Raw genomic sequence first — 72,089 nt, forward strand, 5'->3', positions numbered from 1 at the left:
ACTTTTTGCTACAGGTAAGCCTATAATAAGTCTCACCTGTAGTTACCCTGGATATCTCCTAAACCTGCATGGTTTAGGAGACATCCACTGTATCTGCCGACGTCATCGGCACAGGCGCACTGAAGCAATGGCAAATATGTGCCGTTGCTTCAGATAGACTGTGCCGTTGCCAGCAGCTCCCATGCACAGGCTCAGGCCAATCACAGCGCCGGAGTCCGTGATACCCAGAAGTAACCCCGGGAGCAATGTCACAGGCAGGAGCGGTGAACAAGGACCACTGCAAGGGCTTTGATCTAAGGTAAGTAATTTGTCTTGCAGGTTTTTCTTTGTTCGTGGGTTTACAACCACTTTAACCGGTTCCCGACCGCAGCATGCCGTGACTTTGTGAATTTGTGACTGAAATAACTGTTAGGGCAGTTAGTAGTAACCCCCATTAGGTCTAGGTTACCCCCAAAACCCCATAATAATGGTTTAACCCCTTGATCGCCCCCCAGTTAACCCTTTCACCCCCTGTTGCCAGTGTCACTAATCGATCGCCGTATTTGTGTCACTGATGTCGCTAGTTAGCCAGTTAGGTGATTAGTTTCACCGTCAGGTTTTTATAGGGTCAGGTACCCCCATATATACCTAATAAAAGTTTTAACCTCCTGGTTAACCCTTTCACCCCTGTTGCCAGTGTCACTAATCAATCGCCGTGTTTGTGTCACCAGTGATGCTAGTTAGCCAGTTAGTTTCACCGTCAGGTTTTTACTCCCTGATTGCCCACTAGTTAACCCTTTCACCCCCTGTCACCAGTGATCACTGAATAAGTGTCACGGGTGACGCAGGTTAGCTAGTTTATTTTTTATAGTGTCAGGGCACCCGCCGTATTTTACCTCAATAAAGGTTTGACCCCCTGATCACCCGGTGGATGATATAAGTTAGGTTTTAGCGTCAGTCAGGGTCTGCGTTGTCCCAGGCAGCGTCAGAGCCAGTAGCGCTAACACCAACCCACGCACCATACACCACTCTTAATGGTATAGTGTCTGAACGGATCAATATCTGATCTGATCAGATCTATACTAGCATCCCCAGCAGTTTAGGGTTCCCAAAAACACAGTGTTAGGGGATCAGCCCAGATACCTGCTAGCACCTGTGTTTAGCCCCTCCGCCCAGCCCAGCCCACCCTAGTGCAGTATCAATTGATCACTGTCACTTACAAAACACAACACACATAACTGCATCATTTGCAGAGTCAGGCCTGATCCCTGTGAACACTAATGCCCTATACACATGATCAGACATTCCTACAACAACATCCATGGATTTTTTCCGACGGATGTTGGCTCAAACATATCTTGCATACACACGGTCACACAAATCTTGTTGGCAATTCCGAACGTCAAGAACGCAGTGACGTACAACATGTACGACAGCACTAGAAAAGGGAAGTTTAATACCAAGTGCGCCACCCTTTGGGCTCCTTCTGCTAATCTTGTGTTAGTAGAAGTTTGGTGAGAGACGATTCGCGCTTTTCAGCCTCATGCTTTTCCGATCATTACTGCTCTTCAGTTTGTGCCTGTGGGTTCGTATCTGGTTTTTAGTGCCTGCCCCCCCAAAGCACACGGGAGGTCCGTATAAAATATATGGAGTACTTTGCGGGTGGGGGGGGGCATTGATATGCCAGAAAATGTTTAATAAACTTTTTAAAAATCATTTTTTTAATTTAAACTGAAATAATATTTCCTTTGATTTACTGCTTGTGTTTCTTTTAGCTGTCTCCTAGGTTCTCCAATGGGCTTTTTTTGGACATTTTCTTCAATAGTGCAAACATAATTTAGTTGATACATGAGGTGACAATCTCTTCTTCAGTGAACTACTATTATGTTGTGGGTCTGCTACACACACACACCTTGTTTTTGTTGTTAATGTATGTAATGCATTACTGTTAAAAATATACATCATTTTCAGCACCATGAATGAATTTTGCAGAGTCATGAAAATGGCATGATTGTGGCAAATTATAAAGCACTCTGGGAGCTATTTACTAAAGGAAAATCCACTTTGCACTCCAAGTGCACTGCAAAAGTGCAATTGAAACTGCACTAAAAGTGCACTTGTAGTGCAAAGTGGATTTGCCTTTACTAAATAACCCCCATTTCAGTGTAAACACCATCTTAGTCCAAAAAATGATATTGAGCATTGAAAGAAGAAGCCACTTATCGTTGAGTAGAAAACTTTTTACTCTGTGCATATTCACATGTGCGTTAGAAAATGTTTTTTGAATAAACCAACATATTTTAGTAATGACATTTTTGTTTTTGACAGTACAAATAGCCTTTTTTGTGTTAAAACAGGCATGTTTAAAACCATAAAACAGTACACAACTCAGGAACTTACAAAGTTCAACTTTGACAAAGTGAAGGCAATATCAGACATTAGTATGCCCAAACTGTGTTGATCTTGCCTTCATCAGATGGGGTGATGTCACCCCTGTGAAAGCCATATTTTGAAGATGCACACAAATTGACAGTCAAAATGGGGATTTCCCTCCTGATCCCATGCCTAATGTCAACATATGCTAGCTCCCATCATGGGGGATCAATGGACGTGTTTTGGGGTGCAACCCCTTCCTCTCATCTACTTTATTTGCGAGGAAGGGGTTGCACCCCCAAAACGTGTACCAAGATACCAAGATGATGGCAGATAGCATAAGTTGACACACTGTGTTCAAAATTTGGCTTTCAAAATTTTTTCGAAAAGTTAGAAAATAGAAAGAATTTAATAAATGTAGGTGTGTATTTGATTCTGCCTAAAACATCAATGATGTTTTTGAGTCTTTTTTCAACATCAATGATGTCTTCCTTGAACTTCTGTAAATCCCGATTGCACACCATGATCTCCCCAATGAGGACTTGTGCACTTGTAAAATGTGTTTCTTCTTCAACAACATCCACATCACTTTAAATAAAAAAAAAAACACACCATGTATTATAAATATGTAGGCATCCATCTATTACTTGAAGCTGTGGTCTCAGACACTCACCTGTTGTGATCACTATTTTGCCCACTTCATAAACCTCTCCTTCCTCCACATCTTCTGGTTGTTGTTTTTGGATTTCCTCTTCTTTAGGAGGTTGGGGGTCCCTAGTGACCTCAGACGTCCCAAGTCTTATCTCCCCTACGTGAATAAAATAAAGGTATACTTAGCACAAAGATATTTGAGGCAAGAAATAGGGATATGAAACATCGCTTGGAAGTGTCGTACAATTGTCTGTTTTGGCAGAGTTCATAGCTAAAGACATGATTTTTTCCCTTTACAAAGCTGGAATACTTACCTTTATTGTTAAAGTATAAAACATGTAGAGACCCCTAGTATCCACTGGAGTACATGTGTGGGACACCCTAAAAAGTTTGTTCTGGGGTCCCACACTAGTGCTCCTGTGTCCAGATGTGTAAACAGCTGCTGAGTGTCCTCTCCTTACATTGAATCAAGTTTGCATTTCATTCTAGTTACAAACCCATCTAGACAACAATGTACTAAACTTCTTTTAAGACAAATAGGCATGACCAAATGTAGTTAACCTGCATCTGCAAAAAACATTGTATTAGTGGGCAAACCAACGATGTTTACTACGAACGATTACTGTGCCCACGAACCTGAAACTTGCCATTTTAAACTGTACAACAGTAAAGAAAAGCACATGGAGCAGCACGAACGTTATGCCGCGTACACACGAGTGGACTTTACGGCAGACTTTGCCCGGCGGATGGGATTTCGTCGGACAATTCGATCGTGTGTGGGCTCCAGCAGACTTTGTTTTCTCAAAAGTTGGACGGACTTAGATTTGAAACATGTTTCAAATCTATCCGACGGACTCGAGTCCGGATGAAAAGTCTGCTCGTCTGTATGCTAGTTAGACGGACAAAAAGCCACGCTAGGGCAGCTATTGGCTACTGGCTATGAACTTCCTTATTTTAGTCCGGTCGTACATCATCACGTACGAATTCAATGGACTTTGGTTGATTTTGTGTAGGCAAGTCCTTTCATTTGGAAAGTCCGTACGCGGCATAAGAAAAAGTCGGCCCTCTTGAAGATGTCCACCGCCTCCACCATCTCTATAAAGGCCATATTTGAGGCCTTAAATATCCTCCGGGGTCGGGACGTTTGTGGCTCCGGGCTTTCCTCGTCATTGCTGCTACTCTCAGGCACCTGCTCTGTCTCCGCCATGTGCTCTCCCACTGTGCTGAAAGACAAGGGGCGGGGAATATACTAGAAAGAACGTCTGGAGCGGGCGGAGTTTCACACATGCGCAGTGTATATAAAGCGTAACACATGTGCGTCGTATGTACAATCTGTGAGCGGAGGAAGGAGTAGCGGAAACGCCGATCATTCTAACGAAGGTACAATTTTAACTTGGTGCATGAGTGACCTATACTGCTTATAGATTGAGGCCTATATTGGGACAAGATTAGGAGAGTTTAGCCTGACATTAGAGTTTGTCTTATGTTGTGTCTTGCAGAGAAAATGGATCTATTCAATGATGAGGACTTTATCCCCATATTCATTGAGATGTACAGGGAGCTGCCCTGTCTGTGGCAGGTAAACCACCCCTTTTATAACAATAAACCAAACAGGAAGGCAGCGTTGGATCAATTGCTGGAATTTGTGAAGTCGGTGATCCCCACAGCAACCATCCCCTATTTGAAGGCCCTAATTGGTGACATGAGGAGCACTTATAATAGGGAGTGCAAGAAGGTCCAGGATTCCCAGAGATCAGGAGCTGCAGCAGATGACATTTATGTACACATTTATGTATTTTTTCACAAATACTTGGCTATGTGTTTAACTTCAAAAAGGCCAGTTTGTTTATGAGTAGGCAGGTACATTTCAAAAATACAGTGTGAAATTAACAAGGGACATCAACACCAACCTCCTTGAGGTTAAAAAATACAAGATAATAATGGTGTTGTGGTAACTTGACACAAAAAGAAAGAAAAAATGATGGGATCACTATGAATAAAATATAATAAAAAAAAATATTCATGAGATATAATAAATTAGAAGTTAAAAGAAATTATGTTGTCAGAAGTCTGTGTGAATATGAGCAGCAAAACAACTTCATTATTCTAGCATTCTAAAGAAGAAGAGAATGTGCTGCATTTCAAAATTTGCAGCGTGACAAATGTGCTATCTCCATTACGAATGCTAGTTTTACCAGATCGAGCACTTCCGTCTCGTACTTGATTCTGAGCATGTGTGGAACTTTGTGCATCGGAATTGTGTACACATGATCGAAATTTACGAGAACAGATTTTGTTGTCGGAAAATTTGAGAGCCAGATCTCAAATTTTGTGTGTCAAAAATTCCAATGGAAAATGTCTGATAGAGCCTACACACGGTCGGAATTTCTGACAAAAAGCCCCCATCCAACATTTTCCGTCGGAAAATCCGACCGTGTATACGTAACAGTTTCTTTGGTAGCATTTGAATCAGTCTCTGACAGTCGGGAGCTTTTTTACCTGTGAGTCTCACTAGTGTACCAGTAAATTTAGAGACCAAAAAGTCAAATCAAAGGTACACTAGTGAAGAGGCCTACACGTTTCTGAGCATGACAGATAGTGAATCAGAAATCACTCATCTGTCAGATTCAGGCTCAGAATACGATCCTGTAGACAGCAGCGGCACCATGACAGATAGCTCTGATGACGGAGTTGTGGTCCCTGCCAAGGTCAGGTGTACCAGACCACGTACTTCTGCTGTCGTTGAGTTGCAAGAACCGCAGGGCTCTCATTTGGAGCAGAGAGCCAGTACTAGTGCTGCTCTTCCTTCTGGGGAACTAGCAAGCACCAGCGGCCTAGTACACGCTGGTCATAGTTAAACCAGCACTGCAGTAACACGTGGGGATGTGGTGAGTCCCATAAGTGCAGTTCAAGCTGGTGCGGTGGCTAGCACAACTAGTTTCCTGCAGCCACCAAGATGAAGACAAACACAGGCCTGTCAAGCCCATAGTGCCCTTCCTGCTGCATTCATCAATCCTAATTGGGAATCCACCACTTCTGCAGCACCCGTACTTCCCCCATTCACTGGCCAACTCAAAATTCAGGTGGAAACAGTTGATTTTACATCACTTGATTTTTGTTTGCTGTCTTTAACGGAAGGTCTCTATAGATCTATTGTGGACCAAAGCAATTTGTATGCTGGTCAGTGCATCACCACTAATCCCCATTTGACCCTTGCCAGAGATTGGAAACCAATTACAGTTTCTGAATTTAAAACCTTTCTGGGCCTATCCCTCCTCATGGGCATTACTAAAAAGAGTGAGTTGCGGTCATATTGGTCCACTGATCCAATTCACCATATGCCCGTGTTCTCTGCCTCCATGGCCATGGCATGATATGAGCAGATCTTGCAGTTCATGCACTTCAGTATCAATGAACTCTGTCGTACTCAGGGTGACCCTGGATATGATTGACTCTACAAAATCCGGCCCCTCATAAACCACTTCAACCAACAGATTGCAGCCTTGTTTACTCCCCATCAAGTTGTCTGCATTGATGAGTCCCTGATTAAGTTTTCTGGCCGCTTGTCTTTCAAACAGTATCTTTCCAGCAAGCATGCCAGATATGGGGTCATGATGTATAAGCTCCGTAACTGGGCCACAGGCTATATGTATAGTTTTATGGTTTATGAGGGAAAAGATAGTCACATAAAGCCGGAGAACTGCTCAGATTACATAGGGAGCGCTGGTAAGATTGTGTGGGACTTGGTATCACCCTTATTCGGAAAGGGGTATCATTTATATGTGGACAATTATTACATGCGTGTGCTACATTTTAGTCACTTGTTTGATCATGGAATTGGTGCATGTGGCACCGCGCGATCTAATCACCGGGGCTTACCCCAGCGGCTTGTAGATTCCCATCTTAGTTTGGGGTAGAGAGCCTGCTTGAAGTAATTTGCTCGCTGTGAAGTGGAGGGATAATCGGAATGTTTTCGTTCTGTCCTCCTTTCACGCAGATACGACGGTCCAAATTCCTACGGCAACTGGTGTTGTGGAAGAATTCCTCTGTGTCCATGAATATAACCTTAATATGGGAGGGGTGGACCTCAACGACCAGTTGTTGGCGCCGTACCTAATTTCCCGTAAGGCCAGATGCTGGTACAAAAAAGTGTCTGTATACTTATTTCAATTGGCTCTGCTGAACCCTTTTGTGCTATACAAAACTTCAGGGCGAACTGGATCCTTCCTTAAATTCCATCATCAAAATCTCATCAAGATCATCAAAGCCCTTCTGTTTCCAGATGGTGCTGTGGCCCAACTTTCCAATCCAAATGCAGTAAGCCGGCTGCACGAGAGGCATTTTCCTTATGTCCTCCCAGTTACCCATACCCAACGAGCCCCCCAAAGAAAATGTCGTGTCTGTAGAAAGCACGGATATAGGCGTGACACCCGCTATTTTTGTCCCTCCTGTCCTGACCATCCTGGTCTTTGCATTGATGAATGTTTTGAATGGTACCATACACTAGTGGAGTATTAGCATAGAGTACAGCACTGCACAGAATAGGACACTCATTCACAGGGTCTCCAAAGATGCCATTGCATTTTGGGAGACCCAAGCCTGGAACCAAACCGTAATGCCCTGTACACACGGTCGGACATTGATCGGACATTCCGACAACAAAATCCATGGATTTTTTCCGACGGATGTTGGCTCAAACTTGTCTTGCATACACAGGGTCACACAAAGTTGTCGGAAAATCCGATCATTCTGAACGCGGTGACGTAAAACACGTACGTCGGGACTATAAAATGGGGCAGTAGCCAATAGCTTTCGTCTCTTAATTTATTCTGAGCATGCATGGCACTTTATGCGTCGGATTTGTGTACACACGATCGGAATTTCCGACAACGGATTTTGTTGTCGGAAAATTTTATAGCAAGCTCTCAAACTTTGTGTGTCAGAAATTCCGATGGAAAATGTGTGATGGAGCCCACACACGGTCGGAATTTCCGACAACAAGGTCCTATCACACATTTTCCTTTGGACAATCTGATTGTGTGTACAGGGCATTACAGTTACAAAAAAAGTGTAAAAAAGAAAAAGTAAAAAAAAAATATATAAAATAAAAAATATAGATGTCGTTTTATTGTTCTCTCTCTCTCTCTATTCTTCTGCTCTTTTTTACTGAAATATGCACAATCGTGATAAATTGTGTACGTGATTCTGCGCAAACAATAAATTAGTAACCATGTGAAAAAACTGCACTCCTTAAGGTTGAAATTAAAATCCCTATTGGGATACCACAATATGAACAAGTGCAGGTAAAAAAGTGAAAAGTCCTTGAAATAACATAAAACGTGCATCAACGTGGCTAAGTGTTGTTCAATCATATAAATTATTAAATAAACATATAAAACATATCAACTGTGACTGATAAGTGAACATGCGTTGCTAGGTGATCTGGTGACTGTTCGTGGCAATGGATACCCACTCGGGGCTCCCAGAACTCTCACCTCAATGGCACAATAAAAGTGCCTATATGCTTTCAATGAGTCTGTAGTCGCTCTGGTGCGGTGATACTGGTGGCGTCCCGATCCTTCTCAGGGGAGGCGTCACTTCCTCTGATGGATAGGCTCCATATAGGGGTAATTAAAAGCAAGGGACTCCGATAGTGTAATAAAGTTAAGCCAAAGGATTTATTACAATAAAATAGCTGCTTACATGAAGGCAAACGAAAAAGCGCCAAACAACAGTGGGAACAGCGTGTTAGCGGTACTCGCTACGTCACTTCCGGTCCGCTCTAACGTATTTCCGGTTGCGCTTTTTCGTTTGCCTTCATGTAAGCAGCTATTTTATTGTAATAAATCCTTTGGCTTAACTTTATTACACTATCGGAGTCCCTTGCTTTTAATTACCCCTATATGGAGCCTATCCATCAGAGGAAGTGACGCCTCCCCTGAGAAGGATCGGGACGCCACCAGTATCACCGCACCAGAGCGACTACAGACTCATTGAAAGCATATAGGCACTTTTATTGTGCCATTGAGGTGAGAGTTCTGGGAGCCCCGAGTGGGTATCCATTGCCACGAACAGACACCAGATCACCTAGCAACGCATGTTCACTTATCAGTCACAGTTGATATGTTTTATATGTTTATTTAATAATTTATATGATTGAACAACACTTAGCCACGTTGATGCACGTTTTATGTTATTTCAAGGACTTTTCACTTTTTTACCTGCACTTGTTCATATTGTGGTATCCCAATAGGGATTTTAATTTCAACCTTAAGGAGTGCAGTTTTTTCACATGGTTACTAATTTATTGTTTGCGCAGAATCACGTACACAATTTATCACGATTGTGCATATTTCAGTTTATTGGTAGTGAGGGGTGTTCGCTATATTTGATTTTGCAGCATCAATAAGAATCACCTTCACAGTTATTTCCTATTCAGCTGTATGTAGTAGCGCAGAAGTTTTTCTTTCAGACTCTTTTTTACTGTATTCTACAATGCAATGTTTTATTGTTGCCGAAAAAAATAACTGTGCTATTCAAAAACTAAATACTAAAAAGGCTGCAACTCAGAGTGATATACAACACCAACAAAGTAATAGAGTAAAAGGAGCTGCGCTAATAAACATTAACAATATATAAAAAACCTAAAGTGAATAAGTGAATGGACCAAAAGTGCAATGTGCATATAAATATATATACTAAAGTGCATATATATATGTGTATATCATACAATGAATACCATAACATTAATAAGCACTATAAATACAAACGTAAATAATTCACAAATGATTGTGAGTTATTGTGCTACCCTGGAGTGGGTGACAAGCCTTTTTAGTTGGATATCTGGTAAGCCTGCATTCCCTCAGGTGGTGGATTCACTTTGCTGTTTGATTTATGAAGATTCATCACAGGGTGTCACAGTGTTATCTTTGGGCTGAACAGTACTGCTATTGACTGTTTTTGGGCTCATTTATCTTTACTACCAGCATTATTGACTGTTCTGTTCTTTTATCTTCAATACCTGCACTATTGCACTATTGATCATTTGTGAATTATTTACGTTTGTATTTATAGTGCTTATTAACGTTATGGTATTCGTTGTATGATATAAAACTATATATGCACTTTTGCACTTTAGTATATATATTTATATGCACATTGCACTTTTGGTCCATTCACTCATTCACTTTAGGTTTTTTATAAATTGTTAATGTTTATTAGCGCAGCTCCTTTCATGCTAATGTTTTATTGTTACTATGTTTTATCATGTTTGCTTTTCAGGTATGTAATTCTTTTATACTTTACTGTTTACTGTGTTTTATTGTTAACAGGTACACCATTCAGCTGCAGCACAGGTTTATTTATTTTGACAGCAACAGCGTTTGCTCCCATGATATGTAAAGCCGTGACTCCATCGCTGTCGGAGGTGATTTCACCACCACAGTTAAAAAAAAGAGCATATATGCCAAAGCATGGGGGCAGGGGTGGAGAAGCAATTTGCTCCTCACATTAGGGGAGGATTGCCCCCATGCTTTGGCATATATTTTTTAGGCACAGATTGTGTTAAAAAATGTTTTATTTTTACTGTTGCAGGCATGGTAAGTCTTACTATTATACTGTAATGTTACTTTGTTTTATTGTTACCCATCATTTGCTTAGCAGGTAATCCATTCAGCTGAAGCACTGATTTAGTGCCCATGGAAAATTTGACATTTTGCCACAAGTTTCAGGAAAATTACAATTTTTTTTTTTGTTTTTACACAAAGTTGTCACTAAATGATATATTGTTAAAACATGGCATGGTTATATGTGGAATTACACCCCAAAATACATTCTGCTGCTTCTCCTGTGTACGGGGAGACCACACGCGTAAGACTTTTTGGGAGCCTAGCCGCATACAGGACCAGAAAAACCAAGCACCGCCTTCAGACTTTCTAACCACCAGATACCGGCAAGTGTTGTTAAAAAATACAATGAGGACTTTTACTTGTTAGTAGATACGGCCTACTCTAACTTGATAATTACCAAATCTCTATGGGAATTTATTAGGAACAACTTCCCCCGTACGCCGGTCTTCTATTCACTACCAAAAGTCCATAAGGATACCCATAATCCACCCGGAAGACCTATCATCTCCGGTGTAGGGGCGATCAGCGAAAACGCCAGCAAATTAGTGGACGAAGTTCTGAAACCATTTGTTTCATCTCTACCCTCCTTTGTTAAGGACACACTTCATTTTTTGCAAATAATCGATAAACTGGAGATCCCTGAACATGCATTACTAGTAACAGTGGATGTCGAATCTCTTTATAGCTCTATCCCTCATGAAAAAGGCGTAGCAGCCATCAAACACATTTTACACACAGCTAAAAATGTGGACCCTATCTATGGAGAGTTTATCATTTCACTGTTAGAATTCATCCTCAATCATAATGTTTTCACCTTCAATGGCTCCCACTACCTCCAGGTGCAGGGGTTGTGCTGGGGACATGTTGTGCCCCATCGTACGCCAACCTGTACCTGGGGGAGTGAGAGGCCATGTTCCTGGGTGATGAGGCTCTATTGATGTACACAGACCACATTCTAGGGTGGTACCAGTACATCGATGACATCTTCATCATTTGGGATGGACCAGCAGATCTACTTCAACAGTGCCTCTTGAGGATGAACCGCAACGATTTCAACCTAAACTTTACCATGTCATTCGACAAGCACTGTGTTACATTTTTGGATGTGGAGGTCTACAGAGGAGAGGGAGGAGCCATTATGAGTAGGCTGTACAGGAAACCCACTGCGAGCAGTGCAATTCTGCATGCTACCAGCTTCCACCCCAAACCCCTTCTGGATTCGATCCCGTATAGCCAGTACCTCAGGGTGAGATGAAATTGCTCAAACGACGACACCTTTAGAATAGAGGCAAACAAATTATGGGATAGACTGCTACTACGGGGCTATTCCCATGCTTCACTTAAACGATCTTTTAAGAAAGCCTCCTTGCAACCTAGAAATGAGCTACTCTACTCTGAGAAAGTTAAAAATACCAACAAAAATGACACTAATACTATTAGAATCATTACAAAATACAACAATCAACACAAACAAGTCAGAAATATTATAGAAAGATACTGGCACATGCTACAATGCGACCCAGAACTGGGACCTTTTGTTTCCCCCAAAACTCTCTTTACTTTCAAATCACTATCAGCGAATTCAAGGGGGAATCAGGTAAATCCCACTGTAAATACAAGGGAACTTTTAAATGTGGGGCTTGCAACTATTGCAAGTTTATGCTCACGGACAAAAACCCGACCCTCCCAAATGGCCAGATCTTTTACCCTAAACATTTCGCTAACTGTAAAACCCATGGAGTAATTTACATGCTTTTATGCGAATGTACATGCTTTTACTGTGACTGGAACAAGACTCTACTACAAATGTAATCCCGTTGGATATACAATTTAAGGGCCACTCAGCCCCCGGGTTTGAACGAAACTATTTTGTTCAAGCCATTTCTCGAGGGTTTTTCCTCAGGTGGTAGGAAACAGTAACCCCAACTGTTTTTCTCCCCTTTTTTCTCCCCTTTCTCTATCGTTCCAGCCTCTCCGTCTGGGACCCGGATGCACATGTCGGGTCAGTATCTCTTTTCCTACCAATTTGACAGTGCTTATCTCCACTCACTGCCATATGTTGTAGTGGATAATCATAGACCAACAAATCCTTGCTATACACAACTACCCTGGTAAAACGACCTTGGCAGCATTCTCTTTTGAGTAATTCAAAGATTCCAGGTTTAATCGACAATACCTACTTGAACACCATTAAATATCTCATATGACACCACCCAGATATTCCCAAACTCTATACTCTATGTTGGGTTCATGCAGTATTTGTCACCCTCTGCTACCTAAACTGATACAGTTTTTAGGTTGCCAGTCCTATCTGCATGTGTATAGATTACATTTATTTATTTTTGTCATAAGTGCCCTAATATCGTTAAAAGATCTCCTCTGCCTCTGACTTAGCAACTTAAAACATAATATATGCATAAATTGATTCTTCTGTTCGTTACAGCTAATATATAACTTAGCCAGGTGGGTTATTTGGGATTTGATCCCTCCTGTTATGCCCTTGGTAGGATGTACTTTTTGTCTCCCAATGTCATATATAATTATTTATCTCAACCTGTCATCTCACCCTGTAAGATGTTGCCTGTCAGCAGCGTTTCCCTTATTTTTGTGGTAATTTTTTAATTTTATTTGAACTTTGGGCATTGCTGTGTTCTTTCACATCACGCCAATATATTATCCATCATTCCGCTGCTCGCCCGGCACACAAAGCCGCCCGGGTTCTGTAACCCGCGGCGGCGCTATGTGAGGCTACAGTGTATTTTCCATCTTACACTGGCCTCCATCTTGCGACCCTGGCAGACATGCGCAGTCTGCCGGGGAAGCCTAACGTGTCGGCGGGTGGAGTGGGCGTGGCTGCGTCCCGACGCGGATGCCTGCGCATGCACACTGTGGGCGCGGCGGCAATCACTCCACCCGGGGGGCCATACATGGCGTGCCTGCCCCTCCTCCCTCTCAGGTCATCAGCTGTTGTGTGTTCCATCAGCAGCTGATTGGGGGAGGGGGGGCTTTATATACCTAGCACTTGTTCATGCCGGACATCCGTTGCAGATTGCAGGATTATTCCGGCCTGAACAGATATCCATTCTTTTGTGTCTAAAACGTAAGTAAAAAATATGTGAATAGAGCAGCGCTAGCGACAATAAACAAAATAATAAATAGATATGTTACCGCTGCTGTAAGAAAGTATTAATACTTGAAATTATAAAACAAACACATACAGCACTGGTAAAAGATGTGCTATGTCGTGAATATCCTAAATATAAAGTGCTCTGTGCAATACCGATGTGCTTAAATCCATAAATGACATGGATGGTGAATGTTAATGTACACTGGGTGCAATACACAAATAGACTGCTATTTCCCCATAAACCTCATACATAAAGTGCAAATTACAATAAATCCGCAATCGGTATTACCCAATTGCTAGTGAAATAGTAAATATATTTTTTGTGCTAACAGAGTTGATATAGTGCTAATAGATAGTCTTAAATGGATACCAGCTGGGCTACTAGACAGGGCTCTTATTAGCAGTTTCACTAGAAGCAGACAGCATCTCTTCAGCATGCGCTGTCAATCAATCACCATGGATGTTATGCAGTGATGCCTCTAATATAGGAGCCAATATGGAAATTCATGCAGATAAGTCATACACTTGTGGATGTTTGTCCCAAAAAGAAAGGCAATATGGTGAAATATTGTAAAGCTGGGAAATCACTTGCGCATCACAGTGCTACTCACAGAATCCCTGGTTGCAATCAGGCATATCAGAATACTTCTGCGATCGCCACTTGCAGCGTGCATTCCACGGAAACAGGAAATGAGTCACTGGTTGGACGTGAGCCGGATGTTTCGTCGATGCATTTCACCCCTCCCCCAGGGTGTTATCAAAGACTTAACATCCAACTCACGGATGTTGAGATATATAAGGTGTATGTGCTCCTCCCAATCCGGAAATGTGAAAGTGACAGCCTATCAAGGCTAGTGGAGAACGAACACCACCATTAAACCTGATTCATCATATCCTGTTGCAACACCAAAACTTTATTAAAAATATATATAAACAGCATACAATTAGTATACTTGAAAAATTCTTTAAAATATATGGAAACCTAAGTCTTACATAGGTATAGATTATATCACATCATTGATAAGTCTTACATAGGTATAGAATATATCACATCATTGATAAAGTATACTTATTAAATAAAAAGCATGTTGTTTGGATAGGAATAATATCAAAAACTGTTATCAAATATGAAATTAAGAAAGATGCTAAAAAATTTTTATTATAAATATATATATATATATATATATATATATATATATATATATATATATATATAGAAATAGAAATAAAAAATAAAATCTATGAAAAGTTGTTGAAAAAAGAAAATATTGTATTAATTTTAAAAAAATGGATGCTACAATGTATGAAAACGCAACAACATGTAGGTGGGGATAGATAAACCATTCCCTCCTCCCCCCAATCACGATTATCCTCCAATCTGCAGTGTAAAAACAGATATCTAAAATACAACAAATGAAAAATGGCATCAATTTTGATCTGGAAGAAACTACCAATTGGATAGGAAACAATTCAAATCCAGCTCAACATTGAGCCCATGAGGGTGCAAAGTGCGAAGCCTATGGAATACCCCCTTTTTGGAATACCCCTCAACCACCTCGGATGATGACAGCTGGTCAACGGAATGTACCCATTTCTGTCAACATCCTTAAAAAAAGTGCGCGTGCATAATTTGTCACCTTCTCTGAAGACTGTGAGATCTAGAAAATTGATCTCTGTATAGCTAAAACTTTCAGAAAAGGAAATATTGTAAGGATTTTCACTAATTTTCCTTAAAAATTCACAAAAGGAATCTGGTGATCCTGCCCAAATTATAAAAATGTCGTCAATATACTATTGTAGAGTCTAAGCTCCGGTATATTGGTTTGGTATATGGCCTGACTTTCCCAAAAACTCATGAAAATATTGGCTACTGAGGGGGCATACTTAGCCCCCATTGCCACACCTTTAGTTTGTCTATAATAATCTTTTTCATGTCAAAAAAAATTATGACTCATCGCCATATTGAGTGCTTTTATAAGAAATTCTTTCTGTTTACATTTGATATTGGTACTTCCCAGAGCCCATTCAACGGCTTGAAAGGCATGTTTCTGCTGGATGTTTGTATATAGAGAGTTAACATCAATACTCGCCAACAGACAATCCCCTGATACTGTCATTGGGCTGATCAATTCCATAAGTTCCTTACTATCTTTGAGATAAGAGGGGTATTTCTTGGTGAGCGGCTGCAAAAAATAATCCAAATATTCCCCAAGCCTAGAGAACAAAGAACCGATTCCACTAACTGTGGATCGGCCGGGCGGTTTCGTTGCATTTTTGTGTATCTTCGGTAGCTGATAGATCACCGGTGTCCGAGGAGCATCCGGGATCAAATATCTTGCCTCCTTCTTTAGAATTCCTTCTTCTTTGGCCATTCTGTTTTATAAAACGTAAGTAAACTCTACTCTCTAATGACTACTACTTTAACCCAGGTTTCACTGATTACACTCCAAATTACCCTTTGCACTCAGACCTGATATGGGGTCTGGTGTCATTAATTTGAATGGCCCAATTTAATTTAAAATTCATGTCATATTCTATTTAATTTATCTTTTAAAAAAAAAACTCTTTATTTAGATCTCTTTGTGTGGCCTGTTTTGATTGGCTCAAACAGCTAATCACATTACAAACCATCTTAAACCCCCTATACCACATACAACAACAGCTAACTCATTACAGTTTAGTCTCACTCAAATCTTATTAGATATCTAAATATTGCAACATTTTAATGTTTCGGCTCTGAATAATACACATTTGAAGAGTTGGTTTATTTAATCAACCGTACCCTCATATTTCTCTTGTTTCGCTATTATCTTCAGCTATCCAAGACATATTTTCTAAAACAACCATCCATTGAACCATTACCAGCCATCCATTATGTACCCTTTTAAGCCATCTACTGAGCCACTATCAGGTATGGGCTACTTGCCTTATTAATATCCTATTTAACCCTGTACGTCTACACTGCATGATTAGAACGGTTGGTCACTATACAATAGCAATATTACGTCTTTTTGCAGGACCCGCCCTCAGCCTCAGTGGAGCTTCAGGTTTTTATATCTTTCATATGCCCTTTCTTTGGGCTTTTTTTCTCTTTCCCTTTTTTCGAAGAGAATACCACCTCATCACATCTATACGTAAAAAGCTTTCTGTTACACATGAAGTAACAGCATTGGCAATATGATAATGAACTTCCATCTACTGTAATCAGGAATATGCTGGATAGACAGACAATGTCAGTGCCTTTGTTTTTAACTGTTATGGAATGCCAAGTCAGTCTACACAGTGTTAACGTAAGTGAAAATGAAATGAATAAGCATAGTATGTAAATGTTCTCATGCCTATGTACACCTATATGCTTACCACTATATTTTTGTCAATACATTTTTCTCTAATATAGAATTCTCTGTAAACTTATACCCACCACTGAGGAAGGAGGCTAAGTAACTCCGAAACGCGTTGGGTGCAAGAGTATCGGTTTAACACTGTATCTGTGTACAAGTACCTGATTCGCATTCCTTATAATTACTGTTATATTATTGTTTTGTGTTTTTACTATTTTTTCAATCAATAAATTATTGTTTATACTATATATACTCCTTTTACGTCTTCTCACATGTGCCTTTAAAATCCACCACTAGGGGAATTGTCTTTCTATATATATTCAGACTTTCTAAAGGCGTACATTTTTGATTTCACTCCTCACTGCCTATCACAGTTACGAAGGCCCTGAAATGCCCAGATAGCACAACCCCCCCCCCCCAAATGACCCCATTTTGGAAAGTACGCCCTTAGAAAGCCTGAAGGCGGTTGTTGGTTTTCGGGGTCCTGTACACGGTTAGACTGCCAAAAAGTTCCACACATGTGGTATCCCCGTACTCAAGAGAAGCAGAAGAATGTATTTTGGGGTGTAATTCCACATATAACCATGCCATGTTTGAACAATATATCATTTAGTGACAACATTGTGTAATAAAAAAAAGTTGTTATTTTCCTGAAACTTGTGGCAAATTATAAAATATTCCATGGACTCAACATGCCTCTCAGCAAATAGCTTGGAGTGTCTTCTTTCCAAAATGGGGTGATTTGGGAGGGTTTTGTTCTATCTTGTCATTTCATGGCCTCCAAAACTGTGATAGGTAGTGAGGAAGTGAAACCACCATTTTACGCCCTTAAAAAGCCTGAAGGCGGTGCTTGGATTTCGGGGTCCTGTACACGGCTAGGCTCCCAAAAAGTCTCACACATGTGGTATCTCTGCACTCAGGAGAAGCAGCAGAATGTGTTTTGGGATGTAATTTCACATATGCCCATGGCATGTTTGAGCAATAGATCATTTAGTGACAACTTTGTGCAAAAAAAGAAAAAAATTCCCGCAACTTGTGGCAAAATATAAAATATTCCATGGACTCAACATGCCTATTATCAAATAGTTGGGGTGTCTACTTTCCAAAATGGGGTCATTTGGGGGGGCTTTGTGCTATATTAGCATTTTATGGGTAGTGAGGAGTGAAATCAAAAATTTACACCCTTAGAAATCCTGAAGGCTGTGTTTGGTTTTTGGGGTCCTGTACGCTGCTAGGCTCCCAAAAAGTCTCACATATGAGGTATTCCCATACTCAGGAGAAGCAGAAAAATGTATTTTGGGGTGTAATTCCACATATAACCATGGCATGTGTGTGCAATATATCATTTAGTGACAACTTTGTGTAATTTTTTTTGTCATTATTCAATCACTTGTGACAAAAAAATTCAATATTCAATGGGCTCAACATGCCTCTCAGCAATTTGGGGGTGTCTACTTTCCAAAATGGGGTCATTTGGGGGGGGTTGTACTGCTCTGCCATTTTAACACCTCAAGAAATGAGATAGGTAGTCATAAGCTAAAAGCTGCATACATTCCAGAAAATGTACCCTAGTTTGTAGACGCTATAACTTTTGCACAAACCAATAAATATACGCTTATTGACATATTTTTTACCAAAGACATGTGGCTGAATACATTTTGGCCTAAATGTATGACTAAAATTGAGTTTATAATTTTTTTTTTAAACAAAAAGTAGAAAATATCATTTTTTTTCAAAATTTTCGGTCTTTTTCCGTTTATAGCGCAAAAAATAAAAATTGCAGAGGCAATTAAATACCATCAAAAGAAATCTCTATTTGTGGCAAAAGAAGGATGGAAATTCCGTTTGGGTACAGCATTGTATGACCGTGTAATTACCAGTTAAATCAGCACAGTGCCAAATTGTAAAAAGTGCTGCATTATTGAGCAACGAAATCACCCGGGGCTGAAGTGGTTAAAGTTGTCAAGTTTCCACATACCTAAAAATACACATATAAAGTGCTACGAATCTATATTTTTTAGTAATATTTCCAGAAAATATCTTGAAAGCAAAATAACAATAGTTTGCCCAAGGCAATTTTGAATTGATATTTAAGGTTTTGAAAAATATATTATCCTTTTATTATATTGCACTTCAAAAGAAATGTAAAGTTGGTCACATTAATACTTTGCTGAGTGGGCAATAATTTCCCATTTATCAGCAAACAATAGTGTATCTTGTATAGATTCCTAATGAATATAGACCAAATAAAACTCTAGTGGCATTTAGATTGAGTTTGAAGCAATAAAATGTTGACTTCAATTAATATGTTATCCGAAGAATAAATGTCTGTTTCTCACTGAATGAAAATAAAATGTTGCTCAAATGTGATCAGATAGACTGTATAGTTAATTGAATATGGTACATTATAATAAGCAGATTATAGGTGTAAGAAAATTTCTAATTAGTATGTCATACTCATGTTTTTTATATTCTCATTAATCTTACTGTTTGGGTTGTTAATCAAAATGATTAATTGCTTGACAAGAAGTGGAAGAACAGATTTACACCAGTTCAGTAACTAAATTATTACCACCTAACTATATTTTCAAATGTCACTTGAGCATTGTGGTACATGCATTATTTAACTATGCAGCAAATAATAATCATGGTTTTAACTTTCAGAACAGTATTTTATTGGGTAAAGAAAGAAAAATCTGTGCCTAAGTTGAAGTAAAACTTCAGATGCACAAGATTATTTTCCAAATTCCTTTGTTTCCTGGGCTTAACACAAAAAAAGCTTTAGGAAAAGCTTTCTTTTATTTCAATGAAGGCTACTTTCAGCACTGATGTAAGAAACATTAGCAAAGTCATTTTTGGACAACCAAGGTCATAATAAATTAAACAGAAAACTAAAGAAATGTTGTATAAAAAGTCTAAGATGGGAATTCCTCTAGATTTATGGAGATTTTTATTTCATTTCTGATCTCAACTCCAGGACAGGAAGTAGAGAAAAACGAGAGGAAGCACTATTCCCAAAAAGTATAGGACTTTGAAGGCACCGTACTATGACCAATGACACATTGTAAGTAAAACAATGATTTATTTTGACACATTGAAAAAAAGGCAGAGGAAGACCCCAATTACTACATAAACATTACATACAGTACAAGTAAGATAAGATTCGTGCAAATGAGTTAGTAGACTAGATGCTAACACATCCTTCTTGTCTGTGCTGACACATTTCACAGTCAAAACTGCATCACCAGGGGAGCGTGGCCTGCTGCAGACCGGGATGGACACCTGAAGTCCGAGCTCCGTTCCACGGCTGGATAAAAGCAACCCGTGGCAACTAACCTCCCGTCTCTCACATAATCAGAGAGGGGAAGGTCCGAGGACACCCAAGGACATGTCCAGGAGATGATACAACCTGCCTGCACCATGCCATCTGACCGACTACTACCCTCCAGCTGTGGCCATGAAGAAAGCCCAAGATGGCACCGGCTCCAGCAGCACACGGCACACTGACACAGCAAATCTGCCTGTCAGCTCCACACCACCGCTACAAGAAGGAGACCCCTCCAATAACATCACGAGGGACAACATGGACACTCTCCTACCCCCAGACGACAATACAGGAGGGCAGCAAGTAGACAGAGGTAAGAGACTACAACCCCTGGCAAAAATTATGGAATCACCAGTCCCTGAGGATGTTCCTTCAGTTGTTTATTGTTGTAGAAAAAAAGCAGATCACAGACATGGCCAAAAACTAAAGGCATTTCAAATGGCAACTTTCTGGCTTTAAGAAACACTAAAAGAAATCAAGAAAAATAATTGTGGTGGCCAGTAACAGTTAGATTTATAGAACAAGCACAGGGAATAAATTATGGAATCACTCAATTCTGAGGAAAAAAATTATGGAATCACTCTGTAAATTTTCATTACAAACACTAACACCTGCATCAGATTAAATCTGCTTGTTAGTATGTAGGTAAAGAGGGTAAATCATCACGCAGTGTTGCACAAGATGTTGGTTGTTCACAGTCGGCTGTGTCTAAAACATGGACCAAATACAAACAACATGGGAAGGTGGTTAAAGGCAAGCATACTGGTAGACCAAGGAAGACATCAAAGCGTCAAGACAGAAAACTTAAAGCAATATGCCTTGAAAACAGAAAATGTACAACAAAACAAATGAGGAACAAATGGGAGGAAACTGGAGTCAACATCTGTGACCGAACTGTAAGAAACCGCCTAAAGGAAATGGGATTTACACACAGAAAAGCTAAAAGAAAGCCATCTCTAACACTTAAACACAAAAAAACAAGGTTACAATGGGCTAAGGAAAGGCAATCGTGGACGGTGGATGATTGGATGAAAGTCATATTCAGTGATGAATCTTGAATCTGCATTGGGCAAGGTGATGATGCTGGAACTTTTGTTTGGTGCCGTTCCAATGAGATTTATGCAGACAACTATCTGAAGAAAACATGCAAATTTCCACAGTCAATTATGATATGGGGCTGCATGTCAGGTAAAGGCACTGGGGAGATGGCTGTCATTAAATCTTCAATAAATGCACAGGTTTACATTGAAATTTTGGACACTTTTCTTATCCCATCTATTGAAAGGATGTTTGGGGATGATGAAATAATTTATCAAGATGATAATGCATCTTGCCATAGAGCAAACACTGTGAAAAAATTCCTTGAAGAAAGACACATAAGGTCAATGTCATGGCCTGCAAACAGTCTGGATCTCAATCCAATTGAAAATCTGTGGTGGAAGTTAAAGAAAATGGTCCATGACAAGGCTCCAACCTGCAAAGATGATTTGGCAACAGCAATCAGAGAAGGCTGGAGCCAGATTGATGAAGAGTACTGTTTATCACTCATTAAGTCAATGCCTCAGAGACTGCAAGCAGTTATAAAAGCCAGAGGTGGTGCAACAAAGTACTAGTGATGTGTTGGAGTGTTATTTTGTTTGTTTGTTTTTCATGATTCCATCATTTTTTTCCTCAGAATTGAGTGATTCCATAATTTATTCCCTGTGCTTGTTCTATAAATCTAACTGTTACTGGCCACCACAATTATTTTTCTTGATTTCTTTTAGTGTTTCTTAAAGCCAGAAAGTTGCCATTTGAAATGCCTTTAGTTTTTGGCCATGTCTGTGATCTGCTTTTTTTCTACAACAATAAACAACTGAAGGAACATCCTCAGGGACTGGTGATTCCATCATTTTTGCCAGGGGTTGTAGCTACCTCCCCTGCTAACTCCCCAAACAAAGAGCCCCAGGCCAAAAAGCAGCTATGGTCCTCTGTTGTTGCAGCCACACACAATGCAGAACAAGCTCCCTTCCCTAGCAGCTAAACCTGTCACAGAGAACCCTGTCTCAGAAGCAATGCTTAAAACTATGTGTCAGGAGAGTACTTACTGAGGCCGAGATGCCAAGAGCAGTCCGCCCTTGCAACTACGCGCACCCCGTCCCCTGGAGGTGATACAAGGAATGGGTGACACTAAGGAGCACGGGCCACCAGCAGGTATGGAATCCTTTGTGGAAGACTGCAGAGCCAGGTCTGGGGGTGCAGGAGTCCTGGAACTGGTGGAATTCCTGATGCTGGGTGGAGTAGACAAAACTAAGCAAGCAGAGGGTCAAACACAAGTAATAGGCAAGGCAAGTCTGTATAGGCAGGCCGGGGGTCAAACACTGGTTGCAAGCAGAGGAAGTCCGTTAAACAGGCTGAGGGTCAAACACTGGTGGCAAGCAGAGGAAGTCCGTTAAACAGGTCGAGGGTCAATCCAGGAGAGAACTAGCATGGTGAGAACAGTCCGGGTCACAAAAGGAGATCAGGTAAGCATAAACAGGAAACAGGAACTAACAGGAGCTGATGACAAACCAGCAACCCGTCTGGGTGCTGGAGCCTATTTAAATAGCCCCGCCAGAATGTCACAGTGGGCGTGCACGAGTTACCACGCGCACACGCGTGCGCCGCTCCATTGGACCACGCGCGCATGCGCCGGAGTGCCAATCCACCGCGCACACGCACAGGGACATGGTGAATGCGGCTGGAGAGGACGCTTCTCTGACAGTGCCCCCCCTGAGGGGTGGACTCTGGACGCCCAGACTGGACATCAGTTCAGGATGTTCCCGATGAAAAGCTTGAATTAAACGTGGGGCATGGAGATTCCTAGCAGGCTCCCAGGAATTGTCCTCAGGAGGGTATCCCTTCCACTGAAATAGATATTGGAGCTGTCTGCCCCTCTTCCTGCAACTCAAGACAGACTCCACTGCGAATTAATTCTCCCCATCCACTTCAACTGGTGGATAGGGATGAGCCGAACACCCCCCGGTTTGATTCGCCAGAACCTGCGAACGGACCCAAAATTTGCACAAACATTAGAACCCCATTGACCTCTACGGGACTCGAACGTTCAAAATCAAAAGTGCTAATTTTAAAGGCTAATTTGCATGGTTTTGTCCTAAAAAGGGTTTGGGGACCCGAATCCTGCACCAGGAGACATATATCAATGCAAAAAAAAAAACTTTAAAAAAAACGGCCGTTTTTTCGGGAGTGATTTTAATGATGCTTAAAGTTAAAAAAAGTGAAATATTCCTTTAAATATCATACCTGGGGGATGTCTATAGTATGCCTGTAAAGTGGCGCTTGTTTCCCGTGCTTAGAACAGTCCCTGCACAAAATGTCATTTTTAAAGGAAATAAAGTCATTTAAAACTGCTTGCAGCTTTAATGTAATGTCGGGTCCTGTCAATATGGATGAAAATCAGTGAGACAAACAGCATGGGTACCCCCTACTCCATTACCAGGCCCGTTGGGTCTTGTATGGATATTAAGGGGAACCCCGCACCTAAATTAAAAAAAGGAAAGGTGTGGGACCACCAGGCCCTATATACTCTGAACAGCAGTATACAGGCGGTGCAAACAAGACAGGGACTGTAGGTTTGTTGTTAAGTAGAATCTGTTTGTAATTTTGAACTGGTACATCTTTAACGTGTTTAGCTCCAGCCAAAAAATCTATTTTAATCTTTTTGGAAAACATAGGGAAGGGTTATCACCCCTGTGACATTTGTTTTGCTGTCTGTGCTCCTCTTCAGAAGATTTCACCTCACTTTTTGTCCCAATGAATTTTTTTGTGAAACAAGGATTGGTGATAAAGCATCAGTGGAAAGGAGAAACGTTTTTCCCATCTTAACTCTTACAGGAGAGAATTTCCCTTCCTAGGGGTAGATTTCATCTCACTTCCTGTTGTCTCCTTCTGTTTGCAAGTAGGAGTCGTTTATAAGTTGGATGTTTGAAAGTAGGGGGCTGCCCTATATACTCAGCAGAAATTTGGGCCTTAAGTGTTGTTGTGGCCACAACACTGTAAACCCTCACAGGGCCCTGCTGTGAAATATTGGACCAAGAATTGTAATTACATGCCCCTGTTGAACAGGGGCAGAAAAATTGGGCCTTTGGTGGTGGTGGTGCTAGTGCCACAACACTGTAAGTCCTCACTCGCTCTTGGTGGGCGCAGAAATGGGCCCTACTGTGAAATATTAGATCAAGAATTGTAATTACATGCCTCTGTTGAACAGGGGCTGAAAAATTGGGCCTTAGGCACTGGTGCTGGTGCCACAACACTGCAACCCCTCACAGATACTCTAGTTGGAACGCAGGAACGAGCCCTGCTGCAAAGTATTGCATCAAAAATTGTAATTACACGCCCCTGTTAAACAGGGGCTGAAAAATGGGGCCTTAGGCACTGGTGCTGGTGCCACAACACTGCAACCCCTCACAGATACTTTAGTTGGAACGCAGAAACGAGCCCTGCTGCAAAGTATTGCATCAAAAATTGTAATTACACACCCCTGTTGAACAGGGGCTGAAAAATTGGGCCTTAGGCACTGGTGGTGGCGCCCAGATCCAAAAATGTTCTTACAAGCTATCAGCGTGATCATTGAGGAGGAAGAGGATAATTACTCAGGATAGTCACTCAGCATCAGCATAGGCAGTCTTTGAAGGGATCTGAGATTTCAAAAAAAAATATTCGGTTACATCAGCATCAGGTGCTTGGTAGCTGGTGGTGATCCAAGACTGATTCATTTTTATGAAGGTCAGTCGATCGACCGAGTCGGTGGACAGACGCACCCTGTGATCGGTTACAAAGCCTCCAGCAGCACTGAATGTGCGTTCCGAAAGAACGCTGGATGCAGGACAGGCCAGTAGCTCAATTGCATACTGTGCAAGCTCTGGCCAGTGATCCATCCTCAAGACCCAGTAACCCAGAGGATTTTCAGTGGGAAAGGTGTCCAAGTCAGATCTTGCCCCTAGGTATTCCTGCTCCATGTAAAACAGACGCTGGCGATGGTTGATGGAACCGATCATACCTTGGGGCTGCGGACCAAAAAATTTTCTGAACGCATCAGTCAGACGGCCACCTTCTCCACCGTTCCTTCTTTGACTGACTGAAGCCTCAGCAACACGTTGTCCAGAAACAGGAGTTTGTAACCTCCCAGTCTCTGGGAACGTGTTGCACAGACCTTTCTGCAAGGCCTCCCGAAGATGTTTCATCCTCTGCTCCCTCTGCGATGGCAATATAAGGTCCGCAACCTTACCCTTGTAACGTGGATCAAGGAGGGTTGCCAGCCAGTATTGGTCCTTCTCCTTCATACCACGAATATGAGGATCCTTACGCAGACTTTGCAGGATCAGGGAGGCCATGCAGCGTAGGTTTGCTGAGGCATTCGGTCCAAAGTCCTCTGGGTCACTAAGGATGACATGGTCCGCAGCCACCTCCTCCCAGTCACGTACATGTCCATGTGTTTCTTGGGACTGATCCCTTAAAGACTGCTGCTGATGCTGAGTGCCAGGCTCCACCTTCATACTGACACAATCCTCCTCCTCCTCGTCCTCCTCCTCGTCCTCTTCTTGTGTGATCAGTGGGCATGCAGGAACACTGTCTGGATAAAGGGGGCCTTGAGAGCTAAGGAAGTCCTCCTCTTCCTGCCTCTGTTCTGCCTCAAGTGCCCTGTCCATTATTCTACGTAGCGTGTGATCCAACAGGTGGACAAGGGGGACAGTGTCACTGATGCATGCACTGTCCCTGCTCACCATCTTCGTGGCCTCCTCAAATGGTGACAGGACAGTGCATGCATCCCTGATCATGGCCCACTGGCATGGGGAAAAAAAAACAAGCTCCCCTGACCCTGTCCTGGTGCCATAGTCGCACAGGTACTCATTGATGGCCCTCTGCTGCGTGTGCAGCCGCTGCAGCATGGCCAACGTTGAGATCCACCTGGTGGGCATGTCACAGATTAGGCGGTTCTTGGGCAGGTTAAATTCCTTTTGGAGGTCTGCCAGCCGAGCACTGGTATTATATGACCGGTGGAAATGCATACAGACTTTCCTGGCCTGCCTCAGGACATCCTGTAAGCCCGGGTACCTGCCCAAGAACCGCTGAACCAGCAAGTTAAGGACATGAGCCAAACAGGGCACATGGGTCATTTGTCCCTGTCGGAGGGCAGAGAGGAGGTTGGTGCCATTGTCGCAAACCACCATTCCTGCCTTAAGTTGGCGTGGCGTCAACCACCTCTGAACCTGCCCCTGTAGAGCTAACAGAACTTCTGCCCCAGTGTGGCTCCTGTCCCCCAAGCACACCAGTTCAAGCACCACATGGCATCTTTTGGCCTGCATACTTGCATAGCCCCTTGAACGCCTATGGAGCACTGCTGGTTCCGAGGTCAAAGCACAGGAAGAGGCCATGGAGGAAGAAGAAGAGGAGGGGGTGGAGGAGAGAGGTGTGTCACAATCATTAGTAGTGGCATTTTGGAGGCGTGGTGGTGGAACAACCTCCAACACTACTGCACCTTGTCCTGCATCCTTCCCAGCTGCCAGCAGAGTCACCCAATGCGCGGTAAAACTTAGGTAACGTCCCTGTCCATGCCTGCTGGATCATGAGTCAGCGGTAATATGCACCTTACCTCTGACCGCCCTGTCCAGCGAGGCCAAGACATTGCCTTCAACATGCCGGTAGAGAGCCGGAATCGCCTTCCGTGAGAAAAAGTGGCATTTGGGTACCTGCCACCGAGGAACCGCACATTCCACAAACCCACGGAAGGTGACAGAGTCTACCAACTGAAAAGGTAGCAGTTGAAGTGCTAGCAATTTTGCCAAGCTAGCATTCAACCGCTGGGCATGTGGATGGCTGTGAGTGAACTTCTTTCGGCGGTGCAGCAGCTGGGGCAGGGAAATTTGCCTGGAACAATCTAACGTCGGTGTACCGAAAGCAGATTGCCCACAAGTACTTGGCTGTGACAAACATAATTCTACACCTTCATTCCTCTCAGTGCAGGTCTCAGAGAGGACTGAAGGTATAGTGGGGTTGGAGATCTCAGCTGATGAGGAGCAAGGAGAGGTCCTCTTTGTTCTTTTGTGTGGGTCTTTTAAATGCGCTTGCCAACGAACTGCATGGCAGGTCAACATATGTCTGGTCAAGCATGTGGTGCCCAAGCAAGAGATGTTTTGGCCACGCAAGATACGCTTGAGACATATGTTGCAAATAGCAGTGGTGCGATCTGATGCACTCGTCTCAAAAAAGGACTACACCAAAGAACTTTTTGAATAATGCGCAGAGACTGCAGCGCCCTGCACATGCGGAGCTTTGCGGTGTGATGCAGTCAGTGTGCTGCCCTTAGGCTGGCCCCTGGAGGGCATCCTGCCTCCTTGGTGATGTTCCGCCTCCTCCTCCTCTCTCCTATCAGGCACCCACGTTGAGTCAATGACCTCATCATCCCCTCCCCCCTCATCACTGGAGCAAACCTGGCAGTATGCTGCAGCAGAGGGAGCATGACTGCCAGATTTCTGTCCTTGGGCACCCCCTCTGTCCGTGCTCACGTTACTGCCTTCATCTAGATCAGTATCATCATCAGAGCCTTCCAAACGCTGGGCATCCTCCTGGAGCATGTACCCAACACTGTGGTCAAACAGTTCGAGGGACTCCTCAGGAGGACATGGTGGGGCTAGGGAAGGAGTCACTGATGCCATTGAGCCAAGGAAAGAGGCCGCATTGGCAGTTGCTTTTCCAGACAAAGTACCCTAAGCATGGGTGAGAGAGAATGAGGAGGATGAGGATGGCTTGGTCATCCACTCGACCAAGTCTTCCGCATGTTGCAGCTCAACATGGCCAGCTGCCGAAAAAAAGGCCAAGCGTGTGCCACGGCCACGTGCTGATGAGGATGCACCGTCTCCACGACCAGCACTGTTGCCTCTAGACACAGAGCCTGCTTGCCCTCTTTTATTGGCTTGTGACTGTCTGCCTCTAATGGCCTGTAGCTGCACTAAGCTGGGATATTATATACATATACATATACATATACATATATATATATGTATATATACTGATACTTCAGCTAGCAAAATCAACTGCCTGCCTGTAGTATGAGAACACCACCAACCTTCTACAGGTAGCTTTAGCTGAACACTGTGCAGAGCTCACAAAAAACTAACTTGTAGCTTATTTAGCTGCCTGCAGTAGTGATAGGATCAGAAAAACACCACCAACCTTCTATAGGTAGCTTTAGGTGAACATTGTGCAGAGCTCGCACTACACTAACTTGTAGTTTTAGCTGAACACTGTTCAGAGGATGCACTACACTAACTTGTAGGTTTTAGCTGAACACTGTGAGGAGGACGCACTACACTAACTTGTAGCTTTAGCTAAACACTGTGCAGAGGTCGCACTACACTAACTTGTAGTTTTAGCTGAACACTGTGAGGAGGACGCACTACACCAACTTGTAGCTTTAGCTGAACACTGTGAGGAGGATGCACTACCCTAACTTGTAGCTTTAGCTGAACACTGTGCAGAGGTCACACTAAACTAACTTGTAGCTTTAACTGAACACTGTGAGGAGGACGCACTACACTAACTCTAAATAGTCTAGCTGCCTGACTGTGGTACTAATACGATCAAAAGAACACCAGCTATTTTCTTCAGGTAGCTGTAAATACTGTAACAAGACAAGCCTGCCTGTAGGAAGATAACAGGAACGGATCTAGCTAAACTGAATACAGTGTATATATATATATATATATATATATATATACACACACACACACACACAAAACACACACACACACACACAACACCTGGGATGCATATATATATATACACACCATACACTGTAAGTGCAGCTAACTCACTGACTGTCCTGCCTAATCTAACTAACTCAAATGAAATGACACTGTCTCTCTGTCTATCTAAGCACGCTGGAACACACTACACAGGGGGCATTATATAGTGTGGGGCATGTTCTAAACCCCCTGAGCCATAATTGGCCAAAGCCACCCTGGCTTTGGCCAATTACAGCTCTCTCTACTGACGGCGCTGTGATTGGCCAAGCATGCGGGTCATAGTGCATGGTTGGCCAATCATCAGCCAGCAATGCACTGCGATGCCGCAGTGAATTATGGGCTGTGACGTGCCACACGAATTTGGCGCGAACGGCCCATAACGTTCGCAATTCGGCGAACGATCAAACAGCCGATGTTCAAATCGAACGCAAAGCTCATCCCTACTGGTGTAGGAGGAAGTTCCTTTCTCCCAGGGAAAGGGCTGGCCACCACAAGCTTTAGCAGGGATGCATGGAAAACTGGGTGTATCCTATAAGAGGTTGGTAATGCCAGCTCAAATGCCACGGGGTTGACCATCTTCTTGATTTTAAAAGGCCCGATTAATTTTGGCCCCAGTTTCCGTGAGGGCAGGGGTAATCTGAGATTTGTGGTTGACAACCAAACTTCCTAACCCACTTTGAAGATTGGATTCTCCTTCCTCCTTGGTCATACTATTTCTCATAACTGTCCTGAGCTTTCCGTAGGGTGTCCTGGATCCTTTGGAAGTTAGATTGGATAGAGCCTATCCAGTCTTGTATAGCAGGAACATACATTTCAGGGAGGACGTTAGGGAGTGAGGGAGGATGGAATTCAAAGTTTGCCCAGAAGGGTGTTTGGTTTGTTGCAGAGTAAACGGAGTTGTTGTAGCGAACTCAGCATATGGTAGGAGAGTCGCCCAATCATCCTGAGAACCAGAACAAAAACATCGGAGGTACTGCTCCAAGGTTTGATTTGTTCTCTCCATCTGGCCGTTGCTCTGAGGATGATACACAGAGGAGAGGCACATTTTAATTTCCATTTCTTACAGAGCTCCTTCCAAAACTTGGAGGTAAATTGAACACCCCTGTCTGAGACGATACTCTTGGGCACACCATGAAGTCTGATTATTTCCTTGAGGAAGATATTAGCCATATCAGAAGCAGAGGGGGTTCCCACCATGGGCAGGAAATGTGCCATCTTGGAGAAGCGATCAACAATGACCAGGATGGTGGTAAACCCCGCCGAAGCAGGTAAGTCCACAATAAAGTCCATTGACACTTCCGTCCATGGTCGTTCCGGAATGGGCAAGGGTTTGAGTAGACCCCAAGATTTAGTGTTTAGACCCTTATTGCGTTGGCAAAGTAAACAAGAAGAGTCATAGTCCTTACAATCCCATCTCCACCCTGGCCACCAGAAAGAACAGGAGATCAGTTCAGCAATCTTTCTTGTTCCGAAATGGCCTGCGAATCTGTGATCATGGAAGGTTTTGAGGGCTAGGGGCCTTACATCCTGTGGAACAAAAATGTTCTCTTTGGCCAAGAGCAGCTCATCATGTCTTTTTAAAGCATGTATTTCTGGACAGGAAAAGTGGCTAGACGTGGATTTGATGGAAGTCATTAGATCATATTGTGTGACTCCAAGGAAGTATTGCGGAGAGAGGATGGTACTAGGTTCAGTGATCTGAGGGGTCTCAGAGAACATCCGAGAGAGTGCATCTGCTTTTCCGCTCTTAGAACCCGGTCTGTAGGATATATGAAAGTTAAATCTAGAGAAGAAGAGAGCCCAGCGGGCTTGTCTAGGTCTCAACTGTTTTGCTGTCCTGAGATACTCTAGATTTTTATGATCGGTGAAGATCAAAACAGGATGAGACGCCCCTTCCAACAGATACCTCCACTCTTCTATGGCGAACTTGATAGCCAGCAGCTCCCTGTCACCTACATCATAGTTTAGTTCTGGTGGACTCAGTTTCCGGGATGCAAAGGTTACAGGGTGAAGAATGGTCTTGGGCTCATGTCTCTTGGAGAGGATGGCTCCTGTAGCGGTTTCTGAAGCATCCACTTCTAACACAAATGGTAAGGCCGGATCAGGATGTCGTAAGATTGGTGCAGATACAAACAAGGTTTTGAGCTTGGTAAAGGCTTCCTGTACTTGCTGTGACCATTGGAAACGGTCGTGTTGACGTGTGAGTGATAGGTGCCACAATGGATGAAAAGCCAATAATAAACCTTCTATAGAAGTTAGCGAACCCAATTAACCATTGTACCCCTTTTTTGTCTGACGGGGCCGGCCATTCTTGAATTGCCTTAACCTTTTGTGGGTCCATTGCGACCCCATTGGTAGAGATGATGAGTCCCAGAAACTGCACCACAGTCTTCTCGAACTCACATTTCTCGGCCTTGAGGTATAATTTATGATTCCTGAGTATGGTAAGGACCTTTTTAACATGGACCCAGTGAAGCTCAATGGTAGCAGAGAAAATGAGAATATCGTCCAGGTAGACGACTAAGAAGTCATCAAGGTATTCTCGGAAGATGTCATTGACTAGATGTTGGAAAGTGGCCGGGGCGTTGAATAACCCAAAAGGCATCACCAGGTACTCGTAATGCCCAAACCTGGACCTGAAGGCGGTATTCCACTCATCCCTGGCCCCAATCCTGATGAGATTGTAAGCACCCCGAAGATCCAGTTTGGAGAAGATCTGGGCCGACCAAAATCGTTTGAACGGTTCGGGAATGAGTGGTAATGGATATCGTTTTTTTACCGTTATGTTATTTAATTGCCTGTAATCCACACATGGCCTTAATCTTTCAACTCTACAAAAAAGATGCCAGCTCCGGCTGGCAAAGAGGAAGCGCTTTTCTAAATTTTCATCAATGTGATCTTTCAGGACAAGGACTTTCAGCTCGGTTTCTGACAGCGGAAAGATGCGGCCAAACGGGACTTCTGAGCCAGGAAGGAGGTCAATGGGGCAATCATAAGTCCACCTTCTGTTTGTCAAATACATCCTGGAATCCCAGATATTCTGAAGGGACGTGTTGAAGATTGTCAGGCACAGGTGAGATGGCTGAGCAAATGCCAGAAGCTGGGGTGAAGCAGTGCTGGGAACAGTACTGAGAGGAGAAGAATACTTCCTTGGTCTTCCAGTTAATTTGAGGTTCATGTGCCTGGAGCCAGGGCAGGCCTAGGATTACAGGAAAGATAGGTGAATGGATGGGATCAAAATGGCCTGAGTCGGTGGAGGTAAGGATGGGCTTGGTTTCTCGGATGATGGGTCCAGAACGGGGAAGAGACTCATCCGCCAAATGTACCAGGAGACTTTGGGCTTTAGCCTGAAGAGGAATATGTAGATTTTGGGCCAGCGAAATGTCTAGGAAGCAACTACAAGCTCCAGAATCAATTATAGCTGGCAGACAGGTTTCCTCTTCTGGTAGCTGTAGAGAGATAAGGAGAGAAACATAAGTCTTGGTATACCAATGGCTTGGTAATTCACAGTGTTTTGCAGATACGACTTACTAGGCCTCACTGGGCAGCTGCGGAGGAAATGACCAGTACCTCCACAGTAAAGGCACAGATTGGATTAGCATCTGCGTTACCTCTCTTCAGGAGTCAGAGGAGCATGGACCAGTCTGAGTTGCAAGGGCTCGGCTTCAGGAGCCGAGGAGGTGGCAGCAGTTGGAGATGGAGAATGGATAGACATTGGTCTGGAGGATGTCCAACTAGGTCGCGGCCCTTGAAAACGTTCCGAGCACCGCTCACGTAGATGCCTATCCAACTTGGTGGCTGACTGGATTAGCTCCTCTAGAGAGGCTGGGGTTTCTGTCCTAGCCAATTCATCCTTAAGGACCTCAGACAGACATTGACGGTATTGGTACCTCAAGGCAGGCTCATTCAAACCCGTGTCGGCTACCCACTTGCGTAATTCTACTGTGTAATGCTCTATGGGCCTTCTCCCTTGGGATAGATTATGCAGGGTTGCTTCAGCTGTGGCAGTGCGCTGTGGATCATCATAAAGTTGTGCCATGCTCTCAAAGAAGGTATCAATAGAATTCAAGACGGGGCTCCTTTGTTCCATCAGACTGTGAGCCCAAGCTTGTGGCTAGAAGGGAGATGACAAACCCCACTTTTACTGCATCAGAAGAAAAAGTCCTGGGCTGGAGGGCCAGGTAGAGAGAGCAGGCATTCTTGAAGGCCCTGTATTTTTTACGATCTCCTGAGAAGCGCTCAGGTGTAGGGACCCTGGGCTCAGGGAGCGCCATAACTACTGTTGAGCTTGCAGTGGGCTGAGGGGCGGAGGGCCCACTAGTAGGTGCGGGAGCTGCGGCTGCAGGTAGAGGTGGACTGGATAGTTGCTGAAGGGGGCTGTCAATTTGGGTATAGCCTTCCTGTACTTTCTGGACTGCATTGGTGAGAGCTGAGACCTGCTGGCACAGGATCTCTAGAGGGGAACGCGCTCTGTCGGCCTCAGACACCTGGCTGGTTTGTACTGTCAGGAGAGTACTTACCGAGGCCAAGATGCCGAGAGCGGTCCGCCCTTGCAACTACGCGCACCCCGTCCCCTGGATATGATACAGGGAATGGGTGGCACTAAGGAGCATGGGCCACCAGCAGGTATGGAATCCTTTGTGGAAGACTGCAGAGCTGGGTCTGGGGTGCAGGATTCCTGGAACTGGCGGAATTCCCGATGCTGGGTGGAGTAAACAAAACTATAAGCAAGCAGAGGGAGAAAACACAAGTAATAGGCAAGGCAAGTCCATATAGGCAGGCCGGGGGTAAAACACTGGTGGCAAACAGAGGACGTCCGTTAAACAGGCCGAGGGTCAAACACTGGTGGCAAACAGAGGAAGGCCGTTAAACAGGCCAAGGGTCAAACACTGGTGGCAAGCAGAGGAAGTCCATTAAACAGGCCGAGGGTCAATCCAGGAGAGAAGTAACGTGGTGAGAACAGCCCGGATCACAACAGGAGATCAGGTAAGCATAAACAGGAAACAGAAAATAACAAGAGCTGACGACAAACCAGCAACCCTTCTGGGTGCTGGAGCCAACCAGAGTGTCACAGTGGGTGTGCTTGAGTTATCGCGCGCACACGCGCACGCCGCTCCATCAGACCGCGCGCATGTGCCGGAGTGCCAATCCACCGCGCACGCACACAGGGACATGGTGAATGCGGCTGGAGAAGACCCTTCTCTAACACTATGCTTCTCACCTTACAACAGGATTTACACAGAGAGCTTCAAATTTCTATGTCTCAAATGCATGACAGAATGGATTCCCTGGAAGTAAGAGCAGATGCAATGGAAGACAACATGCAGGATTATTCTAAAGCACATAACAAACTGTTAGATGAACATGAACACCATACTGAAGAAATTCACCACAGTAAAATGAAACTAGCAGATTTAGAGGACCGCTTGAGGCAGAACAATATCAAATTCAGAGGAATTCCAGAATCGATCGAATGAAATAACTCCCCATCTACAGCAACTCATTTCAACACTGCTCCTTCGCCTCAACGCTCATGATGCACTGATCGACTGCGCCCATGGTATCGCAAAACCATCCCACTTACCGGATGACATCCCCAGGGATGTTTTAGCCCGGATTCACTTCTTCAACGTCAAGGAGCAAATCCTCTCCTCTGCCAGAGCCTGGAAAACCCTACCGCCTCCATATACCAGTGTCAAGCTGTTCACTGACCCATCTCCTGCCACAATGGAAATGCGTAGAGCTTTTACCCCATCACATGAAAAAAAAATATACAGAACTATAAAGAAAAAAAATTTACAGATGGGGTTTCCCAACAAAATTGCTGGTCTAACACCAACATCAAATTGTCCCCATCCTCACTCTAAAAGATGGATACAAGAAGCTAACAAATTGGGGTCTTCTCCCCATTGCTTCTGGTGACACAGGACAAAGAAGTCCCCCTCGCACATCATCCGACACCAGAAACCTGCCATTCAAAACGACCGGAAAGCACTGAATCATGGCTAAGTCCAGTCCTCCCATCTACTAGGATCCAGCCTGGACGATACCCATTTCCCTTCTTTTCTCCACTCCTCAGGTTATAGTGTGCTAAGCACACAAGACTGTACTATTTGTTACTTGTACAGTTCATTCAAGCACTGTTTATCACTTGTTACTACTACATTTATTGTGTTTTTAAAGTTGTACTGAATACTGCATATATTTTACTATTGCAAGAACTGAATTAGTTTTCTTTGTTTTACATTGGATACCGCCAGAAGGTATAGTCTCTTTCCCTCTGCTCACATCTCCAGATTTATCCCACCATCATGACCCTTACGCTCACCTTCATAAATGCCAAAGGCCTAAACTCACCTTTGAAATACTATCTCCTTTGGAAAGAAGACTTAGCTCAACATGCAGATGTCCTCTGCCTAAAAGAGACCCACTTCTCAAAACTTAAACAACCCTTATGTAATCATAAACGATACCCTCACTGCTTCTTCGCAAATGCTCCAAAAAAAAAAAATTGTGATGATTGTCATAAGCGTAGCAGTACATTTTTAACTACACCACAGTGAAGCTGATGAAGATGGCAGATATCTAATCCTCTCAACTACAATTGACAACCACTCCCTCACAATAGTCAACATATATGCCCCCAACACAGCCCAGAAAAATTTCTACACGACCCTTTTTATCAAATTAGGCCCTCGGCATTATCTGCCCTACTCAAAAGAGAAGACCTATCTGACTCATGGAGATGCTTGCATGATCTGAAAAGAGACTATACCTTTTTCTCCCCCTTACATCAATCTTACTCTCAGATTAATCTATTCATTACAGATAAACACCTACTTCAATCCATTACTGAATCCCACATTAGGAACAATATCTTGGTCTGATCATGCACTGGTCACAATCAAATTATCCCCCTTTCCCAATCACCCAGACACACAACTTGGAGACTAAACACTTCCCTTCTCAACAACCCTGCATTTAAGACACAAATACAATCCAAGATTGAGACTTACTTCCTAAATAATGTAAACTCTGTAGCCAATCATGCTATAACATGGAACGCCCACAAAGCTCGCCTACGAGGTCTTTTTATAAAACTCTGGAGCCCGCTCCAAAAAAAATTAGTCCTCCATCAGAGTCCCTCCTAAAACAGATCCGCACTCTGGAACAAATGAATAAACAATGCCCCTTTGAAAATATTTCCTTGGAACTTAAAAACCTTAGATACAGATAATGACCATCTTCGAAAGAACTTTGATTATTACATTAAACGGCTCAGACTGCAAACCTACACCTCAGCCAATAAACCAGGAGCCTTTATGGCTAAACAATTTAAAAGACAACTCTCCAACAATAAAATCTCATTCTTCACTAACTCCCAAGGCGATGATATCGCCAATGAGTTTAACAGCTTTTATGCAAAACTTTACAACCTTACAGAAATAGACCCGCTGCCCCTTCCTAATCAAAAAGACATTTAACATTTTTTATCTTCTATTTCCCTTCCCTCCATTTCCCCAGAGCAGCTTGATCTTCTTCCAGCGCCTTTCTCACCCACTGAAATTCATAAACTGATTAAACAGTTACCCATACACAAAGCCCCGGGCCCTGACGGTCTGCCCAATTAATGCTATAAACGCTTTGCTGTGCCTCTAGTCTCCCATCTATGCAACACATAACCAGTTTGCAACCATGGGCAACATCCCCAAAGAATCCCTCGAAGCCTTAGTAGTTATCATTCCAAAGCCAGGAAAAACACCAGACAACCCCGCCAACTATCGACTAATATCACTCCTCAACACAGACATGAAATTATACGCTAAACTCCTGGCACAACGCCTCTCAATGGTCATCCTCTAAATTTTCCACCCAGACCATGTTAGCTTTGTGCCAGGCAGGCAAGCCTCAGATAGTACCAGACGTTTTGTCAACCTAATACAATGAGCAGAGCATAATCGAACTCCATCTCTCTTCCTGTCTTTGGATGTAGAGAAGGCATTCAACAGAGTCTATTGGCCTTACATGGATGCAGTACTCCGTAAATTTGGAGTGTCGGGAACCTTCCTATCAGCCATACTGGGCCTATACACTCAACCAAGCGCACACGAATGGACCTCTGGCATTGTGTCCAGCCCCTTTGAAATCACCAACAGCACCAGACAAGGCTGCCCGCTGTCCCCCCTGATATTTATCATGATAATGGAACTGTTAGCGCAGGCCATAAGATCTGATCCATTGATATCAGGAATAAAAAGATTGGGGATACAGACCATAAAATTGGCCTCTATGCCGATGATGTCAGTATAGCCCGGACAAATCCCAAAGTATCCCTTCCTGTAGTCCAACACATCTTAGACTCATTCAGCTCAATATCCCTATATAAACTAAACCATAGTAAATCCCACATGCTCAATTTAGGCCTAGACCACCAAACTACTAATACCATCTCAATCAAATCTCCCTTCGCATTGGCTCCCAATTCCTTCCTCCCCTACTTAGAAATTCAATTAACATTCCCAAGCCATATTTTACTAAGAACTAACTTAGAGGACCTCGTAGGCAAGCTCAAGAACTGAGCCATATACCTGCCTCCTGGGCTGGAAGGATTGCTCAAGTAAAAATGTATTTACTCCCACATATCCTGTATCTATTTTGTACAATCCCTCTCCCACTTGTGCAAGCTCAAATAAGAAAACTTCAAGGAATTGTCAATAACTTTATCTGGCAAGAAAAATGCCCCAGGTTGAAAAAAGCTATACTCCTGACCCCAGTTCAACAAGGAGGCTTGGGTGCACCAGACATCAATTTTAGACCAACTGGTGGTCAGCTGACTACATGGTGGTCAGCTGGCTACCACTCAACTTGGAAACAAATAGAAGCTACTGTACTCTTTGCAGACCCCAAACATATTCTTTCTGCTACCTGGCTTAATCTCAAACCAAGGTGCCACCCACTAGGCACTATCACTGCCTCCCTAAGGGTGTGGGCAGCAATTTCGCAACTCAACACAGGACTGTCATCGGACACCCTCTCATTACTTCCTACTAAATCCATATGTCTTCTAGCACCAGATCTACCCCTCTCAGACTGGATAAAAGCCGGTATCACCAACATAGGACTGCTTTTTTTAACATCAGGACTACACCCCTTTTCTCACTTGCAACATCAGTTTGGCCTATCTCCTAAAACTTTCTTTCTTTACCTCCGCATAAGATCACTTTTATCCAAACTGTGTTGGTCAAAAACAGACTCTTTCTCACACTCATTGCTAAAATACTACAACTCCAATGACACTAAAGCTAAAGGACTCTCCCTAAAATACAAGATGCTCACTATGCCAACTTCTGATCTATTCTCCTCATCCATCCAATACTGGTCCTCTTACATAGACCACCCACCTCCAATTGAACAATGGCAAAAAGCCCTTGTAACCCTCCTACGTCTATCTCATTGCATTACCCATTGGAAATCTTTACAAAAGCTGTTCCATAAATGGTACTTCACACCAGACAGACTGGCAAGGATATACCCCTCCACTTCACCTAAATGTTGGAGAGGCTCCGACAATATTGGTTCTCTATCACACATCTGGTGGGACTGCCCACCCATCAAAAGCTACTGGAAAAAAGTGATGAAATTAATCTTCTCCTTGTGTGACATAACCATCCCAATGTCCCCACTGGACCTACTCCTGGGACTATCAATTCCCACTTGGCCTAGACATCTGCAAGCGTTAGTGACACACATCCTAATAGCAGCTCATCTGGCAATTGCAAAAAAATGGAAATCAAGCCACCCTCCCCTCCTAAAAGACGCCATTCTGTTACTCAAACCGCATTTCCTAATGGAATTCTCGTTTGCAAAGCCAATATATCAACAAAACCCTTTGCCATAACCTCGGAAAAATAGATCGCTGACCGCAGAAGCATGCCCTTGTGTTAAATAACACATATTGGACCTACCCCCCAGCTGTTACCAAAAGATGAAATATTGTTCCTCTATCAGCTTCCCAAACTGTCCCAACTTCTCACCCTCTCCCACTCAGATACTTTTACAACTTCAGCCTCTCCAATCTGACTACCCTCATAAGGATCCCATGTGGTACTCAAGATCTCTAATAATATCAGCAAATCTCTTGTTTGTTACCCTTTGTAAAACTTTACTTATTGTTAACTTACTCAACATATTGCTATTTTCTATAATATGCATACTTGATGTATGTTGTTTTAACATCTCAAGTCCTTAAACATCTTGAAAAGCAACCTTTTATTATTTTTTTTTCTCTTAATGTACGTACATCAAGCCAGGGTATGCCCATTTGGTGCTGTTTTGCAATAAAACCTTTTTTTAATATAATAAAAAACTTTGAATTAAAAAAAAAAAAACTGTATCACCAGAGACACCGTGGTAGCATCTAAAAGAATTAACAAACAATTTGACAATACAAAGAAATTCATGATTTTCTCCAAATATAATGCATAATACATAATTAACCGTTTAAACACAAAGGCTTACTACTACATTTGTCACTCTATGATACAGTATCCACTGATATCCAAGGGGAGCCCCAACTAGGGTAAAAACATCAAAATACCAAGGAAGTAGAGAAAAATCTCCCTACTGGGACAGAGGCCTAAAAAAATAACCCAACAGGGGTTTTAATCCTTTCTATGCAAAGCAAAAAAAAAATTTAAAAATTGCATATGCATACACTTTAACTTTTCATCCTGAATTATATCCTGTAGTGAGAAAACATACAGTATGCTTGATTGAAACTTGAATAAGTTCATGATAGATGAAACATGAGGAGACACGCAGATCTTCCAAGAAAGCACATTTGGAACAGCAAATGAAAACCACATGTAAACATCCCTACTGTGTTTAACCATGTTTTTTTACTTCCCTCAATGCAGGATCTTTCCCACTAGTGAGAAGTTGAAGATACCTGGATTCAGTTTATGGCCAGACGGCTGGTGCCAAATCAGAGCCCCACTGTAGGCAATGGGACTTAAAAAATGATAATGTCCATTTTCTAGACCAATAAGCAAGGGATGATCTTACAAATGACATAGGGTTCTAGGCATTGTCCTGGGGAACATATACCAAAGGAAAAAAGTTTAATGATTTAGTTTAGTGGAGAGCAAAAATTTTAGTATTGATTAAAAAAACATTGAAAATGAAAAATTCCTGTAAATTGCCATATCTGTACGATGCATACAACCTACTGATATTTACTATACAAAATAAAAAAATGTAAAACCTTTTTTCACCTTTCCCAGAGTTGGGTTTAAGACACTAATCACAATGGAGGGGGGGTGCTTTTATAATATTATGCTTAAAGGGGACCTTCACCCTAATGAAAAGCTTGTTTTTCCCTGCCTTCTCCCCCCTCCCTCTCTCACTTTAGGATGTACTTTTATACATGTTTTATCTTTATACATGTTTTATACATGTTTTCATACATGTTTTATCTTTATACATGTTTTAACACCTCTGTCTTTCTGGCCCAGGCGAAAATGACACCCCCCCCCCCCCCAGTTCTGCATGCAGATGTGCTGCATGGCTTTGAGTCCTGTATAGACAGCACTAATATGGAAATACCAACACTAGGCATATCTGAGCATGCCCAAAACCCCCTGCAAGTGCACAAGTGTGCCAAAGGGCTCTGCCAGAACCCAAAGTCTGGGTAGAGCCCTTGGGCACATCTGTGCATGCACCAAAGTAAAAAAAACAAAGGTTGGGGCACCTTTTTGTTTTAAAAATGTTTTAAAAGTGTCTGTTGTAGAAGAAAATATTTCTTTATCTTTTCAAAAGCTTACACAACAAGGTCTGAAGGTGGTAAAACATTATAAGATAAATTATAGATAAATGCCAGTGGTCTCTCCACTGTCAATTGTTCTACTGCATTGTAACTCTGTCACATGGGCTTCTGATAGTGTCTATAGTGTATGTTTGCACTATTGCCAACCTTGAGGAAACCCTCCCCTTAAAATATTATGCTGCAGTTGCTGACATGCATACATTTAGACAGGAAGTAGCTTAAAAAAAAGCAGGAAATCAGCAGCATCAATATGTAAACAAAAGGAATGAAACTAAGATAAAACAAGAATTTAAGAAAAAAAATTGTTTATGATATATAGTGTGTCAACAAACTAAATGCAAACCAATTAGGGTTTACATGTACCTTAAAATCTGAAATCTTGAGGGGCAGGAGGCGGAGCCTAGCGGAGCAGACATGCATTGTTAGAGCTCCACACCGCTGAGGAGAGAAGAGAAGGACAAAGCGGAGCCTGCAGGCTCAAAAGGTATCCATTTGAACCTTTTTGCCCCAGGGAACAAACTGTGAAAGTTTGGGCAGGAAATATGGTACTGGGAGGAAATCGTGGCAGAAATAAAAATCACCTCACAAAGAGCTCACAGGCACTCACTGCAGCTGAAGCAGCTCCAGTCACCTCACAAGATACAGCATCAGGGCGCTCTCACAGACAGAAAATGTCACAGCAAGACTCTCCATTTGAGTCAGATACACAACAAATCCTCTCACAAACTTCTCCACAAGACTCCTCAGCATCCCCAGTAATATTATTACAATTTGAAAAGATGCTTCATAAGGCTTTAAAACAAACCTCAGACCAAATAACAAAAAGCCTAACCAAAGAAATAAGAGAGCTGGGAAACCGCACTGCAGCCTTAGAAATAAAAATGGATGAAATTGAAATTACAACCCAAGAAAATATAACAGAATTGGAACAATTAAAAAAAGAGAATTTAATACTTCAAACTAAGCTCGAAGATTACGAAAATAGAGCCAGGCGTTCAAACTTGCGCATAAGGGGAATACCTGAAACTGTGACAGACCTGCAATCTACTATTACTGCTCTATTACAAGAACTAAAGCCAGATATCCCTATTGAACGTTTAGAACTGGACAGAGTACACAGAGCCCTCACAGCCAAAAAGAAAGATGGACCCCTACGTGATATAATCACAAAATTTCATTATTACAGAATGAAAGAACAAATACTAATTGCTGCAAGAGAAAAAAAGGAACTTAATTTTCAAGGACACAATTATCAAATTTTTGCTGACCTATCCCAACTTACTATTACTAAAAGACGATCCATGAAACCCCAACTAATGGAACTGCAACGCCACAACATTATGTATCAATGGGGCTTCCCCTTTTCAGTCAGATTTAACTACCAAGGTACAATTTACAGAAGCAGATCAGCAGATGAACTACAACAAACCCTTTTAAAATTAAATCTGACAGAACCCACAAGCAGCAACACTCCCACACGCAGAAGAATGGCATCATCTTCACCTTCAGGCAGCACCCAGAAAATTTCAGAACAAAATGGGAATCATCATTCTCACAAAAGAGGCCGTTATGCCACATCATCCATGGACCAAGAAGATTCAATGGACTGACATCCTAATTCCTGATATCTCTTCATTTATTATACTAAGAGATGGTTCTCTATAAAAAACCTATATTTATAACTGAATGTAACTGCATTCTGATAGTCACACACTGTGTGGGATCATGTTACATTCCAGTTATATTTCTTATTACTTCTGATTCATATAGCCTTAGAATATACAAGTGAAATAAGGAAATTCTTGTTCAGTTATATATTATCAGGTAATAACAATAGATGTATTACTTTTTAGGACAAATATGTTCAATAACCCAGAAGTAATGGAAGCTTTTTCTTTCTTTTCTTAAAACAAATATATTATTACCTAACTAGTTCCTAGAATTATGTTTTTGTTTATTCTAATCTGAAGCAATACAACCTCAATTTTATGAGTTAACATATCTAAACAGTTGCATATGAATAAAATATGTAATTGTTTACTCTAAAAGGGTTAAAATCCCAAAATAATTCAAACTATCTTCATCAATACCAAAGTTATTAACAGTACCTTTCTAACTGAATTATTTAGGCTAGGGCAAGACTAACCATATACAACCTCCCTGGAATAAATAATTTCAACAAAAACTATATTCTGCACTCCAATTAATGAAACATCATTTTGATGTCTTTTGACATAGCACTTCTCTCCTGTAAGCGGAAGATCCGTGTACCCCCATTAGCCCTCCTCATTCTCCCAACCATATTATGTGGGAGTGTGACGAAGGCACTTATTCCCCTGAGAGAGATATTTATTCTCTTTCACGGGTAAATTGTGATTACTTGCAAAAAATAATTTATACAATGTATCATCTAATCTCATATGTTTTTTGTTTACTCTTTACTCCAGAATTCACTGGTTTCTTTTCTATCTATTCATCTCTTCAGTCCACACAGGTTGATCTGCGCAGTCAGCTCTGCATAACTAAAAGTAAGTCAAAATTATTTGATCTATTGCCATGGCACCACTGAATATACTTTCCCTGAATGTTCAGGGAATAAATGTCCCTCAAAAAAGGACCAAAGCCTTCCGTACTTTCCATAACAAGAAGGCTCACATAGTATGCCTCCAAGAAACACACTTCACCAAAGATTCTACTCCAAAATATATTTCTCCTTTTTATCAACAAATTTACACGGCTTCTGCCTGTACCAAGCAAAGGGGAACTCTAATTGCATTTCACCGATCCACACCATTCACCTTATCATCAGAAATTAAAGACCCAGAAGGTAGATACCTGATACTCATGGGTTATATAATGGATACAGCAATCACGGTGATTTCCTACTACGCTCCTAACAAACAACCTACACCATTCCTCTCACATATATTACAAGTGATTAATACACACAAAATAGGAACAGTGATAATGTGTGGGGATTCGAACCAGGTCCTCCTCCCATTTCTAGATAAATCACCTTTTACACCATCCAAAATAACCTCTAGATTACCTTTTTCTCAACTTCTTTCCAAATACAATCTGGTAGATTCGTGAAGAGAAAGTAACCCAATGAAAAAGTAATTCACTTATTTCTCGCACCCTCATCAAACCTTCACCAGAATAGATCATATTTTTCTAACAATAGGAATGATACCAGAAATTATTGCATCAGATATAATTCCGATTCCGTGGTCTGACCATAATGCAGTATACACTACTATAGCCTCAGCCATACCAAAAGCGCATGACCCAACGTGGTACTTACCGGACATAATGCTCAAACACCCACTACATCAGATGGCCATTGAACAAGCTTTAAAGGAATACATATCAATTAATAATACAACAGACATCTCCCCAATAACACTGTGGGAAGCTCATAAGCCTGTCTTGCGTGGTACAATACAAAGACAAATGGCACTATTTAAACGGGAACGCAAAAATCTAGCAAAAAAACTAGAACTCAATTTTAATGCAGCCTACATATCATTTCAAGATAATCCATCTCAGAGTACAAAATCTCATCTGGAAAAATCTAGATTGGAATACGATCTATTTCTCACTGAGTCAGTTGATAAATCCCTCAAACGCTCCAAACACAATTTCTACATGAATACAAACAAACCAGGTACATATTTGGCTCGGGCATTAAATTCAACTAACAAATCTTTCAAACCAATACGTTTGAAATTATCAAAAAATGTTTACACTTGTAATCCAGTTAAAATAGTCCATAAATTTCACTCACATCTCGCAACTTTATACAAGACAAACAATGAATTTAATCCTACAGAGGCTGAATCCTTCTTCTCAAAAATAACCTTACCTGAGTTATCTCAGAATCAAAAAAACAGTTTGGATGAGCCTATAACTATAGATGAAGTTGCTAACGCCATAAAAGACCTAAAACTTAACAAAAGACCAGGCCCAGACGGCTACTCGGCTTTATACTATAAAACATTCTCAGAAATACTCTCTCCCATTCTCACTGAAACTTTTAACAAACTTCTAGATGGACATTCTTTTCGGCAAGAAACACTAATGGCAATTGTTTGTATGATCCCAAAACCCCTTTCTGATGATACTTCCTGTGTGAATTATCGGCCTATCTCTCTGTTAAACCTCGATATTAAATTATTAGCAAAAATAATAGCAAAATGCCTCAATAGCATTATAGGAAAATTAATACATAGAGATCAAGTAGGCTTCATGCCAAATAGACAGGCAGGCGATAATATACGCAGGGCAGTGTTATTGGCACATATTGCTAAAAAACGGAAAATCCCTTTATGTTTTCTATCTCTCGATATTAAGAGGGCATTTGACACAGTATCCTGGCAATATATGCAATATTCATTACAAAAATGGGGTTTTGGACCCCACTTTTTAACATGGATCAAAGCATTATATAATAAACCCAAAGCCTATATAAAATATGCTGGATACAAATCTGAAGCCTTTAATATCGAAAGAGGTACCCGACAGGGTTGCCCATAATCTCCCTTATTATTTGCCCTTATACTCGAACCCATGGCCCAATACATCAGAACAAACCAAACTATAACTGGCATTGAAGTAGGAGGTATTACACACAAATTATGTATATTTGCAGACGATATATTACTTTTTCTATCATCACCACAGGTCTCTGGTCCTAACTTAATACCAGCTCTTGATGGATTTGCAGCCCTATCCGGCCTTATGATTAATCCTAAGAAATGCCTAGTGCTTAATATTTCACTCACAAACATGGAATTGATCCCGGCTAGGGCTGCACTCCCATTCACATGGGCAGAAAAATCAATCCCATATCTTGGAATTCATTTAACAGCATCTCATTCTGACTTATTCTCAACCAATTATCCTCCTGTATTAAGACAGATCACAAATCTAATAAAACAATGGTCGCAACTTCCTTTATCCTGGATAGGGAAGATTAATGCAATCAAAACGACTATTCTACCCAAATTGCTTTATCTATTCAGAGTCCTCCCTATTCCAATTCCTTCCTATTTTTTGAGAATAGTACAAAAAAGAGCAACTTCGTTTATATGGGGCTCTTCTAAACCACGTATACCTATACACACACTACATCTTCCCAAAAATAAAGGAGGCCTGGGATACCCTAATTTTACTAACTACTACAGAGCAGCACACTTGGCCAGTCTGTCCAAATACCATGCAAAACAGGAAATCCCATTATGGGTATTTATAGAGGCTTCAGAAAATGACCCTCTATTAATATCAAATTTATTATGGCTTGATCCTAAAGACCGCTTTAAAATTCATAATCCCATAACTAAACACTTCTTATCTCTCTGGGATAAACTAAAAACTAAATATCAGTTACAATCTCCACACAATCCTCTCCTTTCTTTTATCAGAAATCCGGCCTTTTATCCGGCATGGATCTACCCAAATTCTTTTAAAGCTTGGACAACATCAGGCATTCAGACACTAAATGACTTCATAGCATCTAAATCATTCCTTTCATTCCCATCGCTTAGAGAAAAATATGATCTACCAAACTCTGAGATATTTAGATATCTCCAAATCAAAAATTTCTATACACCATTCCTAAAGGGGGATACACCATTATCCCAATTATCCATTTTTGAATCAATCTGTACAAAAGATCCATTTGCTAAAGGTACAATTTCATCACTTTATAATCAATTATATGGAGTAGCAAATCTTAATAGACCCTCTTACGTTCAGAGGTGGGAGGAGGACCTGGGACGAACTTTAGAAGACACGGACTGGTCTAACATATGGCTCACATCTAAGTCATATTCACCCAACATCTTAGCACTGGAGACAAATTATAAAGTCCTAACTCGCTGGTACCTTGTACCCGCTAGAGTGGCAAAATATTCACCTAATACCTCAGCTCTTTGTTTTCGAGGATGCCCAGAAATAGGCACACATTTACACATATGGTGGACGTGCCCAGTAATCCAAACCTTCTGGAAGGAAGTCTTCGTGATTGCATCTAAAATATTTAAAAAAATAATACAACCAGATCCATATTTAACTTTACTTAATCTAAAACCGGAATGGTTAACACTCTCTCAATTCAAACTTATGATCCAACTAATAACGGCTGCAAAACAAACAGTGGCCAAGGCATGGAAATCTCCTACATTGGTACTAGCAGAAACAATTCACAGAATGAATAATACAATGTCCCATGCTAAGATGGTAGCCATCGATCAAAATCAAATTCCAAAATTTGAAAAACTTTGGCATCCTTGGATAAAACAACAGTTCCTGTCAAACTTCAATGACTCTGTCCTGTTGCCATGGTAACAGAATAAATGACTTACAGAGACACCCATTCCAAGGCTTCAAAGAGAACTAAAAAGAATAATAAACTGAGGAGCGGGACAACCTTGTGGACCATACCTCTACCTTTCAACCCTTTTTCTTCTTTCTCTCTCCTTTTCTCCACCTTACAATTAAAGCTCATTATCAGAATTTATTTGACCTATATACACTCTATACAATATGTATAGTAGGTATAAATCATTTAAATACCTACAAAAGTAACTAAGGAAATGATATATATCTTTAATTTAGGTTTACGTGAACCCAATGTTTAATATTTGAAATTTCATGATATTTACCTATATAAACCCTACTGTAAAACAATGAGCTTACTTTATAGATCCTTGTAAACTTACTTTATGTATCTTTATAACATTGTATACTCAATAAACTTCTTTTGACAAGGAAAATCTGAAATCTTTTATGCATCATTAACTGTTGGACTGCCCCACGTACATATACTGCGGCAGGCAGCCCTTAAAGGGGTTGTAAACCCTTGTGTTTTTTCACCTTAATGCATCCTATTCACCCCCTTGGCTTTTTACCTATTATGTTACATTACAGCCTTTAGTTCAATGTTTTTTTAATCTGAATTAGATGTGATGGATCAGAACACAATAGTCTAAGTTGGTGAAGTAAAATTAGAAAAATATATACATAAAACAATTTTTCAGAAATAAAAAAATGATAATTGGCATGTGCATATGTATTCACCCCCTTTGTTATGAAGCCCACAAAAAGCTCTGGTGCAACCAATTACCTTCAGAAGTCACATAATTAGTGAAATGATGTCCACCTGTGTGCAATCTAAGTGTCGCATGATCTGTCATTACATATACACACCTTTTTGAAAGGCCCCAGAGGCTGCAACACCTAAGCAAGAGGCACCACTAACCAAACACTGCCATGAAGACCAAGTAACTCTTCAAATAAGTAAAGGACAATGTTGTTGAGAAGTACAAGTCAGAGTTAGGGTTTAAGAAAAAATCCAAATCTTTGATGATCCCTAGGAGCACCATCAAATCTATCATAACCAAATGGAAAGAACCTGGCAAAACAGCAAACCTGCCAAGAGACGGCCGCACACCAAAACTCACGGACCGGGCAAGGAGGGCATTAATCAGAGAGGCAGCACAGAGACCTAAGGTAACCCTGGAGAAGCTGCAGAGTTTCACAGCAGAGACTGGAGTATCTGTACATAGGACGATAATAAGCTGTACACTCCATAGAGTTGGGCTTTATGGCAGAGTGGCCGGAAGAAAGCCATTACTTTCAGCAAAACACAAAATGGCGCGTTTTGAGTTTGTGAAAAGGCATGTGGGAGACTCTCAAAATGTATGAAGAGTCTGGTCTGATGAGACTGAAATTGAACTTTTTGGCCATCAAAGAAAACGCTATGTTTGGCGCAAACCCAACACATCACATCACCCAAAGAACACCATCCCCACAGTAAAACATGGTGGTGGCAGCATCATGCTGTGGGGATGTTTTTCAGCAGTCGGGACTGGGAAATGGGTTGGAGTTGAGGGACAGATGGATGGTGCTAAATACAGGGATATTCTTGAGCAAAACCTGTATCACTCTGCGTGTGATTTTAGGCTAGGATGGAGGTTCACCTTCCAGCAAGACAATGACCTCAAACACACTGCTAAAGCAACACTTGAGTGGTTTAAGGGGAAACTTGTAAATGTGTTGGAATGGCCTAGTCAAAGCCCAGACCTCAATCCAATAGAAAACCTGTGGTCAGACTTAAAGATTGCTGTTCATAAGCGCAAACCATCCAACTTGAAGGAGCTGGAGCAGTTTTGCAAGGGGGAATGGGCAAAAATCTCAGTGGTAAGATGTGGCAAGCTCATAGAGACTTATCCAAAGTGATTTGGAGCTGTGATAGCTACAAAAGGTGGCTATACAAAGTATTGACTTTAGGGAGGTGAATAGTTATGCACATTGATTTTTCTGTTATTTTGTCTTATTTGTTGTTTGCTTCACAATAAAAAAAAAAAAATCTTCAAAATTGCGGGCATGTTCTGTAAATTAAATGATGCAAATTCTCAAACAGTCCATGTTAATTCCAGGTTGTGAGGCAACAAAACACGAAAAATGCCAAGGGGGTGAATACTTTTGCAAGGCACTGTACCTGAGCCCTGGAATTCACTCAGTGGAGACGCGCTGTCCCTCTCTGCACGGGGTCCTGGCTCATGATTGGATAGATTGATAGCAGCACAGCCATTGGCTCCCGCTGCTGTCAATCAAATCCAATGATGCGGACGCCGAAGAGCGGGGCCGAGTCCGGCATTCGTGTCTATGGACGCAAATGCTGGACTCAGGAGTGCACCCGCAAGGTAACCCCCCGGGAGAGAGCTTTTCCTAGGGGGTTATCTGATGTGTGGAGGAGCCGTGAGAGCCGCCGAGGGACTCCAGAAGTCGAGGATCAGAGCCACTCTGTGCAAAAATAGCTGCACAGTGTAGGTAAGTATGTCATGGTTGTTATTTTTTTTTTTTTTAAAAAGCATTTACAATCACTTTAAGAGCAAAATCCAATATCTCTACGTGATACCTCTGATCAGCTGTGGAGAGCGCGCGTGCAACAGAGCCCCGCTCCCACTGTGATTGGACACAGCGGTATCCAATCAGCAGGTCGGATGGCCGTGATGGCTGCCAGGACCTGCCAATCAATCACAGGAGAGGATGTAAACAAGGCAGAGTGCTGTTCTGTGAGGAAGATGGAGATCTTGTGTTTCTGCTAAGCAGAAACACAGATCTGTTTTCCTCCAGTCACAGCATTCCCCCCATAGTTACAAAACACACCCTAGGAGAACACTTAACCCTTTGATCACTATTGGTGTTAACCCCTTCCCTGCCAGTTTAATTTATACAGTGACAATGAATTTTTTAGCACTGATCACTGGATTGGTGTCACTGGTCCCCAAAAAGTGTCACTTAATGTCAGATTTGTCCACTGCAATGTCACAGTCCAGCTAAAAATGGCTGATCGCTGCCATTACTAGTAAAATAAATGAAAAAAATAAAAAGTCAAGGGCGCATGCGCGGAGCTCCCAAGATGGCAGCAGAGAAGAAAAGAAGAAGAGAAGAGCGGGAGCCTCCCCCCCATGCCATGGGTGCGGAGCGGCCCGAGGAGAAGAAGATAGAAGACGCCGCGGAGGAGATGCTGGACGAGAACGCCGGAGGAAGAACCAGAAGAGCCAGAAGAACCAGAAGAACCAGAAGATGAAGGAAGATAGAAGAAAGAAGAAGCATTTAAATAAAGGAATTGTCAAAAACTGTCTCTTGTCATTTTTAACATTTTTGACACTTTTTTCGTGAAATGGTAGGGGTACTTATGTACCCCCTTACCATTTCACACGGGGGGGGGCCGGGATCTGGGGGTCACCTTGTTAAAGGGGGCTTCCAGATTCCGATAAGCCCTCCGCCCGCAGACCCCCACAACCACCGGCCAGGGTTGTGGGGATGAGGCCCTTGTCCTCATCAACATGGGGACAAGGTGTTTTGGGGGGCTACCCCAAAGCACCCTCCCAATGTTGAGGGCATGTGGCCTGGTACGGTTCAGGAGGGAGGGGGGGCCGCACTCTCGTCCCCCCCTCTTTTCCTGCGGCCTGCCAGGTTGCGTGCTCGGATAAGGGTCTGGTATGGATGTTTGGGGGGACCCCACGCCGTTTTTTTTTTTTTTTGGCGCGGGGTTCCCCTTAAAATCCATACCAGACCTGAAGGGTCTGGTATGGAATTTAGGGGGAACCCCACGTCATTTTTTTTTTTTAATTTTGGCCGGGGTTCCCCTTAATATCCATACCAGACCTGAAGGGCCTGGTATGGAATTTAGGGGGACTCCCACGTCATTTTTTTTTTTAAATTTTGGTTCGGGGTTCCCCTTTGGGGAATTCCCATGCCGTTTTTATCAATGAACTTCTATGTGTATTGTCGGCAATGCAATAGCCGCGAGTAGTTTTAAATGAGTTTTTTCCTTCAAAATGTCATTTTGCTGTCAGACTGTTCTAAACACAGGAAACATGCGCCCCTTTACAGGCACACTATAGACACCCCCCAGGTATGAAATTTAAAGGGATATTACACTTTTATTGATTGACTTTAAGCATTATTAAAATCACTGCTCTTGAAAAAACGGCCGTTTTTAAAACTTTTTTTTGCATTGATCCATGTCCCCTGGGGCAGGACCCAGGTCCCCAAACACTTTTTATGACAATAACTTGCATATTAGCCTTTAAAATTAGCACTTTTGATTTCTCCCATAGACTTTTAAAGGGTGTTCCGCGGCATTCGAATTTGCCGCGAACACCCCAAATTGTTCGCTGTTCGGTGAACTTGCGAACAGCCAATGTTCGAGTCGAACATGAGTTCGACTCAAACACGAAGCTCATCCCTACTGGACAGGGCCCACAGAGCTCTGCAACCCCCCCGCATGGATGGCCTCCCAAGGGATATAATAGTTAAACCCCACTTTTACTCCGTGAAGGAGGAGGTGATGAGGAAGGCCAGAAACTCTGATAACCTAACGTTACATGGGCACAAAATCCAGATCTTCGCAGATCTGTCCCCTTACACGGTTCAGAAAAGAAGAGCACTTAAGCCACTACTTCAGCTATTACTGGAAAAGGAAATCACTTACAGATGGTCGTTCCCCCTGAGACTGAACTTTTCCTACAAAAATAGAAGCTACAGCTCTTCTACTTTCGCAGAAGGGGGACGTCTTCTGCTACAGCTTGGTCTGATTTCGCAAGATCCATCCTCTTTGCACACAATCAGAGGGACTTGGGGGAGGGGGGAGTTCTGCAACATGTTACCCGTTGAGGGTTGATATGGTTTGTGGGTTCATTGATGTAAGTCTTCATTCATGATTGTTCCTCTCCCCTCGTTTAGGCATTTAATTGCCATCCCAAGCCGTAAGTTAAAGGTTTAATAAGAATGGTCTTCCTCCTTTATAGATTTTTCCTCTACCTTGGCTTCTAGGACAATATGCATGGCTCTGGTGCCTCGGGGGGAAGGGGGGCGCAAATCGCCTGCGCGGAAAGTGTTTCCCCGAGACGGAGGGTTATTACTTGATTTTGCCCAGGCCCGAGACTTGGGGTCCCCTAGACTCCCGGCTGTTTGGAACGGGGGTTCGGGAAGACCTGGTGTTCTGGGGGGAATTAGATATTCTAATTACAAAGTTAATAAGGTTTGTTATGTTATTTGGACACTCTGTCACATGTTCATAATAGACTCACTTGATGTCTTCAGTCAGCGAGTACCGAGGTGCTGGGGCTGTGTGTCCCTGTAGTAGGGGCATTCTGGTCCAATTGGACATAAAGGTAGGAACGACCAGTCCTTCCTACCTTTGGTGTTGGGTGGGGTCAGGGGACCCCAAAGTTCATTCATTTCTATACACCCTCATGATTATTAATTGTTTGTTGCAAATATCCCAATGTTTACCATTCTTCTTCCTTTTCATCCCTTTCTTCCCCATCCTACTTACTATCCCCCCAAACTCTGGTACAGGCTCTCTCGGGCTCCAAAAGATGCTTCTGGATCCACATCCCAGGTCCAAGTACGGTGAACACTCTGCCCGCTGGGCTTCTCTACGAGTTCTCCCCACCGAGCACAGGTAAGACACAGATCTTTTGGGTAGCTCTCTCCCCTCTGAACCATGGCTAGTACAAAGGACCCTTCCCATACCCTCAAAATAATTTCACATAACACACAGGGTCTCACAGAGTCTCAACAGAGAGGCACATGCACAGCAGCTTGTCAGATGGATGCTTACCCCAGGATGGCGGGGAGTTCGGCCAGGAGAGACCTGTCCATGGCTTTATCCTCCGGCCTGGGACCCGTGGCCTCAGCCAAGATGGCGCCGGCCATGACTGCACGAGGTGGAGATCAGGAGGAAGGGAGGAACTCTTGTACAGCCATGGAAAACAGCTCTGCAGGGCCAGCGGGCCCCACAGTAAGTGCACACTGTCATGGATATCTTTCTACCACCTCCACCGAGTCCCTGATCAGCAGGACCCTGGATGATATGCCCCTCTCCCCCTTGGAAGATTTCATGGCCACCCCAGAGGCAGGCACAGCATTCACACAGGGCCTCCCATCCTCACCACAGGACTTTTCTGTGATGATGATCATGTTTGCTACCATGCTATCCAGAGGTCTTACACAAACTGCCAACCAAATCTCTAAAGCCATCCATGCTGACTTACAGCAATTAGGGGCATGAATCGAAACCATAGAAGCCAAAGAAGACCAAACTGTGACTAGGATGAACCAGAACATGGCCAGAATTCAAGATTTACAAGACCAACTCGAGATCGCGATTTCTAAAATTGACGATCTCGAAAATCGTTCGAGAAGATATAATTTCCACATTAGAGGAGTCCCTGAATCCCTTAAAGACACTGACCACATTGTGCGATCATTTATCAAGGAACTGATCCCCAACATCCCAGACCACCGCCTTGAAATGGACCGCACTCACAGAAATCTACAACCTCCTCGCCAAGATGGCCTCCCGAGAGACATCATAGTAAAACCTCATTTTTACAAAGTGAAGGAGGAGGTGATGCAGCGCTCACGGGCTGAAGGGGCGCTAATGTTCCAAGGCCATCCCATACAAGTTTTTGCGGACTTATCCCCACTTACCATACAAAAAAGGAGATCGCTCAAACCGCTCCTATTGGTGCTTAATCAGAAAGTGATAACTTACAGATGGTCATTTCCCTTTCGCCTATCATTCTCTTTCAACAACAAATCATACGGCTTCTCATCGTTCCTGGAGGGGGAAAAGCTCTTGTTCCAGCTGGGTCTCATTTCCTAGGAACCAGAATCTGCACCTTCAGGTAGAGGACCTAATTCTTTTACCAAGAGACCACCACCGTCCAGCCCCATCACTCCTATAGCAGCGCCTGTCTAAGAAATCCAAGGAATCTGAGACATCCAAGGAATCCAAGCCTCCCTAACCACAGTTTAAGGACAGGGCTCCTTTTGGACCTGTTTTCCATCTTACCTGATCCATCCGGATCCTCTGAGGAACTCATTTTCTCCGTGACCTGATGGCTGTGCTAGACGTAAATGAAGAAAAAGAAAAAGTGTAGCGCTATATTATAATTATAAGCATCAGTGTAAACCTTAGTGCCAACCACCCGTATGTATACCTATGATCAGTGCTGCTGATCAAGCAGAAAAAAGACACTAAGGTCTTATAATAACACCATATAAGTAGAAATCTGGTGGTAATCAGAAATAAAAAATTAGAAAATTAAAAAATTAAACCACCACACTACATAATAAACTTTAATGTGGACTGTGTAATTACAACAAAATCATCCCAAGAACCTCAAAGAAATAAACGTGTACAATAAAACTTGAGGTGAGATAGGAAATAAGTCTCATGGATATTAAACAGTTCATCCAATCCGACAGATGATTCTTGGGGAATACATATGGATCTTGCAGTGGTATCTATTCGCATCCAAAGTGATCCTTCATATGTTCAACAAGGCAGGAAGTAAAATGAAATGCCCTTACCAGAAGTGATGGACTCACAGGCCGTTGGCGGTGAGTCGTATAGGCTTTCACCATTTATACGGTAAGGTTACAGCTGTCCTTGATCCATAATGGAAGGTTCTGAATGACTCCACGACCTGCGATCTTTATCGGTGAAATCGAGTTCACCCGAAAGAAGGGGCAAAAATCTTGAGCGGTACCATGTGGTCCTCTTCCAGCGATCACTTGATCTCACTCATATGTAATAAAAAAAGGGGAAAAGACAGCTCCACATAGCATAAGATCCGGGTAACCAGGGAATTTTATTGTAATGGTTAAAAAATTCCAATAAAATCAGCTTAAAAACAAAGTTCAGAAAAGTTATGAACAGAATATCAGATGGCTGTGGTAGCGTCACACACCCGACGCGTTTTGTCTACCAAGACTTCAACTGGAGTGCACTAGACATAGCACCCCTTTGCCCAACTACATAGTCGGGAGGTTTTTCCTTTACAACGTTTGCTCCTGATTACAAAAATTTTTGTTATTTTTTCTTCTCTTGTTGACGCCTTGATTTTTAACCACAGAACTGTTCTGATTCTGGGTGCGTTCTGAAAATTCTTAGTCAAATATTTTTTTTTTTTTCTTCTGTTGCAACTTTTATAGACACCTACATAAATGGATGACACAATATTGTGCTCGGCATCCTTTACATAGCCAGCTTAACCATATAAGAGTAGTCCATAATCTAGGACAGTATTTTTTCCCCCACACAGTATGCTTAAATTATTCTTGTTCCCTTCAAGACTGTGGTTGAATCTCCCCCGAACTCCTGGGCCTTCCCGAAATGACCCCTGCCTTAAGGGTCGCGGATGGCTTGGCAGCTCGGGTGGTTTGATCACCACTAGGGATGAGCTTCGTGTTCGAGTCGAACCCATGTTCGACTCGAACATCGGCTGTTCGATCGTTCGCCGAATTGCGAACGTTATGGGCCGTTCGCGCTAAATTCGTGTGGCGCGTCACGGCCCATAATTCACTGCGGCATCGCAGTGCATTGCTGGCTGATGATTGGCCAAGCATGCACTATGACCCGCATGCTTGGCCAATCACAGCGCTGTCAGTAGAGAGAGCTGTAATTGGCCAAAGCCAGGGTGGCTTTGGCCAATTACGGCTCAGGGCATTTAGTACACACCCCACACTATATAAGGCCGCCTGCACGGCGGCCCTGTGTAGTGTGTGTTCCGGTGTGCTGAGAGATAGAGAGAGAGAGAGACAGTGTCATTTGATTTGAGTTAGATAGATTAGGCAGAACAGTCAGTCAGTTAGCTGCACTTACAGTGTATTGTGTATATATATGCATCCCAGGTGTTGCATATATATATATACACTGTATTCAGTTTAGCTAGATCCGTTCCTGTTATCTTCTATCTAGACTATTTACATTTAATGCAGTGCGTCCTGCTCACAGTGTTCAGCTAGATCCGTTCCTGTTATCTTCTAGACTATTTACATTTAGTGCAGTGCGTCCTGCTCACAGTGTTCAGCTAGATCTGTTCCTGCTATTTACATTTAGTGCAGTGCGTCCTGCTCACAGTGTTCAGCTAGATCCGTTCCTGTTAAATTCCTACTGACCGGCAGGCTTGTCTGGTTACAGTATATAAAGCTACCTGAAGAAAATTACAGGTGTTCTATTTGATCCTATTAGTACCACGGTCAGGCAGCTAGACTATTTACATTTAGTACAGTGTGTCCTGCTCACAGTGTTCAGCTAGATCCGTTCCTGTTAAATTCCTACTGACCGGCAGGCTTGTCTGGTTACAGTATATAAAGCTACCTGAAGAAAATTACAGGTGTTCTATTTGATCCTATTAGTACCACGGTCAGGCAGCTAGACTATTTACATTTAGTACAGTGTGTCCTGCTCACAGTGTTCAGCTAGATCCGTTCCTGTTATCTTCCTACTGACAGGCAGGCTTGTCTGGTTACAGTATATAAAGCTACCTGAAGAAAATTACAGGTGTTCTATTTGATCCTATTAGTACCACGGTCAGGCAGCTAGACTATTTACATTTAGTACAGTGTGTCCTGCTCACAGTGTTCAGCTAGATCCGTTCCTGTTAAATTCCTACTGACCGGCAGGCTTGTCTGGTTACAGTATATAAAGCTACCTGAAGAAAATTACAGGTGTTCTATTTGATCCTATTAGTACCACGGTCAGGCAGCTAGACTATTTACATTTAGTACAGTGTGTCCTGCTCACAGTGTTCAGCTAGATCCGTTCCTGTTATCTTCCTACTGACAGGCAGGCTTGTCTGGTTACAGTATATAAAGCTACCTGAAGAAAATTACAGGTGTTCTATTTGATCCTATTAGTACCACGGTCAGGCAGCTAGACTATTTACATTTAGTACAGTGCGTCCTGCTCACAGTGTACAGCTAGATCCGTTCCTGTTATCTTCCTACTGACAGGCAGGCTTGTCTGGTTACAGTATATAAAGCTACCTGAAGAAAATTACAGGTGTTCTATTTGATCCTATTAGTACCACGGTCAGGCAGCTAGACTATTTACATTTAGTACAGTGCGTCCTGCTCACAGTGTTCAGCTAGATCCGTTCCTGTTATCTTCCTACTGACAGGCAGGCTTGTCTGGTTACAGTATATAAAGCTACTTGAAGAAAATTACAGGTGTTCTATCCCAGCTTAGTGCAGCTACAGGCCATTAGTATGTCTGGAAGGCCAAGAAGGAGAGGCAGACAGTCACAAGCCAATAAGAGAGGGCAAGCAGGCTCTGTGTCTAGTGCTGGTCGTGGAGACGGTGCATCCTCATCAGCACGTGGCCATGGGACACGCTTGGCCTTTTTTTCGGCAGCTGGCCATGTTGAGCCGCAACATGCGGAAGACTTGGTCGAGTGGATGACCAAGCCGTCCTCATCCTCCTCATCCTCTCTCACCCATGCCCAGGGTGCTTTGTCTGGCAAAGCAGCGGCCTCTTCCCTCAGCTCAATGTCATCAGTGACTCCTTCCCTAGCTCCACCATGTCCTCATGAGGATTCCCTCGAACTGTTTGACCACAGTGTTGGGTACATGCTCCAGGAGGATGCCCAGCGTTTGGAAGGCTCTGATGACGATACTGAGCTCGATGAAGGCAGTAACATGAGCGCGGACAGAGGGGGTGCCCAAGAAGGACAGCAATCTGGCAGTCATGCTCCCCCTGCTGCAGCATACTGCCAGGTTTGCTCCAGTGATGAGGAGGGAGGGGATGATGAGGTCACTGACTCAACGTGGGTGCCTGATAGGAGAGAGGAGGAGGAGGAGGAGGAGGAGGAGGAGGAGGAGGAGGAGGAGGAGGCGGCAGCACATCACCAACGAGGCAGGATGCCCTCCAGGGGCCAGCCTAAGGGCAGCACATTGACTGCATCACACCCCAAAGCTCCACATGTGCAGGGCGCTGCAGTCTCTGCGCGTTATTCAAAAAGTTCTTTGGTGTGGGCCTTTTTTGAGACGAGTGCATCAGATCGCACCGCTGCTATTTGCAACATATGTCTCAAGCGTATCTCGCGTGGCCAAAATATCTCCCGCTTGGGTACCACATGCTTGACCAGACATATGTTGACCTGCCATGCAGTTCGTTGGCAAGCGTATCTAAAAGACCCACACCAAAGAACAAAGAGGATCTCTCCTTGCTCCTCATCAGCTGAGATTTCCAACCCCACTAGACCTTCAGTCCTCTCTGAGACCTACAGTGAGAGGAATGAAGGTGTAGAATTAGGTGTGTCACAGCCAAGTACTTGTGGGCAATCTGCTTTTGGTACACCGACGTCAGATTGTACCAGGCAAATTTCCCTGCCCCAGCTGCTGCACCGCCGAAAGAAGTTTGCTCCCAGCCATCCACATGCCCAGCGGTTGAATGCTAGCTTGGCAAAATTGCTAGCACTTCAACTGCTGCCTTTTCAGTTGGTAGACTCTGCCCCCTTCCGTGAGTTTGTGGAATGTGCGGTTCCTCAGTGGCAGGTACCCAAACGCCACTTTTTCTCACGGAAGGCGATTCCGGCTCTCTACCGGCATGTGGAAGGCAATGTCCATGCCTCGCTGGACAGGGCGGTCAGCGGTAAGGTGCATATTACCGCTGACTCATGGTCCAGCAGGCATGGACAGGGACGTTACCTAAGTTTCACGGCGCATTGGGTGACTCTGCTGGCAGCTGGGAAGGATGCAGGACAAGGTGCAGTAGTGTTGGAGGTTGTTCCGCCACCACGCCTCCAAAATGCTGATTGTGACACACCTCTCTCCTCCACCCCCTCCTCTTCTTCTTCCTCCATGGCCTCTTCCTCGGAACCAGCGGTGCTCCGTAGGCGTTCAAGGGGCTACGCAAGTACGCAGGCCAAAAGATGCCATGCGGTGCTTGAGCTGGTGTGCTTGGGGGACAGGAGCCACACTGGGGCAGAGGTTCTGTCAGCTCTGCAGGGGCAGGTTCAGAGGTGGTTGACGCCACGCCAACTTAAGGCAGGAATGGTGGTTTGCGACAATGGCACCAACCTCCTCTCTGCCCTCCGACAGGGACAAATGACCCATGTGCCCTGTTTGGCTCACGTCCTTAACTTGGTGGTGCAGCGGTTCTTGGGCAGGTACCCGGGCTTACAGGATGTCCTGAGGCAGGCCAGGAAAGTCTGTGTGCATTTCCGCCGGTCATATAATGCCAGTGCTCGGCTGACGGACCTCCAAAAGGAGTTTAACCTGCCCAAGAACCGCCTAATCTGTGACATGCCCACCAGGTGGAACTCAACGTTGGCCATGCTGCAGCGGCTGCACACGCAGCAGAGGGCCATCAATGAGTACCTGTGCGACTATGGCACCAGGACAGGGTCAGGGGAGCTTGGTTTTTTTTCCCCACGCCAGTGGGCCATGATCAGGGATGCATGCACTGTCCTGTCACCATTCGAGGAGGCCACGAGGATGGTGAGCAGTGACAGTGCATGCATCAGTGACACTGTCCCCCTTGTCCACCTGTTGGAGCACACGCTGCGTGGAATAATGGACAGGGCACTTGAGGCAGAACAGAGGCAGGAAGAGGAGGACTTCCTTAGCTCTCAAGGCCCCCTTTATCCAGACAGTGTTCCTGCGTGCCCGCCGATCACACAGGAAGAGGACGAGGAGGAAGAGGAGGAGGAGGAAGATTGTGTCAGTATGGAGGTGGAGCCTGGCACTCAGCATCAGCAGCAGTCTTTAAGGGATCAGTCCCAAGAAACACATGGACTTGTACGTGGCTGGGAGGAGGTGGCTGCGGACCATGTCGTTCTTAGTGACCCAGAGGACTCCGGACCGAATGCCTCAGCAAACCTACGCTGCATGGCCTCCCTGATCCTGCAAAGCCTGCGTAAGGATCCTCGTATTCGTGGTATCAAGGAGAAGGACCAATACTGGCTGGCAACCCTCCTTGATCCACGTTACAAGGGTAAGGTTGCGGACCTTATCTTGCCATCGCAGAGGGAGCAGAGGATGAAACATCTTCGGGAGGCCTTGCAGAAAGGTCTGTGCAACGCGTTCCCAGAGACTGGGAGGTTACAAACTCTTGTTTCTGGACAACGTGTTGCTGAGGCTTCGGTCAGTCAAAGAAGGAGCGGTGGAGAAGGTGGCCGTCTGACCGATGCGTTCAGACAATTTTTTGGTCCGCAGCCCCAAGGTATGATCGGTTCCAGCAACCATCGCCAGCGTCTGTTTTACATGGTGCAGGAATACCTAGGGGCAAGATCAGACTTGGACACCTTTCCCACCGAAAATCCTCTGGGTTACTGGGTCTTGAGGATGGATCACTGGCCAGAGCTTGCACAGTATGCAATTGAGCTACTGGCCTGTCCTGCATCCAGCGTTCTTTCGGAACGCACATTCAGTGCTGCTGGAGGCGTGGTAACCGATCACAGGGTGCGTCTGTCCACCGACTCGGTCGATCGGCTGACCTTCATAAAAATGAATGAGTCTTGGATCACCACCAGCTACCAAGCACCTGATGCTGATGTAACCGAATAATTTTTTTTGAAATCTCAGATCCCTTCAAAGACTGCCTATGCTGATGCTGAGTGACTATCCCTGAGTAATTATCCTCTTCCTCCTCAATCATCACGCTGATAGCTTGTAAGAACATTTTTGGTTCTGGGCGCCACCACCAGTGCCTAAGGCACAATTTTTCAGCCCCTGTTTAACAGGGGCGTGTAATTACAATTTTTGATGTAATACTTTGCAGCAGGGCTCGTTCCTGCATTCCAACTAGAGTGTCTGTGAGGGGTTGCAGTGTTGTGGCACCAGCACCAGTGCCTAGGGCCCAATTTTTCTGCCCCTGTCTAACAGGGGCGTGTAATTACAATTTTTGATGCAATACTTTGCAGCAGGGCTCGTTCCTGCGTTCCAACTAGAGTGTCTGTGAGGGGTTGCAGTGTTGTGGCACCAGCACCAGTGCCTAAGGCCCAATTTTTCTGCCCCTGTCTAACAGGGGCGTGTAATTACAATTTTTGATGCAATACTTTGCAGTAGGGCTCGTTCCTGCGTTCCAACTAGAGTGTCTGTGAGGGGTTGCAGTGTTGTGGCACCAGCACCAGTGCCTAAGGCCCAATTTTTCTGCCCCTGTCTAACAGGGGCGTGTAATTACAATTTTTGAAGCAATCATTTGCAGCAGGGCTCGTTCCTGCGTTCCAACTAGAGTGTCTGTGAGGGGTTGCAGTGTTGTGGCACCAGCACCAGTGCCTAAGGCCCAATTTTTCTGCCCCTGTCTAACAGGGGCGTGTAATTACAATTTTTGAAGCAATCATTTGCAGCAGGGCTCGTTCCTGCGTTCCAACTAGAGTGTCTGTGAGGGGTTGCAGTGTTGTGGCACCAGCACCAGTGCCTAAGGCCTAATTTTTCAGCTGCTGTTCAACAGGGGCATGTAATTACAATTCTTGATCTAATATTTCACAGCAGGGCCCTGTGAGGGCTTACAGTGTTGTGGCCACAGCAACACCTAAGGCCCAAATTTCTGCTGAGTATATAGGGCAGGACCCTACTTTCAAACATCTAACTTACAAACGACTCCTACTTGCAAACGGAAGGAGACAACAGGAAGTGAGATGAAATCTACCCCTAGGAAGGGAAATTCTCTCCTGTAAGAGTTAATATGGGAAAACAAGTTCTCCTTTCCACTGATGCTTTCCAATCCTTGTTCCACAAAAAAACCCAAATTTTCAAAAAACATTTTTCATTGGGACAAAAAAGTGAGGTGAAATCTTCTGAAGAGGAGGAAAGACAGCAAAACAAATGTCACAGGGGTGATAACCCTTCCCTATGTTTTCCAAAAAGCTTAGAAAAGATTTTTTGGCTGGAGCTAAACACGTTAAAAATGTTCAAAATTACAAACAGATTCTACTTAACAACAAACCTACAGTCCCTGTCTTGTTTGCACCGCCTGTATACTGCTGTTCAGAGTATATAGGGCCTGGTGGCCCCACACCTTTCCTTATTTTAATTTGGGTGCGGGGTTCCCCTTAATATCCATACAAGACCCAAAGGGACTGGTAATGGACTGGGGGGTACCCATGCCGTTTGTCTCACTGATTTTCATCCATATTGCCATGACCCGACATGACATTAAACCCGCAAGCAGTTTTAAATGAGATTTTTTCCTTTAAAAATGACATTTGGTGCAGGGACTGTTCTAAACATGGGAAACACGCGTCACTTTACAGGCATACTATAGACACCCCCCAGGTACGATATTTAAAGGAATATTTCACTTTTTTTTTTTTACTTTAAGCATCATTAAAATCACTGCTCCCGAAAAAACGGCCGTTTTTAAAAGTTTTTTTTGCATTGATACATGTCCCCTGGGGTAGGACCCGGGTCCCCAAACCCTTTTTAGGACAATACCATGCAAATTAGCCTTTAAAATGAGCACTTTTGATTTCGAACGTTCGAGTCCCATAGACGTCAATGGGGTTCTAACGTTCGTGCGAACTTTCGGTCCGTTCGCGGGTTCTGGTGCGAACCGAACCGGGGGGTGTTCGGCTCATCCCTAATCACCACGAATACAGTACTAGGGGCCTTGCCCACATACACTACAATGTTTAGGTGCAGGAGGGTGGCCGGAGCGGATGTCATACGCCTCCGCTTGTCTCTGACCGGGAAGAGTATTTATCTCTCTTCTCAGGCGGTGACTGTTTACCCCCCTGGTTTTTAGGGGGGTTATTTTTCTTTATTTGTTTATGCTTAAGACGAACAAATGATGGTGTGTGGGAATGGGTTCTCACATGCTACTGGGGTTCGGGTAATTTTATCCCATTGGTTATGTATTGTTAACATGTTTTCTATTTCTTACTTCTTCTTAGATGGTCCTCATCTTCTTCTTAATTCTTTCTCCTCTCTTCCCTCGAAGGTCACCTAGAAGTCAATTTTCTACCAGATCGAAGATGTTCGGGTGCTCACCACAAGGTAAGTCCCACTCAATTATGGTACATACCTCCTCTCTGATCCATGCACGTAAATGATATGAAACCTCCTCTAATACGTATAGTATCACATAATGTTCAAGGCATTAATTCCCCTATAAAAAGAAGAAAACTCTTTAAACGATATCAATCCCAAAAATTAGAGTTACGTACCGGTAACGTCTTTTCCAGTAGTCTTTCAGGACAGCCACCATGAGAGATAGTCTCCTCCTCTTCCTCTTAGGAAACACTGCGCCAGCCCATAAATTCTCACTTCCCCCTGCCAGACCTCAGTATATTCCGAGATTACCTCCGGTCAGCTGGGGAGACACAAGAACACATTAATAACATACTATTCCATATCATTATCATGCTGCGTTCTGGTCTTTTGTAAGACCCCCCCAAAAATTTCGGGTGGGTAACTAGGGCTGTCCTGAAAGACTACTGGAAAAGACGTTACCGGTACGTAACTCTAATTTTCCCCTTTCGTCTTTCAGGACAGCCACCATGAGAGGATAAACGAGCACTTACCAGTTTAGGGTGGGACTACCGCTTGCAATACCTTTCGCCCAAAGGCTTGCTCACTAGCCGACACCAGGTCCACTCTGTAGTGCTTTACAAAAGTGGAGTAGCTGGACCATGTTGCAGCCCTGCATATTTGCTCTGGCGTTGCTCCAGCCCTTTCTGCCTGCGAAGCTGCCATAGCTCTAGTAGAGTGTGCTCTTATACCCATTGGGATTTCTTTCCCTGCCAATGTATAGGCCTGGCCAATGGCTACTCTGAGCCATCTGGCAATAGTGCGTCGAGACGCTTTGCATCCTTTTCTGGCCCCAGAAAACAAAACAAATAAAGAGTCTGACTTTCTAAACATCTTGGTCAGCTCTAGGTATCTAAGGATACATCTCCTTACATCCAAAGAATGAAATTTTAATTCCCTTTCCCCCGAGGGGTTGGGACAAAATGAGGGTAAAACTACCTCCTGACTTCTGTGGAAACCAGAAGCAACCTTAGGTAAAAATGCTGGATCGGTCTTAAAGATGATCCGATCTGGAAAAATAACGCAAAAAGGAGGTCTAACAGATAAGGCCTCAATCTCGCTGACTCTCCTGGCAGTTGTCACTGCTACCAAAAAAACTGTTTTTAACGTAAGATCCTTTAGTAGACATTCCTCTAAAGGTTCAAAGGGAATTCCCGTCAGGCCCTGCAAAACTAACGATAGGTCCCACTTGGGAAAGGGAGGACCTTGAACCGGTCTTTGTCTAGACAGAGCCTTAAAGAATCTGACCACCCAGGGGTTGGTGGCCAGATGTTTCTCTAAATAAGTACTAAGTGCTGACACCTGACCTTTAAGGGTACTTATGGATAAACCCTTGTCTGCCCCGCACTGAAGGAATTCCAACACAGCTGTGGGACTATGTACCGCAAGGGAGCCTTCTGCACACCATTTATTGAAACGTACCCAGATTTTTTTATATATCTGGCGTGTTTCCTTCTTCCTGCTATTGAGGAGGGTGGAGATTAATTTCTCAGAAAAACCCCTAGCTCTCAGCATACCCTCCTCAGTAGCCAGGCCGCTAACTGCCATTGGTGAACCTGTGGACAGAGGACTGGGCCCTGTGAGAGGAGATCCTCTCGAGGTGGCAGGAATAAGGGAGGTTCGACCGCTAGCTGCTTGAGTACTGAGAACCAAGCCCTCTTTGGCCAATGTGGTGCTACCAGAATCAGGGACGTGTTTTCCATCTGAAACTTCCTGAGAACTGCTGGTAATAACGCTGGGGGCGGGAAGGCATAGCAGATTCTGAAATGCCAGTCCTGGATCAATGCGTCGACCCCTCGTGCTCCCTCCCCTCTGTTTAGGGAGAAAAAACAAGGGGTTTTCGCGTTGCTTCTTGACGCGAACAGATCTACCTCTGGAGGACCCCACTTCTCTGAGATGAGATTGAAAACCTCCTGGTTGAGGATCCAGTCGCCCTCTCTCAGCCTGGTTCGGCTGAGAAAGTCTGCTATCACATTCTTTTCTCCTCTCAGGTAGACTGCTGAGAGTGAGAGAGTGTGAGTCTCGGCCCAGCTCAGAATGTCTGATGCCAATGCCAGCAGTACTCCGCTCTTTGTGCCTCCCTGCTTGTTCACATAAGCTACGGCGGACGAGTTGTCCGACTGCACCTGTACATGGTGGCCCTGTAGCTCCTTTTTGAAGAACCTGAGTGCTAGCCCGATTGCCTTCAGCTCCTTCCAATTGGACGACCTTCTGAGTTCGTTTCCCTCCCAGGTGTCCTGTGCTACAAGGGAACCCAGGTGCGCCCCCCAACCTCTGCCGCTTGCGTCTGTGGTTACCACCTGAGAGACTGGGATAAACCACAGACGACCCTGCGACAAGTTTGAGACCCTCCTCCACCACCAGAGGGATCTCTTTACTTGGGATGGGACCTGAACCAAGGCATCCAGACTTCTCTGGCTGTGATCCCACACCCTTAGGACAAAGGACTGTAAGGGACGAAAGTGCAGACCTGCCCATTGCACTGCTGGGAGGGTCGCGGTCAAAAGACCCAGGGCCGACATCAGAACTCTTATAGAGACCCGACTGCTGCGCTGGAGACCAGCCACTGCCCTGTCCAGCTTTAGTATTTTTTCTCTTGGAAGAAACACTCTCAGAAGTGTTGAGTCCAACTGGTAGCCCAAGTAGGTAATGCGCTGGGAGGGAATCAAACTGGATTTCTCCAAGTTCATTAGCCACCCTAGACCTGTAAGAACTCTTCTTGTAAGCTCTAGATCCCTGACTAACTGCAGTGGACACGCTGCAAACAGGAGCAGGTCGTCCAGGTATGCTATCACTGATATTCCCTGGAGCCGAAGAAAGGCCATCACCTCCGCCAAGACCTTGGTGAAGATGCGGGGCGAGGAGGATAGCCCGAAAGGCAGCGCCTGAAACTGTAGATGTACCGATGTTCCACCTAGATCTACCGCTAGCCGGAGAAACCTCTGTGAGGCTTCTGCTATGGGAACGTGTAGATACGCGTCCTTTAGGTCCAGGGATACCATAAAGCAGTTGCGGGGCAACAGTGTTCTCACCGTGAAAATTGTTTCCATACGGAATCTCCTGTATGTCACTGACTTGTTCAGGGGCTTTAGATTCAGAATCAGTCTGAATTTCCCTGTGGGTTTCTTCACTACAAAGATGTGTGAATAAAACCCCTCTCCCTCCTCGGCTTTTGGAACTTTTAGAACCACATTCTGATCTACCAGATCTCTTAATGCTTCCAACAGAGCCTCGGCTTTTGCCGTACACCTGGGTAGGTGCGTGACCAAAAATCTCCGAGGAGGAAGATTCGTGAAATCGATATGGTACCCCCTTCTTATAATCCCTAGGATAAAGCGATTGGGGGATATTGCCTCCCACTGTGGGAGGAAGGGCCCCAATCTTCCCCCCACCATGGTTGGGGAGTCATTGACTTTTACGGGGCTGTTCAGGAGGGCGAAAAATCGCCCCTCCTCTGCCCTTGCCTTTCTGACCCCAGAACTTCCTTTGCCCTTCCGGCTTTGGAGTCTCTTTACGCTTTTGCGGACGAAACCCCTTCTTTGTAGGTGCAGGGGTTTTCCGCTTAACCGGGAAGGATTTCTTCCTGTCTGCTGTGCGGTCTAAGACAGTCTCTAAGCCTGGGCCGAAGAGAAGGTCTCCCGTTAACGGTATGCCGCACAATTTGACTTTAGAGGCGCTATCGCCCGGCCAGGTTTTTAGCCAGAGGGCTCTCCTGGCCGAATTGGCCAGAGCCGCTGATCTGGCCGTCATACGTACTGACTCTGCCGAGGCATCAGCTATGTAGGCGATACCCCGCAGAATCGTAGGGAAGGAAGACAGAATGGTTTCTTTTGCCGTTCCAGCCTCAATATGCTCTTGAATCTTAGAGAGCCAGTGCTCCAGATTGCGAGCCACTACTGTGACAGCCAACTCAGGTTTCAAGTTACCAATTGTTGAATCCCACGTCTTTTTAAGGAGAGAGTCTATTCTCTTATCCATGACATCCACCAGGGCCCCCATGTCCTCAAAAGCCAGGTCAGTGTGTCTGGAAACCTGGGAGAAAGCAGCATCTAACTTGGGATTTTTATTCCAGATAGATGTAGGATCATCCGAAAAGGGAAATCTCCTCTTTAAGGATCTAGAAAAAAAGGATTTCCTTTCGGGATCCTGCCACTCCTTTTTGATAGTTTCAACCAGTACTTCATGAACTGGAAAAACCTTTCTCTTTTGTTCCCCCAAGCCTCTGTACATCTGGTCATGAAGGGTCAGGGGTTTCCTGTCCTCCTGAATACCGAGGGTTGTATAAATAGCCCCTAAGAGGTCCTCTACCTCCTCTAGGGATAATTTATATCTGGAGGATCTCCTGGACTCCCCGTCCTGGTCCTCCCCCTCTGAACCATCCTGGGAATCGGAGGAGGAACTATCTGGCTGTCTTAGTTCCACTCCGGAAGGCCCTGGAGCTTCCTCTGCCCTAACTGAAGTTGCAGGTTGGGCAGGAGCAGAGACCTGCGCCTGAGGCGGGGTTGTATCCTGGGGAGCTGGACTAATGGGAGGTTGAAACCTTTCAAATAAGGCTTTAAATGAAGAAAAGGTGGACGAGAGCTCTTTAACTGAGGCTGCAAGTCCTGACTCCTGTTCAGAGTCCCTTTCCTTAACAAGGGAGTCTATGCACTCCCTACACAAGACCTTTGTCCATGCCTCCCCTAATGTGTCCCTGCAAGAGGCACACCTCCTCTTAGAGCTATGGGTAGACTTAGATTTTTCTGTAGCTTTCTGAAATACAAGAAAGGAAAAACAAACATTTTTGTCACTTTTTTTTTTTTTTTTTTTTAAAAAACAAGGATACAACCCTGGGAGTGCACTAGACCCTCCTTCATCTATGGGGATCTGAGCCTCCCTCCCCTGACCACCCAGGGTATCTGCCCCCCCATGACAGGAACCATACATGGAGGGACAATCCTAGGTAAAGAGTACTTTTCCCCAAGGCACTCTTACCTTAGGAAGGCTGGAGGTAGTGTCCGTTGGTTGAGCATCCGCTTCCGACATGACTTGCAGGTGGTTGCTACTACCGAGTCCAACGCTGCCTGTGCGCGTCCCAGACTCGTCTCCAGCCTGTGCCTGGCTTCCCTATCAGCCCTGCGACCCGGAACCGGAAGCCGCGGGTCAAAGGCAAGCCCCCGCCCTTCCGCCGGAAATGACGTCGCCCGTCGTCCGGCCCGCCTAGTTCCAAAAAGAGAGCGGCCTGTAAAGTATACAGGAAGGGCGGACGCCAGCCTGCTGCAGCCCTGTGACCGCGATAGGGAACCCCCACAGCCTGAAGCTGCGCTCAGCTAGGAAGTGGTGGCCACCGATCGAGGGGTAAGTCCCCCCCATGCCCATAAGAAGCCCCTGCTCCCATTTACAGGCTCAAAAAAACAAATAACAGCCACAGTCCCCTGACTGAAAAGCCTGGTTCCTTGCACAGTGTCTCCCCACCGGAGGAAACACTAATACTGAGGTCTGGCAGGGGGAAGTGAGAATTTATGGGCTGGCGCAGTGTTTCCTAAGAGGAAGAGGAGGAGACTATCTCTCATGGTGGCTGTCCTGAAAGACGAAAGGGGAAAATTCGATATTCTTTTGCTCCAGGAGACCCACTTCCCTAGACCCTATAACCCCTCTTTTCTCCACCAACACTTTCCCCTATTTTTCCTCTCCAATGCGGAGAACAAAACAAAAGGGGTGGCCATTTGTTTCTCCAAACACTTAAATTTCGCTATGTCATACGTATTTAGGGACCCATTAGTCAGATACATTCTGGTTAAGGGCACCATCGATGGAACGCTATATTCTTTTGTCTCGTACTACTCAACGAATAAGGTGCAACACAAATTCCTTGCCTCAATGATGCAGTCCCTCTAAACTAGAGGGAATCATCATTCTGGGAGGAAACTCGAATATAGCATTCGATCTGGCTCTAGACAAATCAGGATCTGGTCGACCCCGTTCTAAACGCCCCCCCCCCCAAACATAGTCTAAAAATTGCCAAACTCCTCTTTGACTCAGGGCTAGTTGATATCTGGAGGGAACTCAACTCAAGCACCAAAGACTATACGCACTTCTCTGCCCCACACCAGACCTATGCCAGGATAGATCATGTTTTCCTCCAAGCAACACACATTCCCCTTGCGGTAAAATCCTTCATCAAAAAATCACCTATCTTGGACCACTCCATGGTAATTCTCACAATACGCCAAGCCAATAACACCCAAAAGGAATTCAAGTGGCGGCTTAATGAATCGTTATTAAGTAATCCGGTACACTGCACCATACTAGCAAAGGAACTCAAGGATTACTTTCACGCGAATGACACAGAGATGATTTCCCCGGCTATTCTTTGGGCTGCCCACAAAGCAGTAATGTGGGGCAAACTCATTCAGCTTTCTTCCCGCATTAAAAAAAGAACACAGAGCCGAGAATCTTACGAAAGAATATCGGGAGTCTTGTAAGCGTAATAAACGTGAACACACTCAGTCCTCTCAACAAATACTAGAAGTAGATAGGTTGAGGTTCAACCTGGCCCTCACTACAGAGGCTGAGAAGCACCTCCGTTGGACGGGGGCTAGGTTTTATCTTCAAAAAGATAAGATAGAGTCAAAATTAGCCGCCAAACTCTCTCCCAAACCTCGTCAGTTGGCTTTTCCCAAAATTCGATTACCGTCAGACACACTCACACAAAATCCTCAAAGAATTATGGAATGTTTCCATGACTTCTATGCTTCCCTTTATGGGAAAAACGAATCACGTCCAAATTCCTCCCCTGAAAAATTTCTTGACTCCATCTCACTCCCCAGACTTTCAAGGGACCACGTTGATTTACTAGATCAACCCATTACCTCCAAGGAAATCTGTGATACCATCAAATATCTTAAACAGGGATCCGCCCCGGGTCCGGATGGATTCTCGGTGGGATATTACAAGAAATTCTCTGACATCCTGTCTCCTTACCTGGCCAGATTCCTTAATTTCCTTCAAAAAGCTTCTCCCCTGGATAAATCCCTGAACCTAGCATACATTTCAGTTATACCCAAACCAGGAAAGGCCCCTGTCTTCCTAGCTACTATCGTCCGATCTCTCTGATCAATAATGATCTCAAATTACTAACAAAAATTTTAGCAAACCATCTGTCCTCATTCATAGCCCAGTATGTTCACCAAGACCAAGTGGGATTTATCCCGGGGAGACAAGGCCCTGACCAGGTGAGAAGGGCAATGGATGTAGTGTCCCTCTTAAGGTCACAGTGGGACAATGGTCCCACTCAGGAGGGACTTTTGCTTTCCGTTGATCTACAAAAAGCATTTGACACAGTCACATGGCCATATATTTTTTGGGTACTGGAGAGATGGGGTTTCGGCCCTATCTTCCTAGGTACTCTAAACTCCCTCTACTCCAAGCGCCCAGGTGAAATTGCAGGGCAGATATTTGGACACACTCCCAATAGAAAAAGGCACAAGGCAGAGATGCCCGTTATCGCCCCTGATTTTTGCAATTGTAATAGAATCCCTAGCAATCGCCATACGTGCCCATCCAGATATCAGAGGAGTATATTGCGGTCCGCAAGAACATAAATGTGCTTTATTCACTGATGATCTTCTTCTCTTCACCACATCACCCCTTATTTCCACCCCTAATATTATTAAGCTCCTAGAACAGTTTGGGAATGCCTCGGGTCTCCGTGTTAACGTCTCCAAATCCGCTGCCCTAAACATCTCGATACCCCCAGACCTCCTTAAACGCCTACAGATGCATTTTCCTTTCACTTGGTGTTCTTCACATATTCCTTACTTAGGCATCAACCTGACTTCTTCATACGAAACCCTATTCGTTGCCAACTACCCTCCGATGTTCAAAAAACTGGAGGCAGACATGTCCATGTGGTCAAAACATGATCTATCCTGGCTGGTCAGAGTGAACTCCATAAAAATGACTCTGCTTCCTCGTCTCCTGTATCTCTTTCGTTCCCTTCCTATCCCACTGAAAAAAGCGCAGCTCCTGCGATTCCAATCCTCCATCCTGAAATACGTCTGGGGCTCCAAAGGCAGAAGATGCTCCAAGGAAACACTTTATAGACTAAAAACCCAAGGTGGACTGGCTCTTCCTAACATTTGGTGTTATTACCAGGCAGCACAAATCCCTCAAATTTCCATAGCATACTCCAAGGGCCCAAAACCAGACTGGTTACGGATGGAAAGGCAAGCAACCCCAAGACACACAATAGATTTTTTGCTCTGGGCTCCTCCCCGCCTTAGACCGGCAATATTAGCTCCAACACTCTCTCACTCGATGTCCTTGTGGGACAGGTTGCAAAAGAACGCTTCCCTAACATCACACATTCATCCTCTCGCCCACCTATTTAACAACCCAGAATTTCCCCCGGGCCAAAACATACTTGCTTTCAAATGGTGGATTGATAAAGGCCTATACCAAATTGGACACTTTGTAAATGCCAATGGGCCCCTCAATATCAGATTTTGCAAAAATAAATTAGAAATGCCTGACTCGGAAAGATATAGATCGTTACAAATTACCCACTTCCTTCGTTCCAAATGGCCCGATACCTCTGAACCCCTTACCCTAACTGCCTATGAGACACGGTGTTCCAACATAAAGGATCAGAGGGGAGGTATCTCCGTTATCTACACCTCGCTTGCCAGTAGTATTAGTAAACCTCCCTACGCCCTAAGGTGGGAACAAGATCT

Source organism: Aquarana catesbeiana, linkage group LG01, assembly GCF_042186555.1.
Source record: "Aquarana catesbeiana isolate 2022-GZ linkage group LG01, ASM4218655v1, whole genome shotgun sequence".
NCBI lineage: Eukaryota > Metazoa > Chordata > Amphibia > Anura > Ranidae > Aquarana > Aquarana catesbeiana.